This window comes from Triticum urartu, chromosome 4A, assembly GCF_056163025.1.
Source record: "Triticum urartu cultivar PI428250 chromosome 4A, HENAU_Tu73, whole genome shotgun sequence".
Lineage (NCBI taxonomy): Eukaryota > Viridiplantae > Streptophyta > Magnoliopsida > Poales > Poaceae > Triticum > Triticum urartu.
In genome coordinates this window covers 33,649,139-33,720,880 of record NC_141876.1, presented here as the reverse complement: position 1 = coordinate 33,720,880, position 71,742 = coordinate 33,649,139, and the positions used below count along the sequence as shown (strand labels likewise).

General features: G+C 44.8%; 2 protein-coding genes and 2 long non-coding RNA genes across 6 annotated transcripts in view; 3 read left to right on the top strand and 1 right to left on the bottom strand.

The window, feature by feature from the left end:
* The first annotated feature begins 35,598 nt into the window (after window positions 1-35,598).
* Window positions 35,599-43,340, top strand: LOC125550444 (protein NRT1/ PTR FAMILY 8.3). The gene is made up of 9 exons (XM_048713442.2): window positions 35,599-35,989; window positions 36,816-36,915; window positions 36,998-37,215; window positions 37,581-38,137; window positions 38,353-39,150; window positions 40,994-41,076; window positions 41,475-42,256; window positions 42,373-42,459; window positions 42,694-43,340. Exons 1-9 carry the CDS (start codon window positions 35,936-35,938, stop codon window positions 42,811-42,813), a joined length of 2,799 nt encoding a protein of 932 aa, XP_048569399.2. The 5' UTR covers window positions 35,599-35,935; the 3' UTR covers window positions 42,814-43,340.
* A 15,197-nt stretch (window positions 43,341-58,537) lies between these two features.
* Window positions 58,538-66,164, top strand: PHYA (phytochrome A). 2 transcript variants are annotated; one of them, XM_048713445.2, is made up of 6 exons: window positions 58,538-58,782; window positions 60,396-62,513; window positions 62,736-63,552; window positions 63,923-64,219; window positions 64,325-64,577; window positions 65,853-66,164. In XM_048713445.2, exons 2-5 carry the CDS (start codon window positions 60,452-60,454, stop codon window positions 64,539-64,541), a joined length of 3,393 nt encoding a protein of 1,130 aa, XP_048569402.2. In that variant the 5' UTR covers window positions 58,538-58,782; window positions 60,396-60,451; the 3' UTR covers window positions 64,542-64,577; window positions 65,853-66,164. The 2 variants fall into 2 exon arrangements, with proteins under 2 accessions (XP_048569402.2, XP_048569401.2); XM_048713444.2 differs by having other exon boundaries at window positions 60,393-62,513.
* Window positions 66,165-66,302: 138 nt separating this feature from the next.
* LOC125550448 (uncharacterized) lies at window positions 66,303-67,798 on the bottom strand. Of its 2 annotated transcripts, XR_007301641.2 has the most exons (4): window positions 67,656-67,798; window positions 67,391-67,583; window positions 66,883-67,088; window positions 66,303-66,792 (listed from the first exon to the last, which is right to left on the bottom strand). It is a non-coding gene; the product is annotated as an uncharacterized LOC125550448 (long non-coding RNA). The 2 variants fall into 2 exon arrangements; XR_007301640.2 differs by having other exon boundaries at window positions 66,883-67,583.
* A 1,592-nt stretch (window positions 67,799-69,390) lies between these two features.
* The window catches only part of LOC125550449 (uncharacterized), a 2,541-nt gene continuing 189 nt past the window's right edge, over window positions 69,391-71,742 (top strand). Inside the window, exons 1-2 of the long non-coding RNA XR_007301643.2 lie at window positions 69,391-71,444; window positions 71,522-71,742. The exon at window positions 71,522-71,742 is cut by the window's right edge and continues 189 nt beyond it. This is a non-coding gene — a long non-coding RNA (uncharacterized LOC125550449). The remainder of the gene's footprint in view (window positions 71,445-71,521) is intronic.

Here is a 71,742-nt window from a genome sequence, read left to right as displayed (position 1 = left end):
ATCCGAACAACCACAGGGGGAGATCCGAACAACCACAAGTTCACCAAGCAGAAGAACACCTCTCCTCAGGAGGCTGTTATTCCCCTTGTACTATTCATCCTCCGCCCAAGAGGCAATCCACCACACCACACTAGAGTAGGGTATTACACCACGACGGTGGCCCGAACCAGTATAAATCTTGTGTCCTTTGTGTTGCGAGTTCGTCGAGTTAGGCCTTGAGATCTTAGCAAAGCTAGGACGTGGATCGGTAGGGGGAGATCTTCGTGCGCACCCCAGTGTTCGAATCCTGAGGGTTTTGCCGGAACCCGAGATCCGACATTTGGCATGCTAGGTAGGGGTGCGCCGGAGCTCTCCTTCCACCAGCCGATCCGCTCGTTGATCCTTCGGCGCTCCACGACTCTGATGTCAGGCGACTCAAGAGCCGATACCGACCGCTGGGCGGCCTGGCCGGCCAGGGCGGCGCCGTCTGCCCAAGAAGACCTCAACCCCGCACCTCATGCAGCACGTGCACCGCCAAACACCGCGGGGCGTGGGCGGCGCGGTCACTCACCCTGTGCTCTTACTCCACGACAGGCGCGAGCTGCTGCAAGGGTCGCAAGCCACGCCGTGGCGACAGTGCCGCACACCTAGAGGGAGCAGGCAAACATGCGGGCTGCACTCACGATGACGCGGGAGTTGCTGCGGTGCCGGCTGATGGAGAGCGGCCGTGATGCACTGCTGGAACGCATCGCCGAGCTCCTGGACGCAGCGACCACGGGAGCACCGCCCTTCTGCTACCAGCTCATGCCCCAGGCAGCGGCTGGATCCCACGGTGGGCCTCGCCGCGCCCGCGTGCCCCCGAGTGTGCCCGGGGGCCTCGTCGACACCAGCGTGATCCACGGCGGACAGCGCCCCATCGCACCCGCACCACCCTAGATGGGTGCGGGCACGAGCGTCGCCACACACGGCCCCAGTGGGGCGCTACCCCACCATCCTGAGGACGGCGTCATGGGCCGGGCGACATGGAGCGTGGGGAACTTCGGCGAGGTCTTCGGGGCAAGGGCCTCGGAGCTCTATGTGCCCCGCATGATGAACCAGGAGTACACGCCGGAACATGACCCCGGCTCGTTCCTCGAGCCAGGTCGGGAAGAGGAGGCGCTAGGAGCTGAGGCCTTCCAGGAGCCGCCCGAGAGCCCCACCAACCACGCTGTCGACAATAGCTACAGGGTACCGCTAATCTCCCAGGGGCAGGCTTATGCTAACCATGAATCGCAAGTGAACCAGGTAACAGCGACAGGCGATGGTTCCGGCGTGACGGTATCCGTCTCACCAGGAGAGGCTCACTGGGGGCTGCGTGGGAGGGGCCATGAGCGAGGCCCCTCCCCGCGTCGCACGGAGCAAGGCATCGCCCGGAGGTAGGCCCTCTGCCGGGGAGGCGCCGGCGAGCCTTCCCTCGGCAGAGGGCCCGTGGTCGCCGAGGGCGCCGCTGGCATCCCCTCCGCCCTCGTTGGTGCCGTCCTGGTCTCCAGTCGTCCCAACGGTGGTAGGGGTGGCGCAAGGCGGGGCCCTCGTCTGGCGATATGAAGTAAGGCTCACGCCTGTGAAGGTCTCCGCTGTGACACTCTCACGTAATAACGAGTGGGGCTGTACATGCCCCGGAGTCTCAGGAGTGCCGCCCTCGGGCCTCGGGGGCTCCCTCCCACGTCCTAGTGGCAGCACTTAGCTCTGCGCTGGTGAGAAGATATGAAGACTAGACTAGGCACCGAACGCGACCATTTGCTTTGGATCTCTTTTCTGTAGCCCTGCCTTCTGGATTTGGATTTACGTTGAAGTTGAATTTTCATTGATGCGCGCGGGGGGTGCGTTTTCTCGTTCGAAGCGATTTCTTGCTATCTTGTTCTTGCCTTATTTCGGAGTTCGCGCCAGTTGCTTCCCCCTCGCGGGCCCCTCGCGAGCGGGGCTGGGCATGATGCACACGCGCCACGCGCATGTCGTGCCACGGCTAGCACTTGCTTATCACGCACCCCCCTCGGGTGTGTCAACGAATTCCTCAGGAGCTTCTCAGAAACTCGCAATCTCATCTGCCGGTTTTGGGCTCGTCCTGGCTAAGGTGACCCGCAACAGCAACCTTGGCCCAGGATACGTGAGTTCACGAAGACGCATATCCCACTCGACCTAAAAAGATAGAAGCAGTAGTATGTTTACATGAGGGGCTTCCCCTCCAAAAATGCTCTTACAACCTCAAGGGCTTCGCCCGAGCTTCTGTGTGCAGGACAAACAACTGGGAAACACGGCATCAGTCAGACATGTCACTCGCTGCGTCCCCCGGATTGCCCTCAGGCGCGTCGCTAGCATCGCTGCCACCATCGCTGGCATCACCATCACCTTCACCAGCGCCGCCATCACCATCGTCGACCACGTTGCTACCTCTTGAGCACTGCGTTGGTTTTCCCTTGAAGAGGAAAGGGTGATGCAGCAGAGCAGCGTAAGTATTTCCCTCAGTTTTTGAGAACCAAGGTATCAATCTAGTAGGAGGCCACGCACGAGTCCCTCGCACCTACACAAACAAATAAACTCCTCGCAACCAATGCGATAAAGGGGTTGTCAATCCCTTCACGGTCACTTACGAAAGTGAGATATGATAGATATGATAAGATAATATTTTTGGTATTTTTATGATAAAGAGAAATAAAGATGCAAGTAAAATAAATGGCAAAGGAAATAACTAAGTATTGGAAGATTAATATGATGGAAAATAGACCCGGGGGCCATAGGTTTCACTAGTGGCTTCTCTCGAGAGCATACGTATTACGGTGGGTGAACAAATTACTGTTGAGCAATTGACAGAATTGAGCATAGTTATGAGAATATCTAGGTATGATTATGTATATAGGCATCATGTCCAAGACAAGTAGACCGACTCCTGCCTGCATCTACTACTATTACTCCACACATCGACCGCTATCCAGCATGCATCTAGAGTATTAAGTTCAAGAGAACAGAGTAATGCTTTAAGCAAGATGACATGATGTAGAGGGATAAACTCATGCAATATGATATAAACCCCATCTTGTTATCCTCGATGGCAACAATACAATACAATACGTGCCTTGCTGCCCCTACTGTCACTAGGAAAGGACACCGCAAGATTGAATCCAAAGCTAAGCACTTCTCCCATTGCAAGAAAGATCAATCTAGTAGGCCAAACCAAACTGATAATTCGAAGAGACTTGCAAAGATAACCAATCATACATAAAAGAATTCAGAGAAGATTCAAATATTGTTCATAGATAAACTTGATCATAAACCCACAATTCATCGGTCTCAACAAACACACCGCAAAAGAAGATTACATCGAATAGATCTCCACAAGAGAGGGGGAGAACTTTGTATTGAGATCCAAAAAAGAGAGAAGAAGCCATCTAGATAATAACTATGGACCCGAAAGTCTGAAGTAAACTACTCACACTTCATCGGAGAGGCTATGGTGTTGATGTAGAAGCCCTCCGTGATCGATACCCCCTCCGGCGGAGCTCCGGAAAAGGCCCCAAGATGGGATCTCGTGGATATAGAAAGTTACGACGGTGGAATTAGGGTTTTGGCTCCGTATCTGGTAGTTTGGGGGTAGGTAGGTATATATAGGAGGAAGAAGTACGTCGGTGGAGCAACATGGGCCCCACGAGGGTGGAGGGCGCGTCCCCTACCTCGTGCCTTCCTGGTTGATGTCTTGACGTAGGGTCCAAGTCCTCTGGATCACGTTTGTTCCGAAAATCACGTTCCCGAAGGTTTCATTCCGTTTGGACTCCGTTTGATATTCTTTTTCTGCGAAACTCTGAAATAGTCAAAAAACAGCAATTCTGGGCTGGGCCTCTGGTTAATAGGTTAGTCCCAAAAATAATATAAAAGTGTATAATAAAGCCCAATAATGTCCAAAACAGGATATAATATAGCATGGAAAAAAAAATTATAGATACGTTGGAGACGTATCAAGCATCCCAAGCTTAATTCCTACTCGTCCTCGAGTAGGTAAATGATAAAAACAGAATTTTTGATGTGGAATGCTACTTGGCATAATTTGAACGTAATTCTTCTTAATTGTGGTATGAATATTCAGATCCGAAAGATTCAAGACAAAAGTTCAATATTGACATAGAAATAATAATACTTCAAGCATACTAACTTAAGCAATTATGTCTCTTCAAAATAACATGGCCAAAGAAAGTTATCCCTACAAAATCATATAGTCTGGCTATGATCCGTCTTCACCACACAAAGTATTTAAATCATGCATAACCCTGATGACAAGCCAAGCAATTGTTTCATACTTTTGGTGTTCTCAAACTTTTTCAATCTTCACGCAATACATGAGCATGAGCCATGGACATAGCACTATAGGTGGAATAGAAAGGTGGTTTGTGGAGAAAACAAAAGGGGGTAAGATAGTCTCACATCAACTAGGCGTATCAACGGGCTATGGAGATGCCCATTAATAGATATCAATGTGAGTGAGTAGGGATTGCCATGCAACGGATGCACTAGAGCTATAACTATATGAAAGCTCAACAAAAAGAACTAAGTGGGTGTGCATCCAACTCGCTTGCTCATGAAGACCTAGGGCATTTTAAGGAAGCCCATCATTGGAATATACAAGCCAAGTTCTATAATGAAAAAATTCCCACTAGTATATGAAAGTGATAACATAGGAGACTCTCTATGAAGACCATGGTGCTACTTTGAAGCACAAGTGTGGTAAAAGGATAGTAGCATTGTCCCTTCTCTCTTTTTCTCTCATTTTTTATTTGGGTCTTTTCTCTCTCTTTTTTTTGCCTCTTTTTTTATTTATTTAGTCCGGAGTTTCATCCCGACTTGTGGGGGAATCATAGTCTCCATCATCCTTTCCTCACTTGGGACAATGCTCTAAAAATGATGATCATCACACTTTTATTTACTTACAACTCAACAATTACAACTTAATACTTAGAAAAAAATATGACTCTATGTGAATGCCTCCGGCGGTGTACTGGGATATGCAATGAATCAAGAGTGACATGTATGAAAGAATTATGAACGGTGGCTTTGCCACGAATACAATGTCAACTACATGATCACGCAAAGCAATATGACAATGATGGAGCGTGTCATAGTAAACAGAACGGTGGTAAGTTGCATGGCAATATATCTCGGAATGGCTATGGAAATGCCATGATAGGTAGGTATGTTGGCTGTTTTGAGGAAGGTATATGGTGGGTGTATGATACCGGCGAAAGGTGTGCGGTATTAGAGAGGCTAGCAATGGTGGAAGGGTGAGAGTGCGTATGGTCCATGGGCTCAACATTAGTCATAAAGAACTCATATACTTATTGCAAAAATCTACAAGTTATCAAAGCAAAGTATTACGCGCATGCTCCTAGGGGGATAGATTGGTAGGAAAATACCATCGCTCATCCCCGACCGCAACTCATAAGGAAGACAATCAATAAATAAATCATGCTCCGACTTTATCACATAACGGTTCACCATACGTGCATGCTACGGGAATCACAAACTTTAACACAAGTATTTCTCAAATTCACAACTACTAAACTAGCATGACTCTAATATCACCATCTCCATATCTCAAAACAATTATCAACTATCAAACTTCTCATAGTATTCAACACACTCATAAGAAAATTTTATTATTAATCTTGAATGCCTAACATAATTAAAGCAATTTACCACACTGTTTTGTAGGACTCTCAAAATAATCTAAGTGAAGCATGAGAGAACAATGGTTTCTATAAAACAAATCCACCAATGTGCTCTAAAAGATATGAGTGAAGCACTAGAGCAAAAACTATATAACTCAAAAGATATAAGTGAAGCACATAGAGTATTCTAACAATTTCCGAATCATGTGTGTCTCTCTCAAAAGGTGTGTACAGCAAGGATGATTGTGGAAAACTAACAAATAAAGACTCAAATAATACAAGATGCTCCAAGCAAAACACATATCATGTGGTAAATAAAAATATAGCTCCATGTAAAGTTACCGATGGAAGTAGACGAAAGAGGGGATGCCTTCCGGGGCATCCCCAAGCTTTGGCTTTTAGGTGTCCTTAGATTATCTTGGGGGCTCCATGGGCATCCCCAAGCTTAGGCTCTTGCCACTCCTTATTCCATAATCCATCAAATCTTTACCCAAAACTTGAAAACTTCACAACACAAAACTTAAAGTAGAAAATCTCGTGAGCTCCGTTAGCGAAAGAAAACAAAACACCACTTCAAGGTACTGTAATGAACTGATTCTTTATTTATATTGGTGTTAAACCTCTGTATTCAAACTCCTCTATGGTTTATAAACTATTTTACTAGCCATAGATTCATTAAAATATGCAAACAACACACGAAAAACAGAATCTGTCAAAAACAGAACAGTCTGTAGTAATCTGTAGCTAACGCAAGATCTGGAACCCCAAAAATTCTAAAATAAATTTCTGGACGTGAATAATTTATATATTAATCATCTGCAAAAATAATTAACTAAATAGCACTTTCCAAATAAAAATGACAGCAATGCTCATGAGCGCTAAAGTTTCTGTTTTTACAGCAAGATTAAAAAGACTTTCCCCAAGTCTTCCCAACGGTTGTACTTGGCACAAACACTAATTAAACACAAAAAACACAACCAAAACACAGGCTAGATAAATTATTTATTACTAAACAGGAGCAAAAATCAAGGAATAAAAATAAAATTGGATTGCCTCCCAACAAGCGCTATCGTTTAACGCCCCTAGATAGGCATAAAAGCAAAGATAGATCTAGGTATTGCCATCTTTGGTAGGCAATCCATAAGTGGCTCTCATAATAGATTCATATGGTAATTTAATTTTCTTTCTAGGGAAGTGTTTCATGTCTTTCCTTAATGGAAATTGGAATCTAATATTCCCTTCGTTCATATCAATAATTGCACCAATCGTTCTAAGAAAAGGTCTACCAAGAATAATAGGACATGAAGGATTACAATCTATGTCAAGAACAATAAAATCTACAGGCACATAATTCCTATTTGAAACAATAATAACATCATTAATTCTTCCCATAGGTTTCTTGATAGTGGAATCCGCAAGGTGCAAGTTTAAAGAGCAATCATCAAAATCACGGAAACCTAGCTAATCACACAAAGTCTTAGGAATCGTGGAAACACTAGCACCCAAATCACACAAAGCATAGCACTCATGATCTTTAATTTTAATTTTAATAGTAGGTTCCCACTCATCATAAAGTTTTCTAGGGATAGAAACTTCCAACTCAAGTTTTCTTCATAAGATTGCATCAAAGCATCAACGATATGTTTGGTAAAGGCTTTATTTTGACTATAAGCATGAGGAGAATTTAGCACGGATTGCAACAAGGAAATACAATCTATCAAAGAGCAATTTTAATAATTAAATTCCTTGAAATCCAAAATAGTGGGTTCATCGATATTTAAAGTTTTGACTTCTTCAATCCCACTTTTAACAATTTTAGCATCAAGATCTAAAGACTCCGAATTTTTGGAACGCCTTATAGGTAAAGGTGGATCATATTCAGTCCCATCATTATCAAGATTCATATTACAAAACAAAGATTTAATAGGGGACACATCAATAACTTTTAGATCTTCATCTTTATTATCATGGAAACTAGAAGAACACGCTTTTGTAAAGCAATCTTTCTAAGAACGCATCCTAGCGGTTCTTTCTTTGCACTCATCAATGGAAATTCTAATAGCTTTGAGAGACTCATTGATATCATGCTTAGGTGGAATAGATCTAAGTTTCAAAGAATCAACATCAAGAGAAATTCTATCAACGTTCCTGGCTAACTCATCAATCTTAAGCAATTTTTCTTCAATCAAAGCATTGAAATTCTTTTGCGAAGTAATAAATTCTTTAATATTAGATTCAAAATCAGAGGGCATATTATTAAAATTTCCATAAGAATTGTTGTAGGAGTTACCATAATTATTAGAGGAATTACTAGGATACGGCCTAGGATTAAAGTTTCCTCTATACGCGTTGTTACCAAAATTATTCCTACCAACAAAATTCACATCCAAAGATTCATTATTATTCTCAATCAAAGTAGACAAAGGCATATCATTAGGATCAGAAGGAACACTTTTATTAGCAAATAATTTCATAAGTTCATCCATCTTTCCACTCAAAACATTAATTTCTTCTATCGCATGCACTTTCTTATTAGTATATCTTTCGGTGTGCCATTGAGAATAATTAACCATAATATTATCTAGGAGTTTAGTAGCTTCTCCTAAAGTGATTTCCATAAAAGTGCCTCCCGTGGCCGAATCTAAAAGGTTTCTAGAAGAAAAATTCAATCCGGCATAAAATTTTTGTATAATCATCCATAAATTCAAACCATGTGTAGGGAAATTACGTATCATTAATTTCATCCTCTCCCAAGCTTGTGCAACATGTTCATGATCAAGTTGCTTAAAATTCATAATATCGTTTTTAAGAGAGATGATCTTAGCAGGAGGAGAATACTTAGGGATAAAAGCATCTTTGCACTTATTCCACGAATCAATACTATTTTTAGGCAAAGACGAAAACCAAGCTTTAGCACGATCTCTAAGCGAAAAAGGAAATAGCTTCAATTTAACAATATCATTGTCCACATCTTTCTTCTTTTGCATATCACACAAATCAACAAAGTTGTTTAGATGGGTAGCGGCATCTTCACTAGGAAGGCCGGAAAACGGATCTTTCATGACAAGATTCAGCAAAGCAGCATAAATTTCACAAGATTCAGCATCGGTAAGAGGAGCAATCGGAGTGCTAATAAAATCATTGTTGTTGGTATTAGTAAAGTCACACAATTTGGTATTATCTTGAGCCATCGTGACAACCAAGCAATCCAACACACAAGCAAACAAGAGATGGGCAAAAAAGAGGCGAATAGAGAAAGAGAAGGAGGACGAAGAGAGAGAGAGGGCGAATAAAACGGCAAGGGTGAAGTGGGGGGAGAGGAAAACGAGAGGCAAATGGCAAATAATGTAATGCGGGAGATAAGGGTTTGTGATGGGTACTTGGTATGTTGACTTTTGTGTAGACTCCCCGGCAACGGCTCCAGAAATCCTTCTTGCTACCTCTTGAGCACTGCGTTGGTTTTCCCTTGAAGAGGAAAGGGTGATGCAGCAGAGCAGCGTAAGTATTTTCCTCAGTTTTTGAGAACCAAGGTATCAATCCAGTAGGAGGCCACACACGAGTCCCTTGCACCTACACAAACAAATAAACTCCTCACAACCAACGCGATAAAGGGGCTGTCAATCCCTTCATGGTCACTTACGAAAGTGAGATCTGATAGATATGATAAGATGATATTTTTGGTATTTTTATGATAAAGAGAAATAAAGATGCAAGTAAAATAAATGGCAAAGGAAATAACTAAGTATTGGAAGATTAATATGATGGAAAATAGACCTGGGGGCCATAGGTTTCACTAGTGGCTTCTCTCGAGAGCATAAGTATTATGGTGGGTGAACAAATTACTGTTGAGCAATTGACAGAATTGAGCATAGTTATGAGAATATCTAGGTATGATTATGTATATAGGAATCACGTCCAAGACAACTAGACCGACTCCTGCCTACATCTACTACTATTACTCCACACATCGACCGCTATCCAGCATGCATCTAGAGTATTAAGTTCAAGAGAACAGAGTAACGCTTTAAGCAAGATGACATGTTGTAGAGGGATAAACTCATGCAATATGATATAAACCCCATCTTGTTATCCTCGATGGCAACAATACAATACGTGCCTTGCTGCCCCTACTGTCACTAGATAAGGACACCGCAAGATCGAACCCAAAGCTAAGCACTTCTCCCATGGCAAGAACTACCAATCTAGTTGGCCAAACCAAACGGATAATTCGAAGAGACTTGCAAAGATAACCAATCATACATAAAAGAATTCAGAGAAGATTCAAATATTGTTCATAGATAAACTTGATCATAAACCCACAATTCATCAGTCTCAACAAACACACTGCAAAAGAAGATTACATCAAATAGATCTCCACAAGAGAGGGGGAGAACTTTGTATTGAGATCCAAAAAAGAGAGAAGAAGCCATCTAGCTAATAACTATGGACCCGAAGGTCCGAAGTAAACTACTCACACTTCATCGGAGAGGCTATGGTGTTGATGTAGAAGCCCTCCGTGATCGATACCCCCTCTTCGGAGCTCCGAAAAAGGCCTCATGATGGGATCTCATGGATACAGAAAGTTACGGAAGTGGAATTAGGGTTTTGGCTCCGTATCTGGTAGTTTGGGGGTACATAGGTATATATAGGAGGAAGAAGTACGTCGGTGGAGCAACGTGGGCCCCACGAGGGTGGAGGGAGCGCCCCCTACCTCGTGCCTTCCTGGTTGATGTCTTGACGTCGGGTCCAAGTCCTCTGGATCATGTTTGTTCCGAAAATCACGTTCCCGAAGTTTTCATTCCGTTTGGACTCCGTCTCATATTCTTTTTCTGCGAAACTCTGAAATAGGCAAAAAAACAGCAATTCTGGGTTGGGCCTCCGGTTAATAGGTTAGTCCCGAAAATAATATAAAAGTGTGTAATAAAGCCCAATAATGTCCAAAATAGGATATAATATAGCATGGAACAATCAAAAATTATAGATATGTTGGAGACGTATCACACGTCTTCCGCGTCCGCCGCGACCACCACCCCATCGTCATCGGAAGTGAAGGCCCTGACTAGCGCGTCCACATTGTCTTCCACCCATCACGACAGGTCGCCCCGGATAGCCTCGGGTACAGGACCGATGGCGGCATCAAAACCGAAGTTGGGGTCGGTGTTCTAGAGATGGCTGAAGACGCGGGAAAATGCACGCCCGAGCAGGCCGTGGCTCCTCTCCTCAACAAGTTGGCGAGCTCTCTCGGAACGGTTCTCCAGGCGCGTCACCACGTCGGTGAAGAAGCGGAGGTGGCTGGCGAAGTCGTTCGTGTGGAGATGAGGAGCATTCTTATCACAGATGTGGCCCAGGGTGATGTTGGCCCTGTTCCTGATGTCCTGGAACATGGGGGCATGCACGCGCTCCAGCGTCTGCCGCTAAAGCACCTCCTCCCTGTTCTGCCGCACGACAAACTCGGCGTCAGCAACCCGTTGCTGAAGAGGGAGCATCTCGGCACGGGCGGAGGCCAGTTCGGCTTGCGCCGAGGCCAGGGCGGCTGCGGTGGCCTCCTCGCGTCGCTCCACCTCGGTCAACCTGGACTTGAGGGCAGCAGTCCTACCAGCGGCCTCAGCTCCCACGAGCTTCAACTTCAGGTCAAGCCTACCCTTAAGACCCGCGCGAGCCTCGGCCACCCGGCGATCGACCTCCTCCTGGGCTATGGCCTCGCACGTGCCGACGGCATCCTCCGCCTGGTCAACTTGACACTCCCTCGTCTCTAGTCGTTCGAGCTCAAGGCTATGCTCCACGGCTTCCAGCGCCAGCGCCTCCTCGTGCTTCTGGATCTCTTACTCTTCGGCGGGCATCCCCCTCAATGACGCAAGGGCGGCTCTATGCGCCTCCACTTGCTGATCCAAGACGGTGCTCCAGGCTTGGAGATCCCACGCGCGCTTCTCCGCGACCTTGCGACGGCGGTCAGCTTCCGGAGCCTCTTCCAGAGCTTGGGAGCAGGCCTCACGGGAGGCAGCGAGGGAAGCCTCGGCCTCCGCATTATCGAGCTCGCACTGGTGGCGCCCGAGGTTGATAGCCACCTTCAACTTATGCCGCTCCTCCATCAGCCAAAGACCCTCGGCCACGAAGCGCGCGTCCACATCCACGAGCTCTTCACCAAGCTAGTTCATCGCGCCCATCGCCTCCTGAAAGAGCTTGTGGCGGGCGATGCTCCTTTCTTGCGCTGACTCGAGCATGCTGCTGACTCTGCCCTCTGTCGCGGGGACCGCGGATGGGGCCCGAAGCGGCTCCCCCTTTCGGCGGGGGGCTGGGGGCTAGTGCCCGCCCAGTTGCGGGCCAGGCCTCGCAAGGAGCCCGAACGAGTGGAGGCCCGCTGCTTGAAGAGGAACCCAAGACTGAAGCCATCCAGTTGCCGTCCATGACCAGGGGAGGAACCCTTGGCACGCTTGCTGTACTCCAAGCAAGGCCGCGAAGGAGAGATGGCGAAGGCGCGAGCTCGAGACGCCTTGTCGACAGGCTGGCTTCCCCGGTCGACTCCACGCCATGAGCAGCACGCGGGCTTGTAGCGCACGAGTCCAGTGGGAGAAACGAGGCGAGAGGAGGTTGCTTCTCAGGAGATTCCACGACCTTGGCGGAAGATATCCTGAAGAGACATCGTCAGGAAAGGGAGAAGCACGCGGAGAATCACCAAGATAAGGTACTTACTCATCAACGGCGATGTACTTCCTCCGCTTCAACGGCCCGAAGATGCCACCGTTGCCTCTCGGGGACCTCTTCCTCTTCTGGAGCTCCTCGAAGTCCACGCTGAGCCGACCAAAGCGTTGTACATGGAGGCCGACACAAGGTGCAGCAGGGGAAGCGCTTGAACGGACAGCTTCAGGGGCGCCAAGCTGAGAAGAGTCGCCGGACACCATCATGCAGCGGCCTGCCGAGGTCTCAGGAGCTTCGACCTCAGGAGTCGCGCACTGTGTCGCTCCCGCAGCTTCCACCCTAGGACAAGAATCGCGGACTCCCACGGACGATGCCTCGGGAGCCCTGGGCGGCATCAACATCTCGGCACCTTCACCATCGGCCCCCAGCGGTGCTCGCCCCCTGCATCCACACTTGGGGCGAGCTCGACGCCAGCGACAGGGAGAGGAACCACGACGATGGGGTTCTCACGGGGCCCACGAGGCCGACTGGACTGATAACCCACAAGTATAGGGGATCGCAACAGCTTTCGAGGGTAGAGTATTCAACCCAAATTTATTGATTCGACACAAGGGGAGCCAAAGAATATTCTCAAGTATTAGCAGCTGAGTTGTCAATTCAACCACACCTAGAAACTTAGTATCTGCAGCAAAGTGTTTAGTAGCAAAGTAATATGATAGTGGTGGTAGCGGCAACAAAAGTAAAGACAACAAAAGTAATGTTTTTGGTATTTTTTAGTGATTGTAACAGTAGCAGCGGAAAAGTAAATAAGCGAGAACCAGTATATGGAAAACTAGTAGGCACCGGATCAGTGATGGATAATTATGCCGGATGTGGTTCATCATGTAACAGTCATAACATAGGGTGACACAGAATTAGCTCCAATTCATCAATGTAATGTAGGCATGTATTCCGTATATAGTCATGCGTGCTTATGGAAAAGAACTTGCATGACATCTTTTGTCCTACCCTCCTGTGGCAGCGGGGTCCTATTGGAAACTAAGGGATATTAAGGCCTCCTTTTAATAGAGAACCGGAACAAAGCATTAGCACATAGCTTCGGGGTTGCCGAATCATAACACATAGTAGGTGACTATAGACTTGCAAGATAGGATCAAGAACTCACATATATTCATAAAAACATAATAGGTTCAGATCTGAAATCATGGCACTCGGGCCCTAGTGACAAGCATTAAGCATAGCAAAGTCATAGCAACATCAATCTCAGAACATAATGGATACTAGGGATCAAACCCTAACAAAGCTAACTCGATTACATGATAAATCTCATCCAACCCATCACCGTCCAGCAAGCCTATGATGGAATTACTCACGCACGGTGGTGAGCATCATGAAATTGGTGATGGAGGATGGTTGATGATGACGACGGCGACGAACCTCCCTCTCCGGAGCCCCGAACGGACTCCAGATCAGCCCTCCCGAGAGGTTTTAGGGCTTGGCGGCGGCTCCGTATCGTAAAACGTGATGATTTCTTCTCTCTGATTTTTTTCTCATCGAAACTCAATATATGGAGGTAGAGTTGGAGTCGGAGATGCAATAGGGGGCCCATGAGGTAGGGGCGCGCCCTAGGGGGCGCCCCCCACCCTCGTGAGATTGGTGTGGGCCCCCTGGTCTTCATCTTTGGCGAGGATTTTTTATTGTTTTTTCTAAGATGTTCCGTAGAGTTTCAGGTCATTCCGAGAATATTTGTTTTCTGCACATAAAACAACACCGTAGTAATTCTGCTGAAAACAGCGTCAGTCCGGGTCAGTTCCATTCAAATCATACAAGTTAGAGTCCAAAACAAGGGCAAAAGTGTTTGGAAAAGTAGATACGACGGAGACGTATCAACTCCCCCAAGCTTAAACCCTTGCTTGTCCTCAAGCAATTCAGTTGACAAATTGAAAGAAAGAAAGAAAAACTTTTACAAACTCTGTTTGCTCTTGTTGTTGTAACTATGTCAAGCCAGCGTTCAAGTTTTCAGCATAGATCATAACTAACCACACTTGCAATAATTCTCAGGTCTCATAATTACTCATATCAATAGCATAATCAACTAGCAAGTCATAATAATAAATCTCGGATGACAACACTTTCTCAAAACAATCATAATATGATATAACAAGATGGTATCTCGCTAGCCCTTTCTGAGACCGCAAAACATAAATGCAGAGCACCTTTAAAGATCAAGGACTGACTAGACATTGTAATTCATGGTAAAAGAGATCCAATCATAGTCATACCCAATATAAATTAATAGTGATGAATGCAAATGACGGATGTGCTCTCCAGCTAGTGCTTTTTAATAAGAGGGTGATGACTCAACATAAAAGTAAATGGATAGGCCCTTCACAGAGGGAAGCAGGGATTTGAGAGGTTCCAGAGCTCGATTTTGCAATAGAGATAAATTGTATTTTGAGCGGTATACTTTCATTGTCAACGTAACAACTAAGAGATGGCGATATCTTCCATGCTAAACATATTATAGGCGGTTCCCAAACAGAATGGTAAAGTTTATACTCCCCCCTCCACCAACAAGCATCAATCCATGGCTTGCTCGAAACAACGAGTGCCTCCAACATACATCAGGTCCTAGGGGGAGTTTTGTTTGCAATTAATTTTGATTTAGTTTGCATAAAGCATGGGACTGGGCATCCCGGTGACCAGCCATTTTCTCGTGAGTGAGGAGCGGAGTCCACTCCTCTTGAGAATAACCCGCCTAACACGGAAGATAAGGACAACCTTTGTTGATACATGAGCTATTCGAGCGTACAAAAAAGAATGTTTATTTGAAGGTTTAGAGTTTGGCACATACAAATTTACTTGGAACGGCAGGTGGATACCGCATATAGGAAGGTATAGTGGACTCATCTGGAATAACTTTGGGGTTTAAGGGATTGGATGCACAAGCAGTATTCCCGCTTAGTACAAGTGAAGGCTAGCAAAGGACTGGGAAGCGACCAACTAGAGAGCGACAACAGCCATGTACATGCATTAAAATTAATAAACATTGGATGCAAGCATGAGTAGGATATAATCCACCATGAACATAAATATCGTGAAGGCTATGTTGATTTTGTTTTAACTACATGCGTGAACATGTGCCAAGTCAAGTCACTTAAATCATTCAAAAGAGGATACCACCCCATCATACCACATCATAATCATCTCAATAGCATGTTGGCATACAAGGTAAATCATTATAACTCATAGCTAATCAAGCATGGCACAAGCAACTATGATCTCTAATTATCATTGCAAACATGTTTATTCATAATAAGCTGAATCAAGAACGAGGGACTCATCATATTTATAAAAACAAAAGTGGTCAAGTTCATACCAGCTTTTCTCATCTCAGTCAGTCCATCATATATCATCATAATTGCCTTTCACTTGCACGACCGAACGGTGTGAATAATAATAAGAGTGTACGTGCATTGGACTAAGCTGGAATCTGCGAGCATTCAATAAACAGGAGAAGACAAGGCAATATGGGCTCAGGGTTAAATCAACAATAATGCATATAAGAGCCACTTCAACAATTTAATTATGGTCTTCTCCTACTGACCCCCAAAGAAAAGAAAAGAAATAAAACTATTTACACGGGAAAGCTCCCAACAAGCAAAAGAAGAACATGAAATATTTTTGGGTTTTCTTTTTTTAATTATTACTACTACAACAGAAAAATAAACTACTACTATTTTTTTGTTTTTCTTAAGGTTTAACAAACACACAAGAAGAAAGCAGGAAAAAGAAAATAAACTAGCATGGATATTACAGTGAAAAAGTATGAGCACCGACATCTAGCAATGAGTGTGTGTGAACATAAATGTAATGTTGGTGAGAAATACGTACTCCCCCAAGCTTAGGCTTTTGGCCTAAGTTGGTCTATGGCCACGGCTGGCCTGGCGGATATCCATAATAATAGTTGTTGGGGTTGTACTATGATGAGGAAGAAAAAGGCTTCGATTACCACTGGCTGGCAATCATCTCCGGATCCCATTGATAGTTAGACTGCCGTGAAGGATCAAATTGTGGTTCCGGTTCTGGCTCCTCGACTGGTGCAGGGTTCCGGTAGGCATGAATAGCCGTCAACGGAACAAGGTACGTGCCTGCAGTCAAATCAAACAAAGGAGCAGGCAAGGTAATAGTCTCAGGATGATGTTTATTAAAGAACAATTGATATTTAAGCTACCCTGCCCTATTTTTAACAATAAAATCATGTGCCACCATACTTTTATGATCTAGATAAACATGGGGCAGCACCTTTTCTTCCTTCTCAGCATGCCTAATAGGTATGTTAAAATGTGCGGCTAGGCGTGTGGCATAGATGCCTCCAAAGATGGGGCCCTTAGTACGGTTCATATTTAACCGTCTAGCAATAATACCACCCAAACTAAAAGTGTTATCACTGTATAAACCTTGGAGCAGAATAATTAAATCAGGGATACTAAGGTTTCCAGAATTTCCACGTCCAATTAAACAACGACTAGCAAATAATGCAAAGTAACGCAAAACAGGAAAATGTATGCTAGTGATTCGTGCATCGGAAACCTTCCTGGTTTCTCCTACAGTGATATTATCAATAAACCCAGCCACATCATCATGATGTGGTTCTTCTGTCTTGCCCTCAAAAGGGACTAAACAAATCCGACAGAAATCATAAAGTGACATCTCCTTATGCTCATCATATAAATGAAACTCTACCGTAGGTGGTGAGTTCCTAGAATGAAAATGAAAGTTTTGCACAAAAGTATTTGTGAGTAAGAGATACTGATCGCATTGGTCATGGAGGAAAGCGGTGAGGCCTGCATTGTGAGCCAATTCACGAAAATCTTCATAGCTACCGGCTGCACTCAAGAAATCTTCAGAAGGCCATTCACACGCCCGAATCTCCGCGGTGCGCGGCAAATTATACTTAGGCTTCAGTGCCTTTTCCTTCGAGCTTTGGCTCGATGAGCCCCTCAAAAATCTCCTCATTATATTCTGAAAAATTCTGAAATTTTTAGTAACTTCAAAATAAATGTAAACCAAACTCAATAAAACTGATAGCAACTACTCTTGCAAGTGCCTAGAGCCTAAATCAAGCATTAGAACTACTTGGAACCATATAAATTTGACATGCAAGCTCAAGAACATGGTCACCTATGAAGCACAAATTTGCAAAGAATAAAGCACTAGAACAAAAACTAATTGGACCAATGGAGGAGTCACATACCAAGGAACAATCTTCCCAAGAAGTTTTGCGAGAGGTGCTTTGAGCAAGGAGATCGAAAATCACAGCAAAAGTGGCTCGAACTCGTGCTTGAGTTGGTTTTTCGGGTTTGTGAGAGATAGAGGAAGAAGATGGGTGATGGGATAAGTGGAGGAGGGCCACCGTGGGCCCACGAGGCAGGGGGCGCGCCCTATAGGGGGGCGCCGACCACCCTCGTGGCCAGGTGGCAGCTCCTCCGGCGGTAATTTTTGCACAGTAAATCCTCAAATATTCCCGAAAAAATCATATTAAATTGGCATGGCATTCTAGGAGTTTTATTTGTGGGATATTTTTATATTGCACGGATAAGTCAGGAAACAGACTGAAAATACTATTTTTTTAACTTTATTTAATATAAATAACAGAAAGTAAAAGTGGGGTACAGAAGTTTGTGCTTCTAGTTTCATCCATCTCATGCTTATCAAAAAATCCACTAACAAGGTTGATCAAGTCTTGTTAACAAACCCGTTCCGATAATCATGAAACCGGAGAAATTTCGAATAACACTAAGTTACCTCAACGGGGATATGCACATCCCCAATAATAAGAATATCATATTTCTTCTTGACAGTAGGAAGGGGAAATTCAAAACCTCCAAATATAATCGATGAAAAATTTCCAATAGAGTTGATACTATGAACTTGAGGTTGTTTCCTCGGAAAATGTACCGTATGCTCATTACCATTAACATGAAAAGTGACATTGCCTTTGTTGCAATCAATAACAGCCCCTGCAGTATTAAGAAAAGGTCTTCCAAGAATAATAGACATACTATCATCCTCGGGAATATCAAGTATAACAAAGTCCGTTAAAATAGTAATGTTTGCAACCACAACAGGCACATCCTCACAAATACCGACAGGTATAGCAGTTGATTTATCAGCCATTTGCAAAGATATTTCAGTGGGTGTCAACTTATTCAAGTCAATTCTATGATATAAAGAGAGAGGCATAACACTAACACCGGCTCCAAGATCACATAAAGCAGTTTTAATATAATTTCTTTTAATGGAGCAAGGTATAGTAGGTACTCCGGGGTCTCCAAGTTTCTTTGGTATTCCACCCTTAAAAGTATAATTAGCAAGCATGGTGGAAATCTTAGCTTCCGGTATCTTTCTTTTATTAGTAATGATATCCTTCATATATTTAGCATAAGGATTTGTTTTGAGCACACCAGTTAATCGCATACGCAAAAAGATAGGCCTAATCATTTCAGCAAAGCGCTCAAAATCCTCATCATCCTTTTTCTTGGATGGTTTCGAAGGAAAAGGCATGGGTTTCTGAACCCAAGGTTCCCTTTCTTTACCATGTTTCCTAGCAACAAAGTCTCTTTTATCATAACATTGATTCTTTGATTGTGGGTTATCAAGATCAACAGCAGGTTCAATTTCTACATCATTATCATTACTAGGTTGAGCATCATCATGAACATCATCATTAATATTTTTACTAGGTTCATGTTCATTACCAGATTGTGTTTCAGCATCGGACATAGAAATATCATTTGGATTATCAGGTGGTTCAGCAATAGGTTCACTAGAAGTTTGCACAGTTCTATCATTTTTCTTCTTCTTCTTTTTAGAAGAACTAGGAACATCAATATTATTTCTTTGAGAATCTTGCTTGATTCTCTTAGGGTGGCCTTCAGGATACAAAGGTTCCTGAGTCATTGTACCAGTTCTAGTAGCCACTCTAACATCATAATCATTTTTCTTACTATTCATTTCATCAAGAACTTCTTTTTGAGCCTTAAGTACTTGTTCTACTTGAGTGGTAACCATAGAAGCATGTTTGCTAACAAGTTTAAGTTCACCTTTAATATTAGCCATATAATCACCCAAGCGTCTAATCATGTAAGCATTTTCTTTTAATTGTCTACCAAAATAAGCATTGAAGTCGTCTTGCTTAAACATAAATTTAACAAACTCATCCAAGAACTGACTAGCAATTTTAGTAGGAGGGACTTCAGCTTTATCATATCTATAGAGAGAATTTACCTTTACTACCTGTGTCGGGATATCGGGATCAGGAGGTTCTTCAATAAATAAAGAATTAAGATCATATGTTTCTTCAACAGGCGGTATGTTAAGACCATGTATTTCTTCAATAGGAGGTAAATTCTTAACATCTTCAGCCTTAATACCTTTTTCTTTCATAGATTTCTTTGCCTCTTGCATATCTTCGGGACTTAGGAATAGAACACCTCTCTTCTTTGCAGTTGGTTTAAGAATGGGCTCAGTAATTGGAGCAGGAGTTGGCTCAGGAGCTGGCTCAGGAGGTGGCTCAGGAGGTGCCCAATTATTTTCATTTGTGAACATATTATTCAATAGAATTTCAGCTTCGTCCGGTGTTCTTTCCCTGAAAAGAGAACCAGCACAACTATCCACGTGATCTCTGGAAGCATCGGTTAGTCCATTATAAAAGATATCAAGTATTTCAGGTTTCTTAAGAGGATGATCAGGCAAAGCATTAAGTAACTTGAGAAGCCCCCCCCCCCAAGCTTGTGGGAGACTCTCTTCTTTAATTTGCACAAAGTTGTATATTTCCCTCAAAGCAGCTTGTTTCTTATGAGCAGGGAAATATTTAGAAAAGAAGTAATAAATCATATCCTGGGGACTACGCACACAACCAGGATCAAGAGAATTAAACCATATCTTAGCATCACCCTTTAATGAGAACGGAAATATTTTGAGTATATAAAAGTAATGCGATCTCTCATCATTAGTAAACAGGGCAGCTATATCATTTAACTTAGTAAGATGTGCCACAACAGTTTCAGATTCATAGCCATAAAACGGATCAGATTCAACCAAAGTAATTATATCAGGATCAACAGAGAATTCATAATCCTTATCAGGAACACAAATAGGTGAAGTAGCAAAAGCAGGGTCGGGTCTCATTTTATCTCTAAGTGATTCTTTGTTCCATTTAATTAATAACCTCTTAAGCTCATATCTATCTTGGCAAGCAAAAATAGCGGCAGAAGATTCTGTATCAAAAAGATAGCCCTCAGGAATAAGAGGCATATTTTCATCATCACTATCATCATCGTATTCAGATTCAATAATTTCTCTTTATCTAGCCCTAGCAATTTGTTCATCAAGAAATTCACTAAGGGGCATAGTAGTATCAGGCATAGAAGCAGTTTCATCATAAGTATCATGCATAGCAGAAGTGGCATCAACAATAACATGCGACATATCAGAACGAATAGCAGAAGCACGTGTAGGTGTCGCTAACTTACTCATAACAGAAGGTGAATCAAGTGCAGAGCTAGATGGCAGTTCCTTACCTCCCCTCGTAGTTGAGGGATAGATCTTGGTTTTTGGATCTCTCAAGTTCTTCATAGTGTCCAGTAGATATAAATCCCATGTGACTCAAAGAATAGAGCTATGCTCCCCGGCAACGGCGCCAGAAATTAGTCTTGATAACCCACAAGTATAGGGGATCGCAACAGCTTTCGAGGGTAGAGTATTCAACCCAAATTTATTGATTCGACACAAGGGGAGCCAAAGAATATTCTCAAGTATTAGCAGCTGAGTTGTCAATTCAACCACACCTGGAAACTTAGTATCTGCAGCAAAGTGTTTAGTAGCAAAGTAATATGATAGTGGTGGTAGCGGCAACAAAAGTAAAGACAACAAAAGTAATGGTTTTGGTATTTTGTAGTGATTGTAACAGTAGCAGCGGAAAAGTAAATAAGCGAGAACCAGTATATGGAAAACTCGTAGGCACCGGATCAGTGATGGATAATTATGCCGGATGCGGTTCATCATGTAACAGTCATAACATAGGCTGACACAGAACTAGCTCCAATTCATCAATGTAATGTAGGCATGTATTCCGTATATAGTCATACGTGCTTATGGAAAAGAACTTGCATGCCATCTTTTGTCCTACCCTCCCGTGGCAGCGGGGTCCTATTGGAAACTAAGGGATATTAAGGCCTCCTTTTAATAGAGAACCGGAACAAAGCATTAGCACATAGTGAATACATGAACTCCTCAAACTATGGTCATCACCAGGAGTGGTCCCGATTATTGTCACTTCGGGGTTGCCGGATCATAACACATAGTAGGTGACTATAGACTTGCAAGATAGGATCAAGAACTCACATATATTCATAAAAACATAATAGGTTCAGATCTGAAATCATGGCACTCGGGCCCTAGTGACAAGCATTAAGCATAGCAAAGTCATAGCAACATCAATCTCAGAACATAATGGATACTAGGGATCAAACCCTAACAAAACTAACTCGATTACATGATAAATCTCATCCAACCCATCACTGTCCAGCAAGCCTACGATGGAATTACTCACGCACGGCGGTGAGCATCATGAAATTGGTGATGGAGGATGGTTGATGATGACGACAGCGACGAATCCCCCTCTCCGGAGCCCCGAACGGACTCCAGATCAGCCCTCCCGAGAGGTTTTAGGGCTTGGCGGTGGCTCCGTATTGTAAAACGCGATGATTTCTTCTCTCTGATTTTTTTCTCATCGAAACTCAATATATGGAGGTGGAGTTGCAGTCGGAGACGCAACAGGGGGCCCACGAGGTAGGGGGCGCGCCCCCACCCTCGTGAGAAGGGTGTGGGCCCCCTGGTCTTCATCTTTGGCGAGGATTTTTTATTGTTTTTTCTAAGATGTTCCGTAGAGTTTCAGGTCATTCCGAGAATATTTGTTTTCTGCACATAAAACAACACCATAGTAATTCTGCTAAAAACAGCGTCAGTCCGGGTCAGTTCCATTCAAATCATACAAGTTAGAGTTCAAAACAAGGGCAAAAGTGTTTGGAAAAGTAGATACGACGGAGACGTATCATGGACGCAGCCCCCACTCATTGAAGGAGGGATCTGCTCCGCGAATGTCGCCTTGTTCAAGCAGTGGTACATAAGGCAACTCTTTCTTGGCATGTCGTCTGGCAACGGGACACCCGTCAGGACCTCGAGCACCGTTTGCCGCGCCTCAAGAGGGAGCCCGGACTCCTGAAGTCTCATGTGGTCCTTGCTGTTGAGCAAGGCCCACATCGGTCGAGAGTGGCGCTGAAGCGGAGCGATTCGGCGCCAGACGAACTCCTTCACCACCATAGGCGCAGTCACATCAAGGTCCTTGAGCCTCTTCAGCCTGAGCCAAACAGGGGCAAGGCGCGAATTGGCGAGCCTTTGGTGGCACCAACCAGAGTTGGGAATAGCGGGCGCTGACGGAGAAGAGAGCAGGGGGCTAAGCACTCCGACATCAACAAATACCCACCGTGCCCGAAACCCGCTCGTGGATGGTGGGAGCTCGAAGTCAATCCCCGCGCCGGCCGTTGCCGCCACGGCCTGAAAGCTCAGGCATCATGAGCTCTATCGGGGGTCAATCAGGTGCAGCGAGAAGAAGTGGCGGGGAAGGGCTACTGAAGGGGCAATGCCTACCATGGCCTCGCAATCAAAGGCGAAGACGGCGAGATGGGTCACGGATTGGGCATCAAGATGCAGCATGTGGATCTGATAATGCGCAAGCACAGCGTTGAAGAAGGCGGAGAAAGGAGGAACCAAGCCAGCCCAAAGGGCGTCAATGAAGAATGGGACCTCGGTGGCTGTCCGGTCGACGCGAGCATGAGACGCACCTTGTCCATGGCTTCCTGGTTGAGCACCAGCGACCTGCCAACGGTAGGCTCAGCAGCCGGGCGCAGCTCGGTGGAGGACAGGGGACTCTTCCCTTTCTCCGACTGGTCCGGTGCCATGGCGATGGGAGGATTGAGCTCAGATCGGATCGGGGGAGAGGCTGAGCTACGAGGAAGCGGAAGAATTGGAGAGTGCGCGACAACAACGGGAGGGAAACTGTGTAGACCGTGGTGGCCGCCTAGCCAGGTGGGTATCAAGGCAGCGTGGGGAAGCGGAGACGCCCACGTCCAATCAACCGTCACGCGTCGACCAAGGCCGCAGGCAATTGGGGCCCGCGACACTCCACACTTGACCTTTGGCTTCGCCTCGAAGCCAAGCCCGAGCGCGCCTTGGGCCCGGGGGCTACTGTCGGCGTTCTGGGAATGGGGGTCCCCAAACTAGCCTGCCTGCGGCCCACGGCGTGGCTCTGCGAGCAGGCTCGAGTGGCCCATCTTCACCAACAAGCATCCAAGACCCTCACGAGGGGCCAAGCCTTGCCAGGCAGATGACAAAAGACCTCCTCGGGAGCGCCCTCACCAGGCTGGCTCGCGAGGGGCGGAGATTTCAAGGCAGGGCAAAACTCGCAAGGTTTTAATGACGTGAGCCATGACGATCAAGATCAGGCGGGTGCCAGGCAGGCGCCAGCGCGTGCAGTGTCCTTGTTTCCTCTTTGGTGCTAAGGAAGCAAGCGCAGGTGCGGAGTACCGAGGCGTCAAGCAAGGGATTCCATATCAGTGCAACGAGACCAAGACCAGCAGGACGACAAGATGGAGGTCACCATGGAGCCCAAGGCGGCGTCACCACCAGAGCCTTTTGCAGACGAAGACTGCTTTTGTCAGGATAAGCTGTCCTAGTTGTCCCCTTCCAAATTGGTCGTTGTTGGCTCCCTTCCCACCCAATATTTGGGGAGAGGACCAGGGCCTCTATAAATAGGATTAGCCACCACAGTAGAGAAGGTCCAAGAGAGGGGGGAGATCCGAACAACCACAAGTTCACCAAGCACAAGAACACCTCTCCTCAGGAGGCTGTTCTTCCCCTTGTACTATTCATCCTCCGCCCAAGAGGCAATCCACCACACCACACTGGAGTAGGGTATTACACCACGACGGTGTCCCGAACCAGTATAAATCTTGTGTCCTTTGTGTTGCGAGTTCTTCGAGTTAGCCCTTGAGATCTTAGCGAAGCTAGGACGTGGATGTGCGCACCCCAGTGTTCGAACCTTAAGGGTTTTGCCAGAACCCGAGATCCGATACTCACCTATATTAGTTCTCTTTCTTATATAAATGAAATAATAGACAAGCTTTGTGTATTCGCGAAAAAACATAAATGCGCTATTTTTTACCTGATTCTGGAATTCTCAAAACCACCCTTCATCTACGGGAAGACACCTTTCCTATAAAAGTGCCACATCAGCTAGCCGCCATTATAGTCTGTCGCGCTGCCATCACACTCACCATGCCGTTGATGACAGCACCCTCCGCCAACCACTGCCGTGTCGCTAGCACGCTGTCGTCGACCACTGCCGTCGGCTGTCAGTAGATATGTCTCCAACGTATCTACTTTTCCAAACACTTTTGCCCTTGTTTTGGACTCTAACTTGCATGATTTGAATGAAACTAACCCGGACTGACGCTGTTTTCAGCAAAATTGCCATGGTGTTATTTTTGTGCAGAAATAAAAGTTCTTGAAATGAGCTGAAAATCAATGGAGAATATTTTTGGAATATATAAAAAATACTGGCGAAAGAATCAAGGCCAGGGGGCCCACACCCTGTCCACGAGGGTGGGGGCGCGCCTACCCCCTGGGCGCGCCCCCCTGCCTCGTGGGCCCCCTGATGCTCCACCGACGTCCATCCTGACTCCATATATTCATGTTCAGGGAGAAAAAAATAAGAGAGAAGGATTCATTGCGTTTTACGATACGAAGCCACCGCCAAGCCCTAAACTCTCTCGGAAGGGCTAATCTGGAGTCGGTTCGGGGCTCCGGAGAGGGGAATCCGTCGCCATCATCATCATCAACCTTCCTCCATCACCAATTTCATGATGCTCACCGCCGTGAGTGAGTAATTCCATCGTAGGCTTGCTGGACGGTGATGGGTTGGATGAGATTTATCATGTAATCGAGTTAGTTTTGTTAGGGTTTGATCCCTAGCATCCATTATGTTCTGAGATTGATGTTGCTATGACTTTGCTATGCTTAATGTCTGTCACTAGGGCCCGAGTGCCATGATTTCAGATCTGAACCTATTATGTTTTCATGAATATATGTGAGTTCTTGATCCTATCTTGCAAGTATATAGTCACCTATTATGTGTTATGATCCGTTAACCCCGAAGTGACAATAATCGGGATACTTACCGGTGATGACCGTAGTTTGAGGAGTTCATGTATTCACTAAGTGTTAATGCTTTGGTCCGGTACTCTATTAAAAGGAGGCCTTAATATCCCTTAGTTTCCAATAGGACCCCACTGCCACGGGAGGGTAGGACAAAAGATGTCATGCAAGTTCTTTTCCATAAGCACGTATGACTATATTCGGAATACATGCCTACATTACATTGATGAACTGGAACTAGTTCTGTGTCACCCTATGTTATAACTATTGCATGATTGATTGCATCCGACATAATCATCCATCACTAATCCGATGCCTACGAGCTTTTCAAACATTGATCTTCGCTTATTTACTCTTCTGTTGCTACTGTTACAATCACTATAAAACCAAAAATGCTATCGTTACTTTTGCCATCGTTACCACTACTATCGTATTACCTTGCTACTAAATACTTTGCGGCAGATATTAAGTTATCCAGGTGTGGTTGAATTGACAACTCAGCTGCTAATACTTGAGAATATTCTTTGGCTCTCCTTGTGCCGAATCAATAAATTTGGGTTGAATACTCTACCCTCGAAAACTGTTGTGATCCCCTATACTTGTGGGTTATCAAGACTATTTTCTGGCGCTGTTGCCGGGGAGCATAGCTCTATTCTTTGAGTCACTTGAGATTTATATATGTTGATCACTATGAAGAACTTGAAAGATCAAAGAACCAAGGTTTTCCCCTCAACTACGAGGGGAGGTGAGGAACTGCCATCTAGCTCTGCACTTGATTCACCTTCTGTTATGAGTAAACTTGTGACACCTACTGCTGCTATTGATTCTGATAGGTTGCATGTTATTGATGATGCCACTTCTGCTTTGCATGATACTTATGATGAAACTACTTCTATGCTTGATACTACTGTGCCACTAGGTGAATTTCTTGATGAACAACTTGCTAGGATTAGAGAGAATGAAATTATTGAAACTGATAATATTGATGAAAGTGATGATGAAGATTATCCCCCTAGATATGAATTGCCTGTTGTGCCTGACGGTTATTTTATGGATGAAGAAACTGCTAGAGACTTCTTAGCTTGCAATGATAGATCTGATCTGAAGAAATTATTAGCTAAGCTTAAAGAAAAGTCTTTGAATGCTAAAATGAAATATGACCCTGCTTTTGCTACTTCACCTATCTTTATTTCTGATAAGGATTATGATTTCTTTGTCGATCCTGAGTTGATTACTTTGGTTGAATCTGATCCTTTTCTATGGTTATGAATCTGAAACTGTTGTGGCACATCTTACTAAATTAAATGATATGGCCACCCTGTTTACTCATGATGAGAAAACTCACTATTACTTTATCCTTAAGTTATTTCCGTTCTCATTAAAGTGTGATGCTAAAACATAGTTTAATTCTCTTGATCCTGGTTGTGTGCGTAGTCCCCAGGATATGATTTATTACTTCTCTGCTAAATATTTTCCCGCTCATAAGAAACAGGATGCTCTAAGGGAAATATATATTTTTGTGCAAATTGAAGAAGAGAGTCTCCCACAAGCTTGGGGGAGGCTTCTCCAATTACTTAGTGCTTTGCCTGATCATCCTCTCAAGACAAATAAAATACTTGATATCTTTTATAATGGACTAACCGATGCTTCCAGAGACCACCTGGATAGTTGTGCTGGTTGTGTTTTCAGGGAAAGAACTGTTGATCAAGCTGAATTGCTATTGAATAATATGTTGACTAATGAAAATAATTGGACACTTCTTGAACCAACTCCTAAGCCAACTTTGAAGAAAAGGGGTATTCTATTTCTCAGTCCTGAAGATATGCAAGAGGCAAAGAAATCTATGAAAGAAAAAGGTATTAAAGCTGAAGATGTTAAGAATTTACCACCTATTGAAGAGATACATGGTCTTGATAACCCGACATAGGTAGTAAAGGTAAATTCTCTCTATAGATTTGATGAAGGTGATATTCCTCGTTATAAGTCTGCTAGCCAATGCTTGGATGAGTTTGATAATTTTATTGTTAAACAAGAAAACTTCAATGCTTATGTTGGTAGACAATTGAAACGCAATGCTGATATGCTTGAACACTTGAGTGATTATATGGCTAGTGTTAAAGGTGAACTCAAACTTATTAGTAAACATGCTTCTATGGTTACCACTCAAGTAGAACAAGTACTTAAGGCTCAGAATGATTTGCTCAATGAATTAAACAATAAGAAAAATGATAATGCTGTTAGAGTTGTGACTAGAGGGGGTAAAATGACTTAGGAACCTTTGTATCCTGAGGGCCATCCTAAGATAATTGAGAAAGATTCTCAGAAAACTAATGTTGATGCACCTAGTTCTTCTAAGAGGAAGAAAAAGAAAAATGATAGGACTTTGCATGCTTCTAGTGAACCTGTTGTTGACACGCCTGAGAATCTCAATGATATTTCTATTTCTGATGCTGAAACACAATCTGGTAACGACATGAACCTAGTGATAATGTTAATGATGATGTTCATGTTGATGCTCAACCTAGCAATAATGATGATGTAGAGATTGAACCTGTTGTTGATCTTGATAACCCACAATCAAAGAATCAACTTTATGATAAGAGAGACTTCATTGCTAGGAAGCACGGTAAAGAAAGAGAACCAAGGGTTCAGAAACCCATGCCTTTTCCTCCTAAACCATCCAAGAAAAATGATGATGAGGATTTTGAGCACTTTGCTGAAATGATTAGACCTATCTTTTTGCGTATGCGTTTGACTGATATGCTTAAAATGAATCCTTATGCTAAGTACGTGAAATATATTGTTACAAATAAGAGAAAGATACCGGAAGCTGAAATTTCCACCATGCTTGCTAATTATACTTTTAAGGGTGGAATACCAAAGAAACTTGGAGATCCATGAGTACCAACTATACCATGCTCCATTAAGAGAAACTATGTTAAAACTGCTTTACGTGATCTCGGAGCCGGTGTTAGTGTTATGCCTCTTTCTTTATATCGTAGACTTGATTTGAATAACTTGACACCTACTGAAATATCTTTGCAAATGGCTGATAAATCAACTGCTATACCTGTCGGTATTTGTGAGGATGTGCCTGTTGTGGTTGCAAACATTACTATTTTAACGGACTTTGTTATTCTTGATATTCCCGAGGACGATAGTATGTCGATTATCCTTGGTAGACCCTTTTTGAATACTGCAGGGGCTGTTATTGATTGCAACAAAGGCAATGTCACTTTTCATGTTAATGGTAATGAGCATACGGTACACTTTCCAAGGAAACAACCTCAAGTCCACAGTATCAATTCTATTGGAAAAATTTCAACTATTACTATTGGAGGTTTTGAATTTCCTCTTCCTACTGTCAAGAAGAAATATGATATTCTTATTGTTGGGGACATGCATATCCCCGCTGAGATAACCTAGTGTTATTCAAAAATTCTCCGGTTTCATGTTATTCAGAATGAGTTTGTTAACAAGACTTGATCAATCTTGTTAGTGGATTCATTTTGATGAGCATGAGATGGATGAATTTAGAAAACACAACTCTCTGTACCCTCCTTTTACTTTCTGTTATTTAAATTAAATAAAATAAAAATAGTATTTTCTGTCTGTTTTCTGAATTATCCATGCAATAAAAAATACCCCGAAAATAAAAGTTCTCCAAATGCCCCGAAAATGAAATATGATTTTTTTCTAGAATATTTAAGAATATCTGGCACTGAGAACACATCAGGGGGAGCAGCCACCTGGCCACGAGTGTGGAGGGCGCGCCCACCCCCCTGGCGCGCCCCTGCCTCATGGGCCCCACGAGGGTCCCCTCCACTTATCCTTGCAGCCACACACTCCGTCTTCCTCCAGAAAAAATCACCCACCAGCTCAAACCCGAGTTCTAGCTCATCTTGCTGCTATTTCCGATCTCCTTGCTCAAATCTCCATTCACAAAACTGCTTTGGGGGATTGTTCTTCGGCATGTGACTCCTCCAATGGTCCAATTAGTTTTTGTTCTAGTGTTTTATTTATTGCATTTTTTTGCTGCTTAGGTGACCCTGTTCTTGAGCTTGCATGTCAAATTTATATGGTCAAATGTAGTTCTATTGCATGACATGGCCTTTAGGCACTTGTAGGAGTAGTTGCTATCAATCTTGTTGATTTTGGTTCACTTTTATTTTGAGTTACTAAAATTTTCAGAAATTTTTCAGAGGAATAAATATGTTTAGAAAAATGTACCAAGGTGGTTCCTCAAGGAAGCAAGGACCTAGGCCCGCGATACGTGAGTCGGACCATGAACTACTAGGAGAAGCTCAAGTGCGGCCTTGTGAATGGCCTTCAAAAGATTTTATGGTCCAAGCAGGAATCAAGGAGGAATTTGACGCGTATGTGCGTAATGCTGAACTTGAGGGCTTCATGTCAGATAAGTGCCCCCAATATTACTATCTAACCGACTCCTTTGTCAGAAGGTTTAAATTCACATCCTCACGCAATTCTCACATGGTCCTGTTTGATCTTTATGATAAATCTTATACCATGGATTTAGAGGATTTTAATACTGCTTGTAAACTCCTGCAGTGGGGTAGTGCTAGTGAGCCTCGCAAATCTGAATATAAAGACTTTCTTGCTAGTATAACTATGGGGGGATCTAGGGAAATCACGCAAGCTACCATAGGGAGCATTCATTTTCCTGCCATACATTATTTTGCTCTCTTTATAGGTCGATGCATTAATGGTAAGGATGAAGCATGTCACATGTGTGTTCCCGACCTCAGTGTTCTCAAGAGTGTTGTATTAAGAGATAGACAATATAACTTGGGGGCTATTGTTGCACGTAAGTTGCATCTTAATAGTTCAACTGGAGATTTATTTGGTGGAATTTATGCAACACGTGTAGCTAACTATCTTGGTATACCCATACATGGAAATGAAATTGAGTTACCTCTTGTTTATTTAGATTATAATGCCATGGTTCGCCACCAGTTTATTGAGAGGAATGAACAACCTCTCCAGTATCGGCTAATCTTTGACAGGCGTCGCACTGTCCATGCTGCTCTCCCTGCTCCTGCTTTGTTTGACTTTTAGACAAAAGGGAGATATGTTATAACCATGGAGGAGGCGAACGAGTACGAGAGGAGGACGGAGGCAGCTCGCCTCCAAGCTGCAGCTCGTCAGGCAGTAGCTGCCGCATCTTAGTATGACCCCAACTACAACTTTGGATTTCCACCAGGCCAACCATGGCCATAGACCAACTTAGGCGAAAAGCCTAAGCTTGGGGGAGTACGTATTTCTCACCGACATTACATTCATGTTCACACACTCATGCCCGTTGTCGGTGCTCATACTTTTTCATTGTATCATCCATGTTAGTTTATTTTCTGTTTTAAGCTTTCTTCTTGTGTGTTTGATAAACCTTAATAAAAACCAAAAAAAATATTTGTAGCTTTGAGCTAGTTTACTTTCCATGCATGTAGTAGTAGTAATTAAAAGAAAACTCAAAAAGATTTCTCGTTCTTCTTTTGCTTGTTGGGAGCTTTCCCGTGTAAATAGTTTTATTTCTTTTCTTTTCTTTGGGAGTCGAGAGGAGAAGACCACGATGAAAATGTTGAGTGGCTCTCATATGCATTATTGTAGATCTAACAAAGAATCCATATTACCTTGTTTTCTCCCTTGAATTGAATGCTTGTAGATTCCAGCTTAGTCCAATGCACATGCACTATTATTATTGTCCACATCATTCGGTCGTGCAAGTGAAAGGCAATAATGACGATATATGATGAACTGATTGAGATGAGAGAAGCTGGTATGAACTCAACCTCTCTTGTTTTTGTAAATATGATTAGTTCATCGTTCCTGATTCAGCCTATTATGAATGAAACATGTTTGCAATGATAATTAGAGATTATAGTTGCTTATGCCATGCTTAATTAGCTAGGAGTTTATAATGGTTTACCTTGCGTGCCAACATGCTATTAAAATGGTTGTGATGTGGTATGGTGGGATGGTATCCTCCTTTGAACGATTCGAGTGGCTTGACTTGGCACATGTTCATGCATGTAGTTGAAACAAAAACCAATATAGCCTTCACGATATTTATGTTCATGGTGAATTATATCCTACTCATGCTTGCATTCAGTGTTGATTAATTTTAATGCATGTTCATGACTGTTGTCGCTCTCTAGATGGTCGCTTCCCAGTCTCTTCCTAGCCTTCACTTGTACTAAGCGGGAATACTGCTTGTGCATCCAACTTCATAAACCCCAAAAGTTATTCCATATGAGTCCACCATACCTAGCTATATGCGGTATCTACCTGCCGTTCCAAGTAAATTTGTATGTGCCAAACTCTAAACCTTCAAATAAAAACTCTGTTTGTATGCTCGAATAGCTCATGTATCAACTAGGGATGTATGTATCTTTCATGCTAGGCGGGTTATTCTCAATAGGAGTGGACTCCGCTCCTCACTCACGAGAAAATGGCTGGTCACCGGGATGTCCAGTCCCATGCTCAAATCAAATCAAAATAATTGCAAACAAAACTCCCTCAGGATTGTTGTTAGTTGGAGGCACCCGTTGTTTCAAACAAGCCATGGATTGATGTTTCTTGGTGGAAGGGGAGTATAAACTTTACCATTCTGTTTGGGAACCGCCTATAATGTGTGTAGCATGGAAGATATCGAGATCTTTCGGTTGTTATGTTGACAATGAAAGTATACCGCTCAAAATATTATTCATCTCTATTTCAAAACCGAGCTCTGGCACCTCTACAAATCCCTGCTTCCCTCTGCGAAGGGCCTATCTATTTACTTTTATGCTAAGTCATCATCCTCTTATTAAAAAGCACCAGTTGAAGAGCACCGCTGTCATTTGCATTCATTACTATTAATTTACATTGAGTATGACTTGATTGGATCTCTTTTACCATGAATTACAATTTCCACTCAGCACTTGATCTTTAAAGGTGCTCTGCATTTATGTTTTACGGTCTCAGAAAGGGCTAGCGAGATACCATCTTGTTATATCATATCATGATTGTTTTGAAAAAGTGTTGTCATCCGAGATTTATTATTATTGCTCGCTAGTTGATCATGCCATTGATATGAGTAAACATGAGACCTAAGTGTTATTGTGAATATGGTTAGTTCATAATCTTTGCCGAAAACTTGAATGCTGGCTTTACATATTTGCAACAACAAGAGCAAACAGAGTTTGTAAAAGTTTTTCTTTATCACTTTCAGTTTGTCAACTGAATTGCTTGAGGACAAGCAAAGGTTTAAGCTTGGGGGAGTTGATACGTCTCCAACGTATCTACTTTTCCAAATGCTTTTGCCCTTGTTTTGGACTCTAACTTGCATGATTTGAATGGAACTAACCCGGACTGGCGCTGTTTTCAGCAGAATTGCCATGGTGTTATTTTTGTGCAGAAATAAAAGTTCTTGGAATGAGCTGAAAATCAACGGAGAATATTTTTGGAATATATAAAAAATACCGGCGAAAGAATCAAGGCCAGGGGGCCCACACCCTATCCACGAGGATGGGGGGCGCGCCCCCTGCCTCGTGGGCCCCCTGATGCTCCACCGACGTCCATCCTGACTCCATATATTCATGTTCAGGGAGAAAAAAATAAGAAAGAATGATTCATCGCGTTTTATGATATGGAGCCGTCGCCAAGCCCTAAACTCTCTCGGAAGGGTTGATCTGGAGTCGGTTCGGGGCTCCGGAGAGGGGAATCCGTCGCCATCATCATCAACAACCTTCCTCCATCACCAATTTCATGATGCTCACCGGCGTGCGTGAGTAATTCCATCGTAGGCTTGCTGGACGATGATGGGTTGGGTGATATTTATCATGTAATCGAGTTAGTTTTGTTAGGGTTTGATCCCTAGTATCCATTATGTTCTAAGATTGATGTTGCTATGACTTTGCTATGCTTAATGCTTGTCATTAGGGCCCGAGTGCCATGATTTCAGATCTGAACCTATTGTGTTTTCATGAATATATGTGAGTTCTTGATCCTATCTTGCAAGTCTATAATCACCTATTATGTGTTATGATCCATTAACCCCGAAGTGACAATAATCGGGATACTTACCGGTGATGACCGTAGTTTGAGGAGTTCATGTATTCACTATGTGTTAATGCTTTGGTCTGGTACTCTATTAAAAGGAGGCCTTAATATCCCTTAGTTTCCGTTAGGACCCCGCTGCCACGGGAGGGTAGGACAAAAGATGTCATGCAAGTTCTTTTCCATAAGCACGTATGACTATATTCGGAATACATGCCTACATTACATTGATGAACTGGAACTAGTTCTGTGTCACCCTATGTTATAACTATTGCATGATTGATTGCATCCGACATAATCATCCATCACTGATCCAATGCCTACGAGCTTTTCATACATTGATCTTCGCTTATTTACTGTTTCGTTGCTACTGTTACAATCACTATAAAACCAAAACTGCTACCGTTACTTTTGCCACCGTTACCACTACTATCATATTACCTTGCTACTAAATACTTTGCTGTAAATATTAAGTTATCCAGGTGTGGTTGAATTGACAACTCAGCTGCTAATACTTGAGAATATTCTTTGGCTCCCCTTGTGTCAAATCAATAAATTTGGGTTGAATACTCTACCCTCGAAAACTGTTGCGATCCCCTATAATTATGGGTTATCATCAGCCGCCGCTAGAGTTCGCCGTCATTGTCGTGCCACCGCCAAAAACCACCTTTAGGAGAAGTTTTTACAACAATTGTGAAAACACCCCACCTATCAACTTCCCCTAAATTTTACGGGCAGCATATAGCCCGTAAAATCACTTTTATGGTGAGTCTTTTTTACCGGAGCTTCTTACAAGAGAGCCTGATTTATGTCGTGTGCTGATCAAAGTTGTGTGTCTTGTCTTTTTTTCGAGAAAACTTCCAATCTATTCATCAACTTTCAATGTAGTACAAAGAACACTAGAAGTAAAACTTACATCCAGGTCCGTAGACCACCTAGCGACGACTACAAGCACTGGAGCGAGCCGAAGGCGCACCGCCGTCATCGCCCCTCCCTTGTCGGAGCCGGGCAAATATTGTTGTAGTAGACAATCGGGAAGTCGTCGTGCTAAGGCCCCATAGGACCAGCGCACCAGAACAACAACCGCCGCCGACGAAGAGAAGCATAGACCGGAAGGATCCAACCTGCAGACACACAAACGTAGATGAATGAAAACCGGATCTAGTCGGATCCACCGAAGACAAACGCCGACCGGATCCCACGAGATCCATCGGAGACAAACCTCCACACGCCATTCGACGATGCTTGAAACATCACCGGGACGGGGGCTAGATGGAGAGGACCTTATTCCATCTTCAAGAAGCCGCCGCCGCCTCGTCTTCTTGAGCATGACACAAACCCTAACAAAACTCAGAAAGGCATCTAAAAACGGAGCCCTCCCACCGGCAAGGGCCGGGATCCATCGTGCCTCCATGGTTCAAGGACCATAGGAGATGAGGCGGACCGGCGGCGCCGGCGAGAAGCAAGGAAACCCTAGATGGGCAGGAGCGAAGGGTTATTGGCCTTAATTGTGGACGATCAATGCATCTAAAGCTGTGTGTCTTGTCATATGAGTGAGTTCTCTGGTAGCTAAAAAATGACACTAATAATAAAAACAAAAAATGCAAACAGTGATTACAAAAATACATGCTTAGTGTGTACTCCCTCCTTGTCTCATAATATAAAAATGTTATTTACGCTATGTTTTTTACACTACATTGCATTTTTTACCCTACACTCTGTCTCATAACAGCAATATAAGTATAAAAAATATTCTTATATTATGAGTCGGAGGGAGTAGTTGCTTACACATAGGGTAAACTTTAGACACGAGGATCAGTAGTGAGAGCTTTGACATTGCCGTTCCAACCGACGGAGCATCGAAGTGGGACTCACAAATGCAACTACTCCTACTTTGGTGAATCTGATGAATCAAATAAGGTGATGGTGGTATATATCTTAATGAATCCTTAAACATAACCGAGACACGCAAGTGGCACTGATCCCTTCCTTCGTCCCCTTGCTTGCTTGCTTATCCTCTCTCGTGTGCTCCTCGTTCCAGTCGGTCGTCCTTCTCCCCAGGCCCCAAGAACTCCAACCACCACTCTGACTCCAGATTCCTTCTCCCTCCCCGAAGACTAGCCGGTGCCGGTGCTGGTGCCGTGCCCTTCACTGTTTCCGGTTGGACTTTGGACCCTACGTATCCAGATCTACAAGTTTCCCTCCCTCCATATATTCGGCTTCCGAGCAGAGTATCCCAGCCCCAACCCGCCGTTCTCTCCCGCGCGCCGGTCGGACCGGAGGCTCGCCGTTCCACCATGGCAGAGGCCGGCGACCCCACCCTGGAGCAGGGGCTCCTCGCTAACCCGGAGGTGAGTGGTTGCTCTGTCCGGTTCCGCCGTCTCGTTTCTTTCTTGAGACGAGATGGGTTTGGTTGGTTGGTGCCTTCCGTTCCGTGCGATCAGAGGCCGCGTGCTTTGGTGGGATCCCTAGTCTAGTCTACTCTAGAAAGATCGTACCTTCGAGCCTTTGCACCTATGCGGATTTGGAGTTGATTTTATGTTCAGCAAAACATCAAAGAGTAGCCAGGGGCAGCCTCATAGGACACCGGCTGCGCTGAATTTGGATTGAGATATTCCCCTTTTATCTATGTATATCTATGACTTGGTATATTGATTATTGTGCCGTTCGGAGATTCCAATCGTGAGCTGAACTTGTTAGATTCTCGTTCTTTCAGTTTAGTTTCCATCGACACGCCATTTGTGGGTGTTCAGCTGGACAGTATCGGATTTCTTGGCCAGGATTTCTGGTGATCAGTGTGTGTGTGCCTATAATTAAGTTTTCCTAAGCTGGTGGACATACTAGCCTATGATAACACCATAATGAAACATTTGCTTCAACTTGCATATATCAAAGTTATCAACCATTATGGATCCTGAAGCCGAGTATATATACTCTGAATTTTGTCTTGTTTGGTCTCTCGTAATCATTACTCCTGCATTGAAAGACAGCAACCCCCCCCCCCCCCCCCCCCCCCCAAAAAGCCAAATCTTTGCGGAAGCAAAAGACAGCAATGCTTTATTACTGTCCTAAATTGAAGTGACACGGGTCTATCTATCAATGTACATTCGGCTCCTACTTAGATTTAAATCACTATTCAGTCCTGACAAATTGACCATGAATTATGTGATAACACAGAACCAACTTACATACACTGGAGATGGATCTGTCGACTTTTCGGGAAACCCTGTCGTGAAGGAGAAAACTGGCAGATGGAAGGCATGCCCATTCATCTTAGGTAATTTTTTGCAGCAGTCTCCAAGTACATTCTTTTGTTTACTGTATGTATGCGTGAAATAATTATTGTAACCAACCTGTAGGTAATGAATGCTGTGAGCGGTTGGCCTATTATGGCATCTCGACAAACCTTGTGACTTACTTGACAAAAAAACTACATGATGGTAACTCCTCTGCTGCTAGAAATGTGACTACATGGCAGGGAACTTGCTATTTGACTCCCCTTATTGGAGCTATCCTGGCTGATGCATACTGGGGGAGGTATTGGACGATCGCAACGTTCTCCACAATATACTTCATTGTAAGTCATCTCTACTGAAATTTTGTCCTAATAAGTCATGTGTAAGTGTTTATAGATTCCTCAAATTTATAGGACTTGCACTGTATGAGCTATGAGAGCTCACCCTCCCCGACAGGGTTAGAACAGTAGCATAGTACTTTGGTATGGTGTATGTCCTATGAAATTAGTTATGCTTGTGATGCGTCGTTTTTACAATAGATGTCTTGATACTCTCTTAAACCCGGTATGCATTACTGTGAAAGGTTCATGTCAGTAGTATGCCTATAGTTCTTGTATACCAGCTGTTAGTTCATATCTGACTGCTAAACTCAATTCTGTGCTAACCTGGTTGGTATCTTGTCTTGACAATCATGTTGTAATTGTAGGGGATGTCAGTACTGACTCTTTCAGCATCAGTTCCTATGCTCATGCCTCCATCTTGTGAAGGAGCCATTTGCCCAGAAGCCAGTCCTTTGCAGTATACCGTATTTTTTCTTGGTCTTTACCTAATTGCGCTCGGCACTGGTGGAATCAAGCCATGTGTCTCATCTTTTGGAGCGGATCAATTTGATGACACAGATCCAGCTGAGCGAATCCAGAAGGGGTCTTTCTTCAATTGGTTCTATTTTTCAATAAACATTGGTGCCCTTATATCAAGCAGTTTTCTGGTTTGGGTGCAAGACAATTTAGGATGGGGATTAGGCTTTGGCATTCCGACCGTATTCATGGGTCTTGCCATCATAAGCTTCTTTGCCGGCACCTCACTTTATAGATTCCAAAAGCCAGGTGGCAGTCCTATCACACGAGTATGCCAGGTAGTTGCTGCCACTTTGCGCAAGTGGAACGCACCTGTTCCAGAGGACAGCTCTCTCTTGTACGAGCTAGCAGATGGGGTTTCAGCAATCGAAGGGAGTCGGCAATTGGAGCACACTGATGAACTCAGGTGAGCATAGCAGTACAGCGAAGCACCACAACTCCAGTCAGTTTATTGACCTGTAAAGATCTAGGGCAAATAAATATTTGAACTTTACTAGTTGCTGATTCTTATTTACATATAGTTTTGATATATTCCAACTTCAAAAACTAGATACACTAGCCTTTTGCTTTCGTGAATCTGTTCACTTTATTTTTCCAAATCCTAACTAGCATTTATTCCAGATGTCTGGACAAGGCGGCTACAATTACTGATCTTGATGTGAAAGAAGATAGCTTCAACAACCCATGGCGGGTGTGCACCGTCACCCAGGTGGAGGAACTGAAGATATTGGTAAGGATGTTCCCTGTCTGGGCAACAACAATTGTGTTTTCGGCCGTCTATGCTCAGATGTCCACCATGTTTGTGGAACAAGGGATGGTGCTTGATCCAACAATCGGCTCATTCAAGATCCCTCCAGCATCTCTATCCACCTTCGACGTGGTCAGTGTCATTATATGGGTTCCTATCTATGACAGCATCCTGGTCCCAATAGCCAGGAGGTTCACCGGCAAGGAGAGGGGCTTTTCAGAGCTCCAGCGGATGGGCATCGGCCTGGTAATCTCCATCCTCGCAATGTCAGCAGCCGCGGTCCTCGAGATAAAGAGGCTGGCCATCGCCAGGGAGGCGCACCTGGTGGACCAGAACGTCCCGGTTCCGCTGAGCATCCTGTGGCAAATCCCTCAGTACTTCCTGGTCGGCGCCTCGGAGGTGTTCACCTTCATCGGGGCGCTCGAGTTCTTCTACGACCAGTCGCCGGACGCCATGCGGAGCCTCTGCAGCGCGCTGCAGCTCATCACCACCGCGCTCGGGAACTACCTCAGCGCCTTCATCCTCACGATGGTCGCCTACTTCACGACCAGGGGAGGGAGGCCCGGGTGGATCCCTGACAACCTCAACGAGGGGCGCCTCGATTACTTCTTCTGGCTGCTCGCGGGGCTCAGCTTTCTCAACTTTTTGGTGTACGTGCTGTGCGCCAACAGGTTCAAGAGCAAGAAAGCGGCTTGAGCTTCTTTGATGGTCGGAGAAGTTGGACGGCGTCGGAGCAGCAGTCCTGTACACGTACACTTGAAAATCTGTATATATGCTTCTCAGTACATGATCCCTCTGTTGACGCACGTGTTTATTTTTTTTAACAAGCTGTAATTATCTCTGTATTTGAATCCAAAATGGGTCATGCATTTTCTTTTCCTGTATATATTGTACATTCACTTGAAGTTTCAATGTCGGCCACCTCTAGTTTCCTTGTTTAGCATTTGGTTTTCATGTGTTGTTAAAATGTTCACTAATATGATATGTTAACCTTTCAACTCTCATCCATAACGTTGGATCAGCCTGTCGGAGCACTGATTTGAATCTTGTTGAATGCTTACAAGAGGATCTCCTCCCCTCTGCCAGGAGAGTAGGTCTTTTCTATGCTGGTTGAATTACGTGTTTATTTTTTTTAACAAGCTGTAATTCTCTCTGTATTTGAATCCAACATGGGTCATGGATTTTCTTTTCCTGTATATATTGTATTCACTTGAAGTTGGCAATGTCAGCCACCTCTAGTTTCCTGTTTAGCATTTGGTTTTTGCGTTGTCTATTAAGATGTGCAAGTGATATGGCGTTGAATGCTTGGAAGAGGATGTCCTCCCCTTTGCCGGGAGAGTCGGTCTTTTCTTTGCTGGTCGTATTTTGAGGTAATTTGGTTACATGTCAAAACTTCAACTCTCCTTATTTACTGATGAAACGAGAAGAGGAAGCAGGAGAATCAAAAGCAAGAAAGCAGCTTGAGCTTTGTTGGTGAGAATAGTTCGCTGGCAGGTTGTACTGAAGCTGAAGGCCAAGGCTCTTCGATGGCGTTCTCATGTACTCCCTCCGTTCCAAATTACTCGTCGCAGAAATGGATGTATGTAGGACTAAAATACATCTAGATACATTCATACCTGCGACAGGTAATTCAGAACGGAGGAAGTACATGTGCACTTCAAAATCTGTGTATATTTCTCAGTAAATTTTTTTAATGTGACAATTATTCGAGCAATTCTCTTCTTCTTTCTTGTTTGAACGGACAACACTTGTCTTCCTCTTAATTACTAGTGATTGAGGCAAATCTTTTGCCTCTATTAAAAAAACATGAATTGGAGGACATGCATGCATGGGCACTTTCTCGCAGGCCTGTCCTGCCGTTGGCTGGTCAACAACCTGTGATAGTAGAGAAATAAAATGTAAGGGCAGGGTCAAGGGCGGGCGAGACGTGAGGAGTTGCACGGGAGCACGTCGGGAGCGAGCTGCGGCACAGACGTGGGAGGTCAGTTTGTTTGACCACAGTTTTCTTCTGAGCTCTGGACCTTAGCTGATTTGGCAGTCCCAAACTCTGTCCAAAATAAATCATGTTGTTCGACAGATAAACTAAACAATCTCTTGGATTGGAGACCAGTGTGTTTGCCGGGTCAGGCGGTCAGGGTGCACGAGCGAACGGCACGCTCATCCGTTGCCGTACATGACATGAAACAGGGCCGACAGTGGCAGGCATGTACGTTGTTGGTTGGCTCGACACGGAGAGAAAACGAACGTGTGCAACATCAACTGCGCAGGCCGCACGTAGCCCAGGCCCAGCGAATGATTTGCAATCGGCCGCGCATTGTCAAGCCAACCACCACCACCACCACCCCGGCCCCTGCCCTGCCCTGCCATATAGGAGTAGGACGAGGACCGCCTCAACTCAATCTTGTGTCTATAGTTGACATAGCTAGATCAACATCCAGACCGGCCGGCAGCTAGCCTCGGAGCTGTTTTTGCTTGAGTTCGCCGCCGTGTGCGTGCGTTTCTTGGGTTGAGGAGGATGTGGTGCTGCGCCGGCGAGAGGGAGGAGTACCGCGGCCCGCCGCCCGGCAGCCTTGCCATTCCGCCCCCGCGAGCACCAGGTTCTTACATAACACTATCCGTTAGGTTCCACAAGCATTTGCGCTTTCTTGTCCTAAAATGCAACCGTTTAGACCTCCTTTGGTTCAAAGGGTTTTCATAGGAATTTTGGAAGAATAGAATCATTAGAATTTCTTCGTGTGTTGGTTGCTTGATTCGCTGGATTAAATTCTATAGAATTTTTTTTCTAAGGGTTTCTTGGTACTATTTCTCATAGAATTTCTAACGTCCGCTCAAACCACTCTGAAAGAATCCTTTGTTTTTTCTGTGATGCAATCAATCAAATAATCTAAAATCCTGTAGGATTGAGATGGCCATGACATTTCAGCCCTATATTCTTTTCTATTCCGATGCATGTTTTGAGAATCATGCGAATCAAAGATGCCCTTCATTGTTGCAGCGCAAGCGAGAGGGCCGAACGCGCCGAGGAACGGCGTGGGGCCAGCCAAGGTGCTGCCGATCGACGTCCCGGCGGTGACACTGGCGGAGCTCAACCGCCTCACGGGCAACTTCGGCGCCCGGTCGCTGGTCGGGGAGGGGTCCTACGGCCGCGTGTACCGCGCCAAGCTAGCCACGGGGGAGACCGTGGCCGTCAAGATGTTCGACAACGGCGGCTCCGGGCAGTCGGAGGCCGAGTTCTGCGCGCAGCTGTCGGTGGTGTCGAGGCTCAAGTGCGGCCACTTCACGCAGCTGCTGGGCTACTGCCTGGAGCTCAACAACCGGATCGTGCTCTACGAGTTCGCCACCAACGGCTCGCTCTACGACATCCTGCACGGGAAGAAGGGCGTGCAGGGCGCCGAGCCCGGGCCGGCGCTCACGTGGGGCCAGCGCGCCCGGGTGGCCCTCGGCGCCGCCAGGGGCCTCGAGTACCTGCACGAGAAGGTGCAGCCGTCCGTGATCCACCGCGACGTCCGCTCCAGCAACGTGCTCGTGTTCGACGGCCACGAGGGCAAGATCGCCGACTTCAACCTCACCAACCAGTCCGCCGACACCGCCGCGCGCCTCCACTCCACCAAGGTGCTCGGTACGTTTGGGTACCACGCGCCCGAGTACGCCATGACGGGCCAGCTCACGCACAAGAGCGACGTCTACAGTTTTGGGGTCGTCCTCCTCGAGCTCCTCACCGGCAGGAAGCCCGTCGACCACACCATGCCCAAAGGCCAGCAGAGCCTCGTCACCTGGGTACGTACATATTTCTTCCTTGTTTGCTTGTACTCCCTTCGAAAAAAAAATATAAGAGCGTTAGACCATTCAAGAATGCATGTGTGACGATCGACATTGATCCTGCTGCATTGCAGGCCACGCCGAGACTGAGCGAGGACAAGGTCATGCAGTGCATCGATCCCAAGCTCAACAACGACTACCCGCCAAAAGCAGTGGCCAAGGTGCGTAATCCAGCTCAAGAAATTCCTCGCTAATAGCACGCTAGTACGCTATAGCATTCTCAGAAATGTCTCGCTAAGTAAATCAGTATACAATTCCTCGCTAATAGCATACTATAGTTGCTATTAGCACAATATTGCACGCTAATAGCATATTTTAAGGATCACGCTATTTTTTCATAACACACTATTTGTTTCCATTGGTTTTAACTGATGAATCTCTTTGCTTGTGTTCAGCTCGCGGCGGTGGCGGCCTTGTGCGTGCAGTACGAAGCCGACTTCAGGCCCAACATGACCATTGTCGTCAAGGCTCTCCAGCCACTTGTCGGTGCCCGTCCGGGAGGAGGAGATCACTAGCTTAGAGAGAGATCCATGTCATGCATGTCAAGGCCTTCGCCCTCTCCCGCAGCTAGCCCTCTCCTGCAGCTAGATTTCTTTTGGTGGAAGCCGCATTCATATGTTTAAATCGTACTAGAATGCTCATTTTTTTCTGAATTTATTCAGTATACAATCATGTGGGTGCATTGCATGTATGCACGTGAGTGTTTACGTCACTGTTGTGTTTCTCCAAAAAATAGATAGGGTCTTGAGCCTCTCGAAATGGGCAACAAAACTTGGCAAAACCAGACAGGGTTTTCTAGGGAAGGTGGTATAGCAGTGGCAAATCTACTAGATGGGCTTTAACAGGCCCAAGGATCAGCCTGGCCGACTGTTGCTACTTGCCCGTCATCAAGCCCACACAACCACTGCTCGCATGAGGTAGTTCCTTTATTACATAGAGGCAGAGACCAGACTCGCACAGTGCACTGAGTCGCCCGCCATGTTCGCATAATTAAAACAATGTTTCGTATCATTCAATGAATGTATGCGTCATTTCAAACAAATTGTATGTGATATGTTTGAGAAATGTTTATACGATATAAAAAAATATCCGCGCGTAGTATAAAAATTGTTATGCACCACTAAAAAATGTATGTAATATTTGGTATAAATATTCACACGTTTCGAAAAAAATCTTGACATTTTAAAAAATGTTTATATAATGTACAAAAATGTTCACGTAGTTTAAGAAATGTTTAATGCCAATAAAATGTTCAAAATGTATTGAAAATCTATTAAAAAAAATCAAGGCATGTATTTTGAAATCATTGGGGAGGCAGTCTTCATCGACCTTACTGCCTCTATAATGACGCGTGTGTGTAGTTTCCACAGGACCTATGGATTTGTAGCAATAGCTACTAATTAACTGTAGTGTTTAATTTGTGCATGTGAAAGGAGACATGTGATTGGGATGGAGAAGCTAGCGCAGACTGCATGCAAACTTTGTGTGCTAAGGCTGGTCATAGTGGGGAGTAACTTAGACTAGTGTCATATGCATGACACTAGTCTAAGTTATTATCTTCATAGTGCAAAGTAATATAGTACTAGTGTCATATGTGGCCTCATTTAATAGCTTGTAGACTCATGTTGTTTTGAAAAACGCTATATTACAGTAACATATTATGTTACTACTTCTCATTAACTACTTGCCACATAAGCAAAAGTTCTCGAGGTGCGCTATGTTACTACCTAAGTTACCCCCACTATGACTAGCCTAATGCACGCGGGCTGCACATGTAGCGCCAGATGTCCTCTCTCTTCACCTTTCTCTTTCTTCCACCTAGGATTTTAATGACATGGCATCTGCTATAGCCTGCTCACTAGATCTTGTACTACACTTGCTCTTAAACAATGGATGGCAGGCTTTACTTTGGACTCACACACTTACACAATTGATAGACACTAGTAAACATGCACGTGCAACGCACGTCTAGACAAACATACATGTATTGAGACTGACTTCAGGCCATCGTATTTTTCATCAAATATACAATCATTCAAAATTTGCAAGTCGTATTATTACAATATTATCCAATAGAAGCTCGAATCCCTTCTTGGACAATGAATAATTTAAAGGGTTCACCACTATTCTCCATTTGCGCAGACACACATGCAAATACCATTTCAGTACCAATAAAATTCAATAAATGACTATCACTATGAGAAAACCAAGTCCATCATCCATAAAAGTGAGAAGCGGCCAGCGTCAGACTGTAGAGATAATAGCCTGAAGGGAGTATGAAGACTAAAATCTGAAACAAACTGAATAGCATCTTGTCAATAAGAAGAAAAACAACCTATCAGAAATGCTCATGCTAAGGAAATGATAACATGACCAAAGTAGGGCCAGTCACATTTGTAATGATTATACTTCGCATCCACACTTGAATCTTGGAGTTGCTGGTTGTTGATATTGATTTCATGAACACAGTTGTAAGTGTAGCCTTGTTGCCCTTCTCACTGTTATGAGGAATCGAAAGATTGAAATCATTTATGTGCAGCCTTGCCCCCTGTCACTGTTCTGCAGATCAAAAATTTGGAACGAAGAGCAACAAAATCTTGAGATACGACATATACATTAGGAGAAAAAATGGCTTATGTTTGAGAAGGAACATAAACAGACATGCAATAAATCACAAATTTGAGGTCCCATATTATGAGTAAGTAATGCTTAATTACAACCTCATGAAAATGGTATCGATGTGGCTAAAGTTGAGGGAAAACAATTCTTACATTTTACACATATTCTCTGCACTAAGGCAAACTGATGCATGAACACACTCCATGTTACAACTTAGATCTTGTGGGTTTTTGTATTTTTACTACATAGTTTTTATCTGCGTGATAAGAAGCTCCCATGTCGTTTTTGTCCAAACAAATAGTCCAGTTCTAATATTCTCTTAACAAAACCAAAATGCAGCTTGGATGACATTAAAAAACACAAATCTTCACTTCCCAGGGAAAGACGTATACAAAGGAGTGTGATCCACATACCTGTGATCACCAAAACAGAAAGCAGGGAGGATAACATGGCGTCCTCATAGTTGTGTCATTTCTGCCATTTGTTGCCAAGTTTCAGGCCAATATTGACATAGAAGTTAATTAGTGGAGTTAAATAGAACTGCTAGCGATCAAGCATTAGGTCAAACACGTGATCACCGGTACAAAGAAAACGCAGAAACTCCATTCCGATGACCAGTGCTCGGAACATAGATTCAACCTAAAAAAATGGATAGCAATACCTTCACCTGAGCAATAGCATCAGCAAGGAAAGTAATATGTGATTACAGAGAGCTAAACACATATATGTCATCTCAAAATCCATATTCCAGTGAACTGTCACTGTCTTACTCTCCTTCCTGTAGTATTTAGAATTATTTTGAAGGAAAGCTTCACTAAATAGTTGACAAACTTGCAGGTACGATTCAAGAGAAAAATAAAGACATGTTTCTTTATGTATTGACTATGGCTAAATATCTCATCATTAACAAAAAAATATCTGAATGTGACAATTCTGAATTTAAAAATGAATATGGAACAAGCTTATATATAGCGTATTCTAGTGTAAATAAAACTGCAAGATGAGTTCTTGCAAACCATGCCATAGAGTGTACATGGAGATCTTCAGGTTAATCGCATGCAACATGAAAGCTGCAAGGGAAGTAGCTGTGAGCTTACCAAATGTTGGACCTCAATTAAGAGTTTAAGACACACACAATGCCGGAGAAGACTTCAGTTGAGCAAGGCCAACAAATGCCAAGACCTGTGAGATATAGATGTAACTTCGTAAGGGATCAAGGAGCTCGTTCGCATCATCTCTACTACATCTAAGCCTTGATGACACACCTATATAAGGAAAAATACAAATTGGGTGTAATTCAGCATCACAAATTCTGACCATCCTAGGAGAAAAGATAAAATTTGAGCAATGGAGTTTTAATATCAGAATCTATCTTAGATGTTGCAAGTCAAAATTAACAGCACTAACATGGATGATTCGTCCCCCGTCACCTTGGCGAGGCCAGAAGCGGTCAGTGGGTTAGAAAAGCATGGGGCTTTATTGTTGTTTTGTCCCTAAGCAACAAAATAGTGTGACAACAAAGTTGGTATAGATACATTTATCTAGCTTGGCACTTAGAAACAATGTTTACATATACTACGACAATGTGAACTGCAGACTGAAGGAGGCATGGCCTAAATTTAAAATAATAGCACCATGGTTTGTTAATCTTATGGTGCTGAACACAAATGTCGAGTAAAAACGAACGCCCATTTAGTTACATAGATACAGACGATCCATTAGCGATTCCAAATAGGCTGCCAGCAAAATACTACCCCCACAGTAGAGCACACAAACAAATGAAGGAAGATGCTTGCATGTCATCCAATATTTTGATCTAGCAATGATCTGTACCTCCTAATTATCATCATTTATTCACAGTACCTCCAAAAGAGCAAGAAAAAAATGTAGTGACCAGTACCAGCATCAAAAGCTTGTGCTCCCCACTGTAATGGATATGTTACACTTATATATCCAGCAAACTGTAGAGGCATGATCTACTAATTAGATAATTCTATAATGGTTTGTAACAATATGTAAAAAATTGCCAGGAAACAGAATTATAAGGAAATGCATAAATGAATGTTTACCTTTATGGTTCTGGTGATGTGCAGGAACGCTATCTCCTTTTATTGAAATTTCTTGGGCCTCACAATCTGTCGAAGGTAAAACACGGGTCTTCCTCCGCCGCCGACGACCAAAACGATGAGCCGCGCCACCACGCCCTCCTCTTTTCTTTTCTCTCCTCCTCCTTCATTCTCTAACCACCGATGCAGCCGTACAGGAGGCATCACGCCGCCACCGAAGTCGTCTGCAACCGTCGCCGCCGCCCCAGATTTGGTCGCCTCCGTGTATTCCCAGCACGGACAGAAGCGCTGGCGTCCTCCCCGAGCTCCTCCATGTCGCCTCGCTGTCGCCGCCAGCGCCATCCATTGAGCTGGCGAGATGCGCCGCCGACACCTGGATCCCGCATCCCGATCGCCTCGAGCCGCATCACCTGCACTCCCGCATGGCCTAGCAGTCGCAGACTCCGCGCTTAAGGAGGGGCTGGTGTGCGTTAGGCGGCAGCCGAGTGGAGGAGCGCCGGGCGGTGAGCCGCTCCCAAGGACGGCAGCTGGGGCCCCTAATTGTAGCGCCTGCAATTCTTACATGATCCACGACAAGGCTTATTGTGCGTGTATTTTAGTTTAGAAGTGGCAGGAGGCAGGATATGATGCATAGAAGGAAATCATTTGCGTGATTTCAGGATCTGGACGATTGCCTTCCATGATTGTAGGGGATGCGGGATTGTAGGGGCGTAGGGCTGGTAGTTCGAGTACTCCTCTTGTGATGGAGTACGGTCAGTCATTGGAAATTGCTAAGTGCACATCAGAAAGATATTAAATCAATGATGACGGTTAGATTTAAACTCGTGGGCCTAATCGTGTGGTGCTGATTGGTTTGTGCGATGTTGTGGGACTAATTACGGGATGCATCTAAAAAAATTCTTGTTTGATTGTTTAATAGTAGTGAAGATGAACTACATGCATGACTAGACTGAGACGAAGGCTAGCACCAGAAGTAGTACACCAGGGGTATTAACTGTGCGTGCTAGAGGACGAGCTACTAGGGTTGTAGTATCTAACTCGGTGGCCTAAACTGCAATGGTGCATGCGTGCATGTGGTGCTGTCGGCTCTGCGTCTTGCTCATAGGCCGATCGGCAAGAACACAGTAAAATTATACAGCCTACCGCCAAATACCTTAGCGGTAAGGTATTTTTGATATCAAACGAACGTGACAGCGTAGTTAAATCCTGTCATCACAGACCCAGGCGGTAGATCGTGCTACCCTACCGCCGAGACCAATGACAACAGTAAAAGGATCAAATCTTGAAATTTTTACGAATCAAGGTCAAATCTGGCTGAACTTTACGAAAAAGGTCAAAACAGCAAGATCGGCCGATGCCGGGCGTAGCTTTGGGATATTTCTGGAGGACTCATATTTCTATGATCGGAAATCTGCTGACTGACATCGATGCCGGGCGTAGCTTTGGGATATTTCTGGAAGACATGGGTTTTAACTATTCGTTGTTGCCTCGGTTGAATAGAGATGGTGATGCTAGTTGCATCGTCCATCGTGACTCGATCTATGGCAGCGCCTCTCAGAGTTTCGTTTCGGGCATCGATGCATGGAAACAGTAGATTGGACATGCCAGTGGAATGTCTTTCTCCCATCACTCTCTCAGTCCGCTGCCTAACGTGAGTTTATTTACAGTCAGAGGCGGCATCAATCCTGGAGCAGGAAACTCACCTGAAACGTGCCCAGCGGCCTCTGGAAGCCCAATAAACAACGCATCAATCCGACGTCAGGGGCGACTTATTATATTATAAACATGCACCCGCCGAGAGGCCTCTGGAAGCCAAATAAACAACGCACGCAAGCTGGCCATGAACATTGCCATAGCAGTGGCGTACATGTTGGAAGAGAAGACCGTGGTGTAGAGGGAGTCAGGGACAGGAGTCGCTGACTGACAGCGGGGCCCATGCGCAGAAGGCGCCATATGTCAGTGAGGCACGAGCCCGGGCGTCGACATGGGTGTCGTTGGCCAGCAGGCAGCAGCCACGCAGGTGCAGCTCCCATGGCCATGGATAAAGCATTGAAGGTTCTAGCCCGCATATGGGGAGGCCCGCCGTGGCCACGTGCGGGTCACGTGCCCCTGTCCGCAAGTGGCAACCCCGACCCGACGCCCTGCCGAGAGACGCCACGCGACTCGGCCAGACCCAGAAAAGAAACAAGGAAAGATCTCGAAAGAAAAGGGAAAGGCGATCGCTGCTGCCCGGTCCAGGCCGTTGCCGTGGGCGCGCCCGCGGGTGGGACGGCACGGCGCTGGCGCTGGCGGCGTTGCCGAGCCGTTGCCGCCGCGTGGCGTGACAGCGCGCGCAACGCACGCACGCGTGCTCGCCGCGCTTGCTTTGCGGCCCCGAGCGCTCGGCCTCCGCTCCGGCGGGTTCGTTTCGTCGTCGGCGTCACCGCGCCTACGGTTATGCGCCGCGTGAGAGCATCTGTAGATCGATATATCGAACACTATATGTCCTGCACAGTGACCGATTAATCATAAAATCGCCGCGCGCGCGCACTCATTTAAAGACATTATAATTGTGCACTCTAGGAGGCTTCTCACGCCCTCACCATTCTGAACCGTCTAATCCATCCCCTATATGTTTTGTGGCCGTTGGATCAATTTCTCAGCGAAACACTTCCTGTAGCTGGGCTGGATGTTGTATGGGCCGCTGCTCCTGGAACAAAATTGGCATTCTCTCATTAATTGGGGCCTTTTGGGGTGCGGGGTATGCCAGAAAAATGTTTTGCGGGCCTAGCATCGGACAAAGCCCACCGAACAGCTCAACAGTTGGATCACACTTCGGTTTGCTTAAAAGAATAGAAGAAGAAAAACATCTAGTCCAAAGAGAGATGGCGATCGAGCAAACGGCAGATGGCCTTCCTGATCGGCTGGCCAAGGCGGGCCGAAGCAATGTCGGGGAGGCGATGATGCGGGAGTCAGCGACCAACGTGGATCTCTTCGTACATCTCGACAACTGAAGCGGTAGAAACATGCGAAACGGCACGGCGGAAATCAGATCGATGTTCGATCTGCCGACATTAAAGGAAGCATTGAAGCATCAATTCCTGGAAGCTTTCATAGCAGTTGATGTGCACTACTCGCAACGTTGATTAGTAGAGGTACGTTATTGCTTTGGCAGCCTATACCTGCTTTAGTTCGTGTGCCTGTAAATATCTGCTCCGTCGCCTCATGCTCTCCTGTTGTTCCGGGAGCAGAACCAAGCAGCTCCTCTACCATCTGTGTGCCCTTCTCACTATGGGTTCTCATCATTATCTCAAGCTTCATTTTGTGCAGATCCGTCCATGTTGATCTGGCACCCTTCTGTCTTCTCCCTTGGTTGAGATTTCTCTCCATGCCCTTTCTAATAATCTCTCTCGGGAGTATTACCATTTGGGCCTGCCAAGTGTTTGATACTTGTTCTGCGCGACTGATTCTGATTTTTGGGACTTCACATTTCCATAGGATATATATGTGACCGTTTTATATCTGAAAAACTCCAGGTTACACATCCCCCCCTACCGCTTTCAATCTCTTCAGTTTCAGGTTGATGTGAGTTGAGTTTATTTAGTTTTGGTAGCAATTGGTGGATGGGTTAACAAGCACTACAACTAGTAGGAGTATTTTCTATTCACATGCACTTATATTTTTTTTACAGTGTTGGTTACTTGATGAATCATGCGGTTATTCAGGACTTACGGAAGGGAAATATTGAGTGCGCGGGCGAATATATAAAGCAGGTGGGAATTCTCTTATTTCGAGTCTTACTATATTGACATTTATTACACCTAAAATAGCTTCTGATTGATTCAAGTAGAGTTGAAAATTCCATGAAATGTTACTCCAACTATATGCTTTTTTTAGGAATATTGAGACACAGGTCAAAAGACATATTTTGATCTTTAAAAAAGACATATTATGGTCGTACTAATCTATTTGCATCCCATTCATCTACATGTCAGCTATACACATGGTTTCCTTTTGCCATATAAAATATATTTTCACACTACTAATATGTGCTAATCTTATATGAAAATTTTGGCCTCATGGTGCCTTGTCCCATCCTGTGTCCAGTATGCGACCTGTGATAGTTATCATTTTTCTTTATTTTCTGAGTTTCTGATTATATTGTCCATCTTGCTCATGATATTACGTGCTCTAACTGTGAGCTTTTCTTTTTGTATGTGGTGCAAGGTGTTCAACTGCCCATCGGTAGCCACTTTGGACATTATTTCTTTTGGGCAAGTCGACCCTTCTCCATGATGATATATTTGGATGGCCTCTTCACGTATCATATATTGCTGCCAATTTACGACTTCCTGCAAATATCATTCAGTCGGATTGCTCTTAAATAAGTGAAAGATCTTATTGCTATAGGCTCCTTGTATGGTACATTTCAGTGCTATTTTATTACCTACCTAATTAAATTCATTCTTTAGGAATCTTTGTCCATGGATGTAATAATGCCTCAAGAATCAAGCAGAGTTTATTTTTTGCTGTTGAAGATGGATGTCCACTGGGTATAAATTAGTGGAGATTTCATCGATGCACCATGCTTAAAATCAACATTGAAAGGTTGTCAAATTACATGTACATATTTGTTTTCTCCTGGTGATTGTCATCTTATTGACGGTTTATTTTATTAATACTAGATTGTTGTGTATGTTTTCATAACAACCCAATTTGTATATTGACCACCTATGAACTGACTGATGGCACAAATCCAGCCAAAGTCAATCAAACTCATGTCTCCTCTCCCAACAAATAGTTGAATATAAATAGGTAATAAATTAGGATTGTGTACATTGCAAAAACTCCCCTTCAAATACATTTATTAAGTACCCATCAAGAGTCTACATTAAGGAACGACCAGTAAGTCTAAACTGGAATCAACTTCCAAGTCCACTAGACACAAGACAAATGCGAGCTCTCCTCTACTACCACATTACTTTCTTGCAAAAAGTTGCTCTTCGATAATTGAGTAATGTTACGGTCGAGTTTTTGCAAAAGTTTCATTCGTCTTGCGTCCATGTGTCTGTATATTTACAAATATTATATTATTTAACTGACAAAATAGACGGGCGCAGCAACGCGCGCCATCAATGATCTAGTATACCTCATATTCAGTACCCTAAGAGCAACTCCAACGGGGCGACCCGGACGGACACATGCTTTTGTCCGCTTTTGGTCTGTTTAGATCGACCAAGCAAACATGCGCGTCCACATTTTAAAATGGGTCGGCTTGACCGCCCAACGGAGAGGCCGACCCAAATGTGCCGCCGTGAAAAAAAAATAAGTTGCATGAAATCAACATAATTAAACATAAAGTGGCCGGTCAAACGTCGGTCAAAGTCCACCTAAATCTAATAAACATTAAATAAAACATTAAAAAAAGTCTGCGCCCGCCTGCTGCCGCCTGGCACGCTGCCCTAGACGTCATCGGCCTTACTCTTGCCCTTGCCGTCAATGCCGCCGTCATCAGTGAGGTCGATGAAGACCGGAGCAGGGCCAGCCCACCCGAACGCCGCCTGGTACGCTGTCAGGGCAGCCTCCTCCGGCGTCTGCTGGGCCGGCGGCATTGCGGCAAGCCGCGCGCGCTCCTCCTCCTCCTCCTCGAGCCGGAGCGCCTCCGTGTCGCGTTGGAGCATGGCGTCGTAGCGCATCTGCTCCTCGCCGTCGGCCTGCTCCTGGCGGAGCCAGTGCTCCTTCCATCGCTCGAGGTGGGCTGCCTCCTTCTCCGGCGTCGCGGCAAAGTGGACGGGAGGCGCGCTCACCCACTCGCGGTACTGACCTGTCCACGAGTAAGCCTCCTCCGGCCAAGTGGGTGGAGGCGGGGAGCGCTTACGCGTCGGCTCCAGCTCCGGCTTGGGATGGACGGGCGGCGACGGTGGCGGCACGAAGAGCGGGTTGTGGACAAAGTCCTCCGCTGCCGACAGGGCAAGGGCTTGCTCCAGCCCATCCCAGTGCTTGTCCTCCTCGAGGCGGTTAGCCTCCAGCGCGTGCTGCAGGGCCTCCTCGAGGGCGGCTTGGTACTCCGCCTCCGCCTCCATGTCCTCCGGCTCTACCTGCGGGGGCGGCGATGGGAACGACGGCGGGACGGCGTCGACACCCGAGCGCCATTGCTCCTCGTGTTCGAGGGCGAACCACGCCTCCCAGTTGGGGGAGTCGGCAGCGTACTCTAGCAGCCGACGCTGCTCCGGCATGAGCTGCGCGCGGCGCCTGCGCACCTCGTCGTCATGCGCCTGTTGGGTACGAGGAACCACCGGCACCGGGATCCGCTGCGGATCCAGATGCCAACGGTGCGGCAGCGTGACATCGGGGTACGACAATGGCTGCCTGTACACCCAGTGCCACCACGCTTGGTGCACCGGGATGTGCAGGCGCCGGCGACCAGGGCGGAAACGCATCGCTACTGGAGGAGGAGGAGGAGGAGGAGGAGGAAGGGGAGCATGGGAGGACGAGGCGCCGGGGGTGCCCTTGCCCTTGCCATTGCTGCTGCCGAAGAGGCCCATGGCTAGGGTTTTCGGTCGCCGGCGAGGAAGCAAAGGGAGTGGTGGGGGGCAGATGTGGACGGGAGAAGTGGATGAGGCCGACCCCGCCGCACGCGTGGTTAAAAAAGGACGCTTCCACTGGCTGACGCGTGGGCCCGCTGTCGGTGGTCGTCATAAATAAGACGACCGGTGGCGGTTGGGTGGCCGCCAGGTGGGGACTGCTACCTCTTGAGCACTGCGTTGGTTTTCCCTTAAAGAGGAAAGGGTGATGCAACAAAGTAGCGTAAGTATTTCCCTCAGTTTTTGAGAACAAGGTATCAATCCGGTAGGAAGCTACGCGCAAGTCCCTCGCACCTACACAAAACAAATAAATCCTCGCAACCAACGCGATAAGGGGTTGTCAATCCCTACACGGTCACTTACGAGAGTGAGATCTGATAGATATGATAATATAATATTTTTGGTATTTTTATGATAAAGATGCAAAGTAAAATAAAATGCAATGAAAATAACTAAGTGTTGGAAGATTAATATGATGGAAGATAGACCCGGGGGCCATAGGTTTCACTAGTGGCTTCTCTCGAGAGCATAAGTATTTTACGGTGGGTGAACAAATTATTGTTGAGCATTTGACAGAATTGAGCATAGTTATGAGAATATCTAGGTATGATCATGTATTTAGGCATCACGTTCGAGACAAATAGACCGACTCCTACCTGCATCTACTACTATTACTTCACACATCGACCGCTATCCAGCATGCATCTAGAGTATTAAGTTCAAATTGTTAGTTTGAAATGAAATTATGGTGAAGTGAAATTAAGAGTGAAGTGAAATTATGATGCACTCGTGTGGTCTATGCGGGTCATGGTGGGTTGGGCTAACATGGCAAATGTGTCTAGGCCTCCTCATATCTATCATAAATTTGGGTTGGATTTAAGGGGTGTCGGTAAGCTCGGACGTCCACCACCAGTTTAAGAAGCCCGATTGACTCACTTTTCATGACGAAACACTAATCAAATCGTTAGTTTGAAATGATCGGATGTAGGTTTTAGGGAAATGCCTGGCTGGATGCCACGATGGTTTCGCGCGGATGGCTGCTTCTGGCAAAGGCGTGACAACGTCGTCTTTCTCGTGACCACCGTCGTTGGGAAGTCTCTTGGACGATTAGTATGTGTGTCTATAGCAATCACCATGAATTTTAAGAAAGCATGTGTGATTTTTGTGTGGGTGCATTATACTTGTACATAGTTGAGAAAATTAATACTTAACCGTCAGATATAAAGAGAAAACAAATAAAATCTTACATTTTTTTAGAAAATCCTACGTAAGCTTAAACGGCTTTGGAAAGGCATTCAACAAGGCACTAAATATTAGCCAGCAAGACGAAACAACTCATCCGTTTGGATACTGACTAGAGCGAGTCATGCCCTGAGCTTGACAAGGAGATATGATGTCTCGTCGTTCCAGGTTGCTATGTGGGGTGCTGACTTTTACAAAAAATGACTTTTTAATACAATACAATCACAGATACATGTATGTATGATCATTTACATCTGTACTATATTGAAAATAAAAGCAATCGCAGAGTGCTCACACACCGTACATACAACTATCCGTACGAACGCATGCACCAAAACCCTATCTATGTGAGAACCTCCGAGATATTAAGTAGCTACCGCCAAAAAGACTAAAATAAATCAAGAAAAGTGCGACATCAGTGCTAAATTTAGGACCTGAACCCTGGTGAGTTGGTTTCACCACAAGGAAGCTAACCATCTGAGCCACGCTCAATTCGCAACACCGACTCTTTTTTATGTATCTATTCTCTATGAGGTATCTTTGTGAAGACCATCTCTGAGCCAGTTGGTCAGAAAAAAGCCCACTTTGCCTAATAACAAGAAGGAGCTAGAAAGAACGGGGAGAGGGCATTTGGAGTGCTTCAAGCCCGTTTTGCTGTTGCTCGCGCACTTGCTAAACAAGGGAATGTGAGACCTTGTGTGAGGTGATAACATGTTGTATGGTCATGCACAACATGATCATGTAGGATGAGGGAGAAGACGTCGTTGAAGGTCTAGAATTTGAGTACATTGGTGATCCTATCCCACTTTCACATCAGAATTCAGACACATTTGATCAATTTGTTCAAATGCGTCAATAAATTCAGTATTGAGCAACTCATGAGCAGCTCAAGAAAGGTTTGACTTAGCATTTATGGAAGGTTAAATGGGACAACTATAACATATGTCCGAGTTGAATTCAAGTTTGGACTATTTTATCTCAAAACTTAACCAGATTATTTTGACTCCGCAGGCAATTTGCGTCGGCGCGGGCAGAATGTACGACTGCTTTCGACACCGCCGCCCTATCCCTAGCCCGCCACTCCCTATGGCGGGAAACGCACGCCTCCGGATCCATCGCACTGTTGGCATGGGCACGAGCACCCACTGATACCCCTGAGGAGCGGAGAGTGAAGTGAAATTAGGGTTCACTCGGGGCGGTTATTTTGTGTGTGGTCTATGCGGGTCATGGTTGGTCGTGCTAACATGGCAAATGCGCCTGGGTCTCCCCATATCCATCTTAAATTTGGGTTGGGTTTAAGGGGTGCCGGTAAGCTCGGTCGTCCACGGCCAGTTTAAGAAGCCCGGTCAACGCACTTTTCATGGCGAAGCACTAATAGAACTGTTAGTCTAAAATGATCGGTTGTAGATGCTCTGAAGTTTTAGGGGAACGCCTGGTTGGATGCCACAACGGTTTCGCGCGGATGGCTGCTTCTGGCAAAGACGTGATAGCCCCGTCTTTCCCATGACCACCATCGTCATTAGGGAAGTCTCTTGGACGGTTAGCATGTGTGTCCATCGTGATCACCGTGACTTTTGAGAAAGCAGGTGTGATTTTTGTGTGGGTGCATTATACTTGTACATAATTGAGAAAAACAATGCTCAATTGTCAGATATAAAGAGAAAACAAACGAGATCTTACGTTTTTTTTAGAAAAACCTATGTAAGCTTAAACAGCTTTGGAAAGGCATTCAACAATGCACTAAATAGTAGGCAGCAAGACGAAGCGACTCAACCGTTTGGATGCTGATTAGAGCGAGCCATACCCCAAGCTTGACAATGAGATATGATGTCTCGTCGTTCCAAGTTGCTATGTGGGGTGCTGATTTTTACAAAATAAAATAAAATTAATACAATACAATCGCTGATACGCGTATGTATGATCGTTTACATCTATACTATTAAAATTAAAAGCAATTGCAGATGCTCAGACACACGTACATATATCTATCCGTGTGGAACGCATGCACCAAAACACTATCTCTATGAACACCTTCTAGATATTGAGTAGGTGCCGCCAGAAAGACTAAAATAAATGAAGGAATAAAATGCGAGTATCAATGCTAAATTTAGGACTTAAGCCCTGGTGAATTGGTTTCACCACAAGGAAGCTAACCATCTGAGTCACACTCAATTCGCATCCGAGTCGCACTCAATTCATAACACTGACTCTTTTTGAGGTTCAAACTTTGTAGGTTTTCGTCACTAACTACTACAAGAACATAAAAGTTAAATTCTGTAAAGTATCTATAAATCACATATGGTTTCTATTCAATGGTAATTTCTTAGCCGTGGTCTTTTAGTAGAATAATAAACATGCTTATCACAAAAAATGAATAATAACGATAGTGTTCCAAAAGCTCATTGAGGTGTTCATCACGCTCCTCCCTAAGTGCGTTGATGTGACTTCCCTCTTAGACTGAAGGTCAAGCTCCTTTTTGTGTAGCTACACCGTGAATAGGCATGAGTACATCATGAGCTACTATTTGGTTGATAATATCTATCCTCTATGAGGTACCTTTGTGAAGACCATCTTTAAGTCAGTTGATCAGAAAAGAGCTCACTTTGCCCAATAACAAGAAGGAGCTAGAAAGAATGTGGAGAGAGCATTTGGAGTGCTTCAAGCCCATTTTACTGTTGTTTGTGGATTTGCTAAACAAGGGAATCCGAGACCTTGTTGGAGGTGATGACATGTTGTATGGTCATGCACAACCTGGTCATGGAGGATGAAGGTGAAGATGTCATTGAAGGTCTGGAATTTGAGTACATCAGTGATCCTATGCAACTTCTACATCAACATCTGAACACATTTGATCAGTTTGTTCATATGCGTCAATAAATTCAGTATCGAGCAACTCATGAGCAGCTCAAATTAATTGAGCATTTGTGGGTGGTTAAAGGGGACAACTGAAACATATGTGTGAGTTGAATTCAAGTTTGAACTATTTTATCTCAAAACTTGATCGAATTGTTTTAAAATTAGAACTACTACCTCATTTGAATATTTTCACTCATCAAATGTTTGATATGCTATTATTTTAAGTGTTGCTGACTTAAGGAAAAAAACAAAGACGGACGTTTAGGGGAAAGGGTTGGATGGCGGGCGGCACCATCTCTCTGTCTGTGGACGAGTCCGGACTAGACAAATAATGTTTCTGTTTCGGGGACCCGGAGTTTGATGGCGTGTTCGGGGTGTTGCCCCGGCCTGATTCTTTCAACAGTAATTGTTTCATCCTTGAAGGTCCGTAAAGGTGCATATCGGTGACGGAGCCGCTTCGAGCTCGGGTGTGAAGGTGATCTGTCGTTTTTTTTTCTTTGGTGGTTATTGTGGTCGTTTGAGAGACAGGTGACGGGCGTTGGTGTCAAGTTTAAAGAATCTTTCGGTCTTGATTATAATTTTACTTCTTGGTTGTTGTTTCTTTATGCAAAGACTAGCGTCTTTCAGTTTTGACATGTCAGTTTGCACGTGACTTGTAATATGATTCCTGTGATATAAATGAGATGAACAAAATACAATGATACTCAAGTCATTTGCGCATTCGCGAAAAGGAAGTGTGTGTGGGGAGGGCGGAATAGCAGAACGGTTTTAAAAAGGAAGAAAAATCACAGATCGAGCAGCTCGTTGAGGAAAGGGCAACGATATCGTGCAGTTCCACAACGGGTTAACCCCCGATGGGAAGCAGGTGAAGTTATTAGGTTAATCAAGTCGACATGGAAAGGCTGCGGCCAATTAAGCGTCGACAGCTCCCATCGCCCTCCCATCCGCGCCGGTCATGGGCGCGGCGCGGCGCGGAGCAAGGGTCGGCGCGCCACGCCACGCCGCCACTTCCAGTATTTATTTGCTTCGCGTCCACCACCCACGGGCCTCACTCCCTGCTCACTCCACTACTCCACTCCTCCCCTCCACCACGGCCCCGTTACCTCACCTCTCCATTGCCGCCGGCGCCGGGCAGCAGGTACCCTCTCCTCTCCTCTCCTTCCTCCTTCCGCCTGCGTGTATGTATGCTTGGAGGCTTGGAGCTTTGATGTATCATAGTGATGCCGGAAAGGTTTTCTTCCCTGTTGACTTTGGATGTGTGATGGTGATACCAGTTCAGAAGGTATTTTCCTCCCCCCTTTGATCCTGGGAAGCTAGAGGGCGACGTTCCTGCTCTGTTCCCGGTGGTCAGGGCCTAGCATCATACTACTACACAGCATGAATTTGTGGCGAAGGCTGAGAGAGTGACGTTCCTGTTCTGTAGTATGTAAGTGTGGGGATTCAGAATCAGAATCCCCTTTCTGGTTGACTAGTGAAAGCAGAGCATCTCTCTGCTCGGCTGATTTGGGAGCGATAGAGGTGTTATGGTGCTGGTGTTCGTCCCATTTACAGACTTCCCATGTGCCATGTCAGTGTCGCCGGAATGACAGAATCGCCGAGCGGTTCATTGATCCCGGAGATCGCTTTGCTGAGACGGAGGCCCCTTGTAATCTGCTTTGCTTGGTTGTTTGCGGTGATAGATATCTCGATGATAGTAGCGTGCTGATTTTTTGTTGTTCGATTCGATTCATCATTTAGCTTCTTCCTGTTCTCTTGTAGCTGTAGGTTAGTTGCCTTTTCTGAAACCTTTTAAGCTTTCAGTCTTGCACTATGATGTACTAGCTAGAAAACCAGGAGCTTTGGTACGCGAAAACTCAAAATCCACACCTCTACGAGGAATACATATGAAATGGAACCATGATCCGGGAAGGCATATTTACTGGAAGTACCTGTAAGTGTTGGCCGTGCCTTGCTAGAGTTTTTTCCTTCCCAATTTTGGCATGGGGGTATTCTGTATTTGTTGAAATAATACAAGTACACTCTTCGCAAGAAAAGGAAAAGAGAAATAATACAAGTTTTTTCTTTCGAAAAGGGGATAACCCCGGCCTCCTCTGCATCAATCAAGAGAAATAATACAAGTACACAACAGAAAGGCCAGAACTAACCTTCCCAATACTATGGCCACATTCTTTTTCTCCAGATAAGATAATTGACTCCTGTATAAGAAATTGTTCCAACTGTTATTCTACTCCCTCTATAAACTTTTATAAGAAATTTTAGGCCACTAAAGTAGTGGCCTAAAACATCTTATAAAAGTTTACAGAGGGAGTACCTTTTATTAAGCCATATATTTTGTTTGGAAAAAGGACCATCTGGTTACAGTAATGTTGAGAAGAGTGAACCCGACCCAGCTAAAATCACAGCCGACTGATCGCTTTGAAAATATTCAAGTGATGAATAGGATAAGTTGCACCATTGCAGATATACAAATTTGACTTCCCTATGGTTAGCGTGGGAAGTCTCTTTACAAGCTTTTTGGGTTTGCAGGAGATTTTGTACTTTATGGATCTTTATTCTTCTAGTCTCTGTCAAATTTGTTCACGCTTCTTAAACCAGGAAAAGAAACACATCTTTAGTAGCACCAAGCAAATATATTTAGCCATTATGATCGTCTCTGTGTTTTTTTTTTTGCAAGCCGTTAATGGTTTACCATACTTTTATATTTTACTACTAATTAGTGTTTGCCGCTTCTCATTTATCTATGTCCAGCAGGAGTGACACACAGGAGACACCGCTGCTGAGAGCGGTTCAAGTACTCGAGGCAGCAGATGTCTTCCTCAAGGGCTGCTTCCAGTTCGTCCAGCAGGAACCGCCAGAGCACCCAGGAAAGGGTGTTGGCACAAACAACCCTTGATGCTGAACTCAATGCTGAGTTTGAAGAATCTAGTGACTCCTTCGACTACTCCAAGCTGGTCGAAGCCCAGCGGGACACTCCAACTGTGCTGCAGGAAGGGCGGTCAGAGAAGGTCATAGCCTACTTGCAGCACATTCAGAGAGGGAAGATGATCCAGTCGTTTGGTTGCTTGTTGGCCCTTGATGAGAAGAGCTTCAATGTCATCGCGTTCAGTGAGAACGCGCCAGAAATGCTTACAACTGTCAGCCATGCAGTGCCCAGTGTCGACGATCCCCCAAGGCTTGACATCGGCACAAATGTACGGTCTCTGTTCACTGACCAGGGTGCCGCGGCTCTGCACAAGGCACTAGGGTTTGCTGATGTTTCTTTGCTGAATCCTATCCTGGTTCAGTGCAAGACCTCAGGCAAGCCTTTCTATGCCATTGTTCACCGAGCAACCGGATGTTTGGTGGTAGACTTTGAGCCTGTAAACCCCACAGAATTTCCTGCCACTGCTGCTGGGGCCTTGCAGTCTTACAAGCTTGCTGCCAAGGCAATCTCCAAGATCCAGGCACTGCCAGGTGGAAGCATGGAGCTGCTATGCAATACTGTGGTCAAGGAAGTCTTTGACCTTACAGGGTATGATAGGGTTATGGCTTACAAGTTTCATGAAGATAACCATGGCGAGGTCTTCGCCGAGATCACAAAGCCTGGCCTTGAGCCTTATCTGGGCCTGCACTATCCAGCCACTGATATCCCTCAAGCAGCCAGGTTTCTTTTCATGAAGAACAAAGTGCGGCTGATCTGCGATGTCCGCGCAAGACCCATAAAGGTCATTGAAGATGAGGCACTCCCCTTTGATATTAGCTTGTGTGGTTCAGCACTCAGGGCAGCACACAGCTGTCACCTTCAGTATATGGAGAACATGAACTCAATTGCATCCCTTGTCATGGCTGTTGTGGTTAATGAGAATGAAGAGGATGACGAGGTCGGGTCTGAACAACCAGCACAGCAGCAGAAGAAGAAGATACTATGGGGCCTTATTGTTTGCCACCATGAGAGCCCTAGATATGTCCCTTTTCCGCTGCGCTATGCTTGTGAGTTCTTAGCACAGGTGTTTGCTGTCCATGTCAACAAGGAGTTTGAAGTACAGAAACAGTTACGTGAAAAAAGCATACTGAGGATGCAAACAATTCTCTCTGACATGCTGTTCAAGGAAGCCTCTCCCCTGACTATAGTATCAGGGGCACCCAATATCATGGACCTAATCAAATGTGACGGTGCTGCTCTTTTGTATGGGGGCAAAGTATGGCGTCTGGGTACTGCACCAACCGAGTCTCAGATACGCGATCTTGCCTTGTGGCTGTCGGAAGTTCACATGGACTCCACTGGCTTGAGTACTGAGAGCCTCCATGATGCTGGCTACCCAGGAGCCTCTGCTCTTGGTGATACGGTTTGTGGGATGGCAGTGGCTAAGATCAATTCCAGTGATATTCTTTTTTGGTTCAGGTCACCTACAGCTAAAGAAATCAGATGGGGAGGTGCAAAGAATGATCCATCGGACATGGATGACAGCAGAAGGATGCACCCCAGGTTGTCTTTCAAGGCATTCCTTGAAGTTGTCAAGATGAAGAGCTTGGCTTGGACTGATTCTGAGATGGATGCTATTCATTCATTGCAACTTATACTTCGAGGGGCGGTGGATGGTGTCGTCAAGCCAACCGGAAAAGCTAGTTTAGATGAGCAGATTGGTGATCTAAAGCTTGATGGGCTTGCTGAATTGCAGGCAGTGACCAGTGAAATGGTTCGTCTAATGGAAACAGCAACTGTTCCAATCTTGGCAGTAGATGGCAATGGATTGGTCAATGGGTGGAATCAGAAAGCGGCAGAATTGACTGGGCTAAGAGTTGATGATGCTATAGGAAGGCACATACTTACCCTTGTGGAGGAATCTTCTGTATCAGTTGTCCAGAGGATGCTGTATCTAGCTTTGCAGGGTGAGTAAATTTATTATATTTCTTTTCTCTATCTATTTACCTCCACGCCTACTTTACCTTCCTCCTTAGTCAGAAACTTTGTGTTATCTTCATTTGTTGATAATTTGTGTGTTGAACCTAGCTAACTGGCTATTGCGTCAACTGCTTACACAATTTGCGATTGATAACTCAGTAATATTGATCGTTCATGGGTCTCTAATAAATATTCCGCTAATCAAACAGGCAAAGAAGAGAAAGAAGTTCGATTTGAGGTAAAGACTCATGGTCCAAAGAGAGATGATGGCCCTGTTATCTTGGTTGTGAATGCTTGTGCCAGCCGGGACCTTCATGATGATGTTGTTGGGGTGTGCTTTGTAGCCCAAGATATGACTGTCCATAAGTTGGTGATGGACAAGTTTACTCGGGTTGAGGGAGACTACATGGCGATCATTCACAACCCAAACCCACTCATTCCTCCTATATTTGGTGCTGATGAATTTGGATGGTGTTGTGAGTGGAATGCTGCAATGACCAAGCTGACTGGGTGGCACAGAGAGGAAGTGCTCGATAAGATGCTTCTCGGTGAAGTGTTTGACAGTAGAAATGCCTCCTGCCTTTTGAAGAACAAAGATGCATTTGTAAGCCTTTGTGTTGTTATCAACAGCGCGTTAGCCGGCGAAGAAACGGAAAAGGCTCCATTTGGCTTCTTCGACCGAAGCGGGAAGTACACTGAGTGTCTTCTGTCAGTGAACAGAAGGCAAAATGAGGGTGGTCTCATCACTGGGGTATTCTGTTTTATTCATATTCCTAGTCATGAGCTGCAACAAGCACTGCAGGTGCAGCAAGCCTCGGAGCAGAAGTCACTAAAAAGGCTGAAAGCTTTCTCCTACATGAGACATGCAATCAACAACCCTCTCTCAGGCATGCTTTACTCCAGAAAAGCACTAAAGAACACAGATTTGAATGAAGAACAGATGAGGCAGATCCATGTTGCAGATAATTGTCATCACCAGCTAAACAAGATACTTGCCGACTTGGATCAACATAACATCATGGAAAAGTATTCTTCTTGCCAAATCTTCTGAATTGTTCTATTACGTTCTCATGTTTACTTATGGCTGTACCTGTTTTTTGTCAGTTTGCGGACCTCGTACGTTGATGTCGTTGTTCGTTGTTCTAATTTCACCTGCTTTCATGCCTACTTATGTGATTAAAATGGAACAACAAACAAACATGGTTACATTTACACAACTTGTTGAACTAACTGCTGTTATTATATTTCTACTGCTTCCGGAAAATTTAGCCAGTATATATGGTTTCACTTACTGCTCAAGCTTACTTTTATATTTCAGAGGTATTATCTGCATAATAGTTCACTGTTATCATCTTCTAAAAATAACTTAATTGCTTTCTGTCATTTGTGGTCACAGATCTAGTTGCTTGGATTTGGAGATGGCTGAATTTGTGTTGCAAGATGTGGTGGTGGCTGCTGTAAGCCAAGTACTGATAGCCTGCCAGGGAAAAGGCATCAGAGTCTCTTGCAACCTGCCAGAGAGACTTATGAAGCAACTACTGTATGGAGATGGTGTTCGACTCCAGCAGATCCTTTCTGACTTCCTATCTATTTCAGTGAAGTTCTCTCCTGTTGGAAGTTCTGTCGAGATTTCAGCCAAGGCGACAAAGAACAGCATCGGAGAGAATCTTCACCTTATTGACCTTGAACTTAGGTACATCGGTCGTGCAATATGCCTGTTAATTTCTGAAAAGGAAGTTTCGAAGTCTTCTTGTGGGAATTCTTAGTGATGGTTATTTTTGTCTCTGTGTGTTTTCAGGATCAAGCACCAGGGATTAGGAGTCCCTGCAGAGCTAATGGCGCAGATGTTTGAGGAGGACGACCCGCAGCAGTCAGAGGAGGGCTTGGGCCTCCTGGTCTCCAGAAACCTGTTGAGGCTCATGAATGGCGATGTTCGTCACCTAAGGGAAGCTGGTGTGTCAATCTTCATCCTCACCGCCGAACTTGCTTGTGCTCCAACGGCCATGGAGCACTGATGAAGAAGCCAGTGCAAAGCGTATGATCATCAGATGGTATGTGAAACAACTCTAACGCAGTACACTTGTGCAGTGTGTTTCTTTTGTCACAACTGCTGGCTTTGCATCTTTCCTTGCTTTCTTAATTCATACTCCATCAAAAGGGTACCTGTGAAGATCATTGTTTCCCAAACACATTGGCTGGGGGCTACAACGCTGAATGAGGGGGTATGGATAGCAGGGGCGGAGCCAGGATTCGGACATGAGGGGGGCGAGAAAGATAATATATTCAAGAGAGCCAATACATGAATTTCGTTTCAAAAGTAGCATTGATAGTTTGATACAAAAGCATTGGCAACTAATATTTAACAGTACAAAATTCTACATCTCTATTAGTTTAAATTTAACTCAAAGAGTACATCAGGTGGATTTTTATTTTGGGTATCTGAATATTTGAGCTGGAAGCCTTCCTCTTAAAAATAAATCTACTTTCGTTATATTCCTCCTCTTCATACTTCAACCTTTGAAACTTTGAACAGAGAGCGCGATTTCAATTCTAAATTGTAATCTTACCACATCTAATAGGTTGATCAACCTAATTTTATATGTAGTTGAACTAGTTCACTGTATGTATCTCTGATCTTAAAAAACTACTGGGAGTTTGTTGTATTACGATAATACCAGTAGCCTACCTTAAGTTGTGCCAAAATCGGTTGATGAAGGAGCCATGATTCAATCGCTGGATTAGAAGCACAGAATGAATTTGCACAGCTCCAGCATGGGCGCACGAAGCCACGAAAAACATTAGGAACGAAACTGACTCTCGATGGACGGCTGCACGTACGCTATTTTCCTGATGCGTGGGTAACTAGCGATTCTGTGTGTTGGGCCCTTGGGCTGGAGTATTGGGTCGTTTAACTCTAAAATAGTACGTCAGCTATGTCTACATACGATATATTTATGCTGCCAGTATACGAATACCTAGCGAACATTCACAGGGGGGGCGAGACGATGGGGGGTGTCTGATCCCTGCTCGCACCCCCCTGTCTCCGCCTCTGATGGATAGGATATTTTTCACATAGCAGCTCATTCCAACAGGTGGCAGAAACTTTTATCGTTGAAAATTAAAAAGTTTTCTCTGGATCCCACGTACTATTTTTTCGTACAGTCCTTGCTTTAAACTTTTAATTCAGAGGAGGACAAACATGGCTGATTCAGTTTCTGCACTAGACCTTGTTCCATGTATGACCTTGTCTTTAAAAGAATTTTGGTTTTAAGAACAGCTGATGGGATTGTGGCCTTTTGCTGAAAGAATTTTGTTTTCCCTTCCAGCTTCATTTCGAAAGAACCATGATCGAGCGATGGTGACGTCTTTGCGGGGAAGATGCGACGCGGTTGCAGCAGGCTGTGGTAGAGTGTCAAGTGAATGCAGAAAGAAAGAAGCAAAGGTTGGCTTGTAGGATAAAGAAAGGTTGTGTGGCACCGTTCGGTTGTGTACTTGTGCTGTGTTATTATGTTCTTCTCGTCCGCCCTACTACTATGTATGTGTAATGTTCAACTTTGATGCTTCATTACAAGTGTTTTATGGCTATGTTATGTACTTGTGTAAACTTGGCTACAAGATTATTCAAGTTCTGTTATCTACTTGTGCTGTGTTATTATAGTGTTGGTCTTTTTATGGCTTTGCTATTTGCCGGCGTGATCCTTGTGTTGTGTGTGTGTTAGTGTTGGCTGTGTGCATTTTAGTTATGCACAGGTCGGATGTATGCTCAGTGTATTTTTCTATCCCTTTGATGCTTCATTATTTATAACTTGCCGTTTTCCAAAGAAGAAAGAAGATATGGGGACTCGAAGCATACCAGAAAAAGGTTCTTTCCTCTGTCTGAGAATAGAAAAAATTCAGTAAGCTCGATGGCTCGCTGCGTTTCAGGAGATGCTGATCTCGGTTATAAATTTTGGTATCCCTCCGATCCAAATTAATTGACACAACTTCGGTACAACAACTAAAAGGAGTACAAGAATCTGCTAGAAAAAATGACCTCGGTTGTGTATGTACTTTAGTCTGAGGTGCTTGTATTTTTTCCTAACAATATTCTTATGATTCTCCAGAGACTGTATCACAGAAAGAAGTGGTGCAAAATTAGTACGCATGATTTTTGCATTGTAGAATCTCTCAAAAGAAATTTATATTAGCCTTTTTGTGGCTTCGCTGGCAGTCGGTAAACCATCAGTGTCCTTTTCCTCTCCCTGGAATCTCTTTAGTACAGGAGACCTGTTGGCATTCAATGAAGGAAGCAAGATCAAGATCAGTTTTGCACTCTCTGCTAACTGTATTGCATACATAATGTTCTTTCGGCTGAACCTTTTCATTCTTCTGCGAAGCAAAATTTGCTGGTGGTGTTGTTGTAAGCTGATCACTTTGTTGCATCAGTTAGCACCACAGCAGAGGAGGGGGGCTGCCCAGCTAAATTTGCAACCCATTTTATCAAGGGTGCGAAATTCAGCATGTTGCAAGTTTTTAGCATCGAGAACAACTTCAACATGTTGCCGACCAAGCGGTGACATTGGCTAAATGATAAAGAAACAATGAAATGGAACACACATCTTTGTAAATTGTGGTGCATCACTCATAAAGATTTCTTTCACAGGTAGTGTGCTCGAACTTAGGGTCGTGGTACATCCCATATCCTTAATTCTCAACCGTCTAAAATACTCACATTCCTATAAGTATGGCAGTCTCACAAACCATGCATTGATTAAATCATTAGATCAACCAACAAAACTCTCAAATGTATTTTTTTCATTTTTTATTTTTTTTGCAGTGACAACTAAATTAAATTGCAGAAAAAAATTAGAGAGGTAAGGATTACCTATTTACTGCCTTTTGTGAAGAAGTGGGACAGTAGCTTCATGGTGAGATCAGCCCACAACTTAACTAGCAGCTAGGCCACGCCGGAACCTTGGCACAACCCAACCAAGGACGGAGAAATCTAAGGGATTCTAGATCTCGTCGGCGGGGCACGGACGATGCTGGCTCCCGTGGCTTGCCGCAGGAGGTACTCCCTGCAAGTATGAGAGAAGGGATGAGCGGGCGTCGTCTAGCTGCACCCGATTGTCATTGATGCGCAGCCCGACCTCAAGAACCAGGCCTAGGGTATGCGGCTGCGACCGGCGGGGGATGGGCCGGTGGAAGAAGCGGCGGCTGCTCCCCTTTCTCTCTCTTTGCCGCCTCTCCCTGAGAACGAAAAAGGAAGGACCGAGAGATTTTCTGGTGAATAGCGGACCCCTCTAGATATTTATTTTTTTGACGGGACGGACCCCTCTAGATATTTACATTACCTTCATCAGCTGTAAACCCGGAAAGCAGTAAAAAAAACATTTGCCTCTGTTCCCTTCTTTTATTTGATGATCTACTACTAAAAGGGCTCGTGCGTTGCAACGGGTATAAAAATGAATAAATGTAGTGATCATGTTAATGTGGATCATATTCCAAAGGAGAAGTACTGGTATGACCTAGGTCTTTGGAGGGAGATTGGTAGGAAGGTTTTCTTGATGAGAGCGTACGTTTTTTCAAGAATGACACTTTGTACTTTTGAGTACTTCCACTATTCTATTGCTACTTTCGAAGTTGTTTGAGTGATAAATTAATTGCCAGATTTGCAAGCAATCCAAGATTCAAAAACATGATCAAGAATAACTTGATTAATGATGGAACCATGTATGACTGTTATGATACATTAATCCACAAATACAAATACAATGGCATAAATGATCCTAAATGATCAGATATGGATTACTTAATGATGAATTTGCAAAGATAGCGGTAAGATAACACATAACATGTGAGTGCGTTTCTGCTCGCTACTCGGTTTACGTTGTTGTAAACCGAGAACCCGTGTTTTTGCACTTGGCGTACACGGTGATACTCCGGGTACATGTAATTTTTCTATAGTAATACCGATGCAGCAATTAAAAATATTCGTGATTTTTAAAAAATGTTTGCATATTCCAAAAACATTCCTAATTTTGAAACAAAAATGTTGGGAAATAAAAAAAGTGTGTATTAGAAATTTTAATGAAATTGAATAGAATTCCTCAATTCAAAAAATGTTCATGAATTGAAAACTATCCTAAAAATTTGAAAACTGTTCATGACATATAAAATAGTTTATTGATTCATAAAACGTTCGCACACTCAAAAAATGATCATGCATTTTTAAAAAATGTTCCTTCCTTGAATCGGAAAAATATTCGTGAATTCCAAAAATTGTTTCACCAAAAAATTTCCAAAAAAAATCGGCGATTCTATAAATGTTCGCTATTAAACTAAAATATATTAAAAAATGTTCACAGTTTAAAATTGAAATAATATAAAATGTTCATGATTTAAGAAATGTTTGAAAATATGTATAAATGTTCGCGAATTTGAAAAATGTTCATGATTTCAGTTATGTGCAAGAGTTTAAAAAAATGTTCATGATTTTTCATTTTTTTAATAATTTCAAGAAAATGAGAGAGCCAGTGTATCTCGGTGATGCAGCAAAATGTGGTCATGGCAATTGAAGATTATGATATTTTTTATTTCTCCCGTTGCAACACACGGACTGTTTTGCTAGTATCACTTATAGGTGGCATTGGGGGTAATATTTTATAATTTTGGGGGCAATTTTCGTGACATACCGCAAAAAACAATAGCCCCTTCATTATTATAGAAAAATGGTTCGTGCGTTGTAACGGGATAAAAATTATGCCAAAAGATGCACCGTGCGTTGGTTCCAGAGAATTCTCTCACAGCCTTTTATTCCCAGGCGAAGGTAGTATTTTTGAGAATTGATCAAACTGCAATGGTAATAAACAGGCCCGTGGTTGCAACGGTAGAAAAAATTGATACGTATTCAGTTTTTTGAGAGTTGTATATGCTAGTGCATGTTAATCTAAGGGCGCTGCCAATTATTACTGCATGCACATCAAAATGTAAATGGAAAACGATTATGGCCGGACGACCGGCTGAAGCTTGCGCCGGTCGCCCCGGCTCTGCTCGCCCACGCACCTATCCCACATAGCCACGTGCCCTGTCCCACGCGCTAATTTTTATCTTTTTTGCACCAACCGTTTTGTGGCCATAAAAATCGTATCTCCAGAAACGTCGCTATCTCTTCTCTTTCTTCTACCTTGCGCACCACCATGAGCCTTCTCCTGCGAGCTTCTTCTTCTGCCTTCCTCCCCCTGCAATAAAACCACATGAGGCTGTTACAAGGACACGTCGTTGGTCGTCGATTTCATGGCCACGCTCGCCAGCAATTTCCTATCTGTCTTAGCCGGCGAGCCCCTCGATATTGCTACAACCAGGGCGTCGTCGCCGTCGTGGAGTGTGCTACAACCATGGCGAGCGGTGTTGCGATTGGCGTCGTGCACTACTACGACCTCGATATCGCAGTGCTACAACCAGTGTGCGCCCGTGCTGGAACCGGCTATCTGGTGTGCTGGAATTGGCGGCAAAAAGATGATACAAGTCGATGAGATTATGTGCGGGGAACAGGTCGCCGGAGCTGCATCCAGTGACACAAATTGCTACATCCGGCATCAAGTTTTGCTGGAACCATAGAAATTAGCCATCAACGCTATAATCAAGTGGACGACACTGGCGGGCTTCTTTTTTGCTGGAACCGTCACACCTATTTGCTACAACCCGCAGACTTTTTTGCTACGTTGAGTAATCGAGTGAGGTATTGGTACAGCCGAACATGGAAACGGACATGGAAAAAAGCTTCAACCGGCCTAGTAGAAGTTCCAACCAATGAAGGAAAAAAGCTTCAACAGGCATGACGGAAAAGCTTCAACCCCATGGAAAAGCTGGAAGCAGCTACAAAAAAAGCTTCAACGGACTATGAAAAAAGCTTCAACCTAGAGCCAGCAATGGCTATGATGGCGAGGCTGCGACAGGTTGATGGCGAGGCTGCTACCAAGACGGCGGGGTGTGACCATGAAGCAACGCCATGTTGCAACCAATGGCGACGAGGGCCGCAAAACACCCACGAGATGCAGCTTCAACGGCGACGGCGGGGTTGCGAGCACGTCGACGACGAGACGAGCGAGAAGCGGCGTCCTCTTCACGGGAGGTGCAGCGGGGCGGCCGGCGACGAGGACGACGACCGGCGACAAGGACAGGAACCAGCAACGAGGACGGCGACCAGCGACGACGAGGACGGCGACCAGCGACCGGGGGCGAGCACGGCGACCATCGGCGACGTGGACGGCGACCGGCGACCGGGGGCGAGGACGGCGAGCTGGTGATGCTTCAGGGTCAGCCCTCGAAAAGTCCATGGCGGGGTGTCCAGCACGAATAGCTGTTTTGGATTGGACACGATTTTCTGTTGAGAAAAAAAAATGATTCAAAGGCTGATCTGACAGTGGGCAAAAGACAAATTGACGTTCCAGATACGACCGGCCCAACAGTTGGGCCGGCGCACCGGCGCAGATCACTGCCCAATGTAAATCCGGTGCCAGCGAGTTAATCTGTCGATTCTGCTCTGGTTTGGCCAGTATGTCCCCTCCCTCCTTGTTGTGGAGTGCACCGGATCCGATTTATAATCCTCCCTCCTTGTTATTTGCGGTCGACGCGTGTGAAGTCTAGTGGCTTCGTGTGACATGCCGAGCACTGCTCAGCGACGCGTGTATCTCCATCTCGTTTTCAGTTTACTTACCATTGCACATACAACGCAGTCCAAGCCTCCCAGATCCCACGCGCCCGAGCACCTCCATGGCCGAACTCCTCCTCGCGCGCCCTCGTCCACGAAGCAGTCAGCCTCCCAGGCGCCCCTCGCCAACAGCCTTCACGCGAGCGCTCTCGCAGGAGCTCGAACCCGAGTCGAGCCAGTCACCCCTGCCGCCCGCCGGCGATCTGCAACAACAAGACCACTGCCGGTGAGCCGCTCCTCCGCGGTTCTCCCTCTCCTTCTACCCTTGGTCTCCTCCCTCTCCTCACCCTCTCTCTCGAACAGGAAGCAGCAGTTCCCTCGCAGCGGCGCGGCTTGTCCTTCAGTGCTCCCCTTGCAGCCTCCCCAGACTTGGTCTTCGCTTGGTGTTGGCGGACAGTCGAGCAGGAGCATCTCCCGCACTGGCCTCGACCGCCTCTTGTAATCTCCCTCGCATCTCCCGCACTGGCCTCGACCGCCTCTTCGAGCCTCATGGCGTCGACCAGATTGGCAGGTCTCCTCTCCCA

What these genes read in the sequence shown, in the direction of transcription:
- PHYA (XM_048713445.2), top strand. Translation starts at nt 60,452, where the DNA reads ATGTCTTCCTCAAGGGCTGCTTCCAGTTCGTCCAGCAGGAACCGCCAG. An exon ending in CAACATAACATCATGGAAAA is followed by an intron (nt 63,553 to 63,922) that starts GTATTCTTCTTG and finishes TTGTGGTCACAG; the next exon opens with ATCTAGTTGCTTGGATTTGG. An exon ending in CTTATTGACCTTGAACTTAG is followed by an intron (nt 64,220 to 64,324) that starts GTACATCGGTCG and finishes GTGTGTTTTCAG; the next exon opens with GATCAAGCACCAGGGATTAG.
- LOC125550444 (XM_048713442.2), top strand. Translation starts at nt 35,936, where the DNA reads ATGGCAGAGGCCGGCGACCCCACCCTGGAGCAGGGGCTCCTCGCTAAC. An exon ending in TACGTGCTGTGCGCCAACAG is followed by an intron (nt 39,151 to 40,993) that starts GTTCAAGAGCAA and finishes TGGGTTGAGGAG; the next exon opens with GATGTGGTGCTGCGCCGGCG. An exon ending in TCCGCCCCCGCGAGCACCAG is followed by an intron (nt 41,077 to 41,474) that starts GTTCTTACATAA and finishes TCATTGTTGCAG; the next exon opens with CGCAAGCGAGAGGGCCGAAC.